The sequence below is a fragment of the Mus caroli genome, unplaced genomic scaffold (genome assembly GCF_978045245.1).
Source record: "Mus caroli unplaced genomic scaffold, Mus_caroli_1 scaffold_10, whole genome shotgun sequence".
Lineage (NCBI taxonomy): Eukaryota > Metazoa > Chordata > Mammalia > Rodentia > Muridae > Mus > Mus caroli.
The window spans coordinates 94923456-94995544 of NW_028227265.1; the positions used below are offsets into that span (position 1 = coordinate 94923456).

Genomic DNA, 72089 nt, shown 5'->3' on the forward strand with positions numbered 1-72089 from the left:
TGAATCAAGACTAACTCTGTATCTTGCTGTGTCCAGTTTAGATGAATCTACAGATGGGGTAAAGGGCATAGTACTGCATACATACACATGAATATATATAAAAACGTGAAACTCCCTAAGCTTCTAGTATATTTAACAATATTGGTCCAATGTCAGTTTCTGATGGATGTTGGATGGTACACAAGTGTCTCATGAGAGGACCCAGGAGAAGGATATCTGATACTACCTACACCCTTTTGCAACCCGCTGTGAAGATGTAATTATTTCAATATAGAAATTTAAAGATTATTTAAAGATTATTGAGCTTATCCAAGAAAGGGATTAATCATAGGAGCTTGTGTTCTTAGAGAAGTAAATAAGATTGATGTTCTAAAGAAAACGCAAATCAAGGAAACTGGCCCTAACCGACCACCATCAGTCCTGATCCTGCCATCCCAGGCCAGCCGTACCAGACTTTTCCTTCCCTGGTTCCCAGGCTCTCCCCTGTCTTATTTCTATTTGCAGCTGAGTAAACATCCCCATGGAGATCGTTTGGTCAAGCGTTTCCTAGAAAGGTCTCGTCTTGGTTTATTTCTGTCCCTTTGCTTTGGCTTAAAGTGTCCTATCACGTTTCTGCTCCACATGTGGCAGGTGCCTTGACTCAGCCACAGAATCTAATGGGATATGACACAGATGGCACACTAGGACAGTGACAGCCAAGAGGAGATTCACCACTGAAATTGGTCCTTACTCATAGAAAGCATTACGACCCAAGTAGCAGCTTTGGATAGATCTAGAAGGACACAGGGGCGGGGAGGGGGCTGCAGATCGTTAGTATGTGCCCTCTTGGGTTGATGCCTCCATCTCTGTTGGCACACAGACTAATTCCTAAGAGTCATCCACACTGTGGCTGTTATGTCAGAATCATGGGGAAAGAACCTGAGACTAGCAACCCTGAGCAGCCTTATCCAGTGATGCTTGTGGCAAAGAGCCTAGACCATCCATCTCTCACCGTATCTCTTCGTCGTTATGCGCAATTTATGAGATGTGACACATTTACACCCGATTACCTCTACCAACTCACACCAGCACAGATGTTCACCAAATGACTTTTCGATCTCCTTACATATCACTCAAAGGCTGGCCAATATAGATGCATTTCTCTGTGATGGAAAATAAAATACAATACCTGATTCTGAGCATGGTTTTTTTGGTTGGTTAGGGTTTTGGTTTTTTTTGTTGTTGTTGTTGTTTTTTTCTGTTTTGGTTTTGGTTTTTTGGTTTTTTAACTTTTAACTGAAGAATAAAACTTGTTAAAGCATCAATGACATTTGTAGTGTAATGTTTCCAAAATTCTGAAATGGAGAGGTCTGGGGTGTCTGTTTAATCTTAGTTAGAGGATACCTCGGAAAAAATAAAACAAATAGACACAAACAAACAAAAGCCCCAGCGCATTACCTTATTAGCCTTGCTTGGGAAGTGGAGCCTTTACCAGCATTTTTTTTTCTCTAACTGGCCAAATAGAAATCCTAGCCAATGACTCTGATTGGCTTGGTAACTTCTTTGCGATGTCATTTTCTGGCTCTACTGAAGCCAGGACAGAACTCAATGACTAAAAGTGACATACAGAGATGGCCCCAGTCATGTGCAATTCATCAGGAGACATGGATGCTGTGCTGGGTGCTTGCGGCTGTCGAATGATGACATCTGCCTGCTTCCTCAAGCTAGAGTGAAGGGGACCGTGCAGAAGGAATCAGAAGCACTGAAGGACGTAGGTGAGATTGTACAGATGTTAAGCCCCTGATAGATATGTAATTTAAATATCTGATGGTGCACACCATAATTATCCACATAGAGTTAATCTAAAGAATAAGCGATGCTTTAAAGTAGTAGAGAACTTTGGAGGTTGCAGACCTGGCTCAGCGGTTAGGAGCACTGGCTGCTCTTCCAGAGGACCTGGGTTCAATTTCCAGCACGCATGTGGTGGCTCACAAACATCCATAAGTTCACTTCCACTGGATCCAACACCCTCTTCTGCCTTCCAGAGACCCCAGACAGGCACATAGTACATGAACAGGGATGCAGACAAAACACCCATACACATAACAATAAAATAATAAATTTTAAAAAGTAAATTTATAGGTCTTCCAATAGCTTTTGACCTCCATCTGTAATTTTCAAAATGAGATGCCCAATATTAATGCAGTGGGATGCAGGGTAAGATCTTGCGGAAAATCCCTGTGGGCAAAATTTTAGTGCATTTTGAACCTATTCAGTGAAATTAAAACAAGAATATTACATCATAACCACCTGTAAGTCTGAGGTTCCCAAGGTCCTCTTCCAGCCTTCACAGGTACCAGGCACACACAGGGTACACATGCCCACATGCATAACACTCATACCCATAAAATAAAAAATAAATCTCTAGAAGATATCATTGATAAGTTTCATACAACAAATGTCGATTAAGAACAAATTATTTTGACCTCTGTGTATGCATCGGCATGTATGACCATCTCAAACTTTAAACATTTCTTCTGCATATTGTTTAATTCACAAATCATTATAATATACAATATAGTTATACTCAGATATATATTACATGAATTATTCATAAAGGCCTCATTGTTTGCTTTTAATGGATTGGTCTTATTGCTTGAGTCCTTAACTCCTCTAAATTCAGGCTTAAATCAATTCCCACCAGAAAAGCACTAAGAGGCAGGGCTGAGTTGGTCAGGCAGTTTAGGGATTTAGAAAGCACCTGCTCAGTTTGCACGATGCCTTGAGTCCAAGCACAAAAAGGGGACAAATGATGCAGAATATCTTAACACTAAAGGTCATTAGGCCAGGATAGACTCTGACGTCATGAACTGAATAAAACCATTATCACAGAAGTGAATTCATTATCAAAAGTTATCTCTCAGCTGCGTACGCAGCCATGAGTATGCTGGGGCCACAGAAGAGGCTTGCCTCTAGTGGGAAACAGAAAGTTTGGTTGGATCCTGATGAGACCAATGAAATTGCCAATGCTGACTCCCGTCAGCAGATCAGGGAGCTGACCAAAGATGGGCTGATCATCCTGAAGCCTGTGACTGCCCATTCCCGGTCTTGCTGCCAGAAAACCACCTTGGCCCGATGGAAGGGCAGGCATATATGGGCATAGGGAAGAGAAAGGGTACTGCCAATGCTCAGATGCCCGAGAAGGTGACCTGGATGAGAAAGATGAGGATCTTGCGCCGGCTTCTCACGAGATATGGGGAATCTAAGAAGATTGGCCGCCATATGTATCACAGCCAAAGTCCAAGGTGAGGTTAGATATAAGAAACCTTAGATGTGATCTTCTGAGGTGACAGAGATGACATGCAAATTTTGGGGTTTTCAAGGGCCAAAGAGAGAAATCTTAAGCAAAAGAATCAGGGATAGACTGAAGTCTCTCTATAAAAACCTATGTGTGTGATACACACACACACACACACACACACACACACACACACACGAGCCGTCTATATGAATATGTTATAGAAGTCAAGGTATTAAAAAATAGTTTTCAAGCCAGGAAGTGGTGATGCATGCCTTTAATCCCAGCAGAGAGAGGCAGAGGCAGGCAGATTTCTGAGTTCCAGGCCAGCTTGATCTACAGAGTGAGTTGTTTCAGGACAGCCAGGGCTACACAGAGAAACCCTGTCTCATGGGGGGGTGGGGGGGGAGAAAAAAAGAAATAGTTTTCTACCTGTACATATTTTAAGAAAAACAAGTTGTAACTTTAGCTGTTACAGTGTATCTGTCCCTGTGGTTCTCAACCTGTGGGTCACAACCCCTTTGGAGGTCACATATGAGATATTGTGCATATCAGTTATTTACATTCAAATTCACAAAGGTAGTGAAATTACAGTTATGAAGTAGCAACAAAATAATTTTATGGTTGGGAGTCACCCCATCATGAGGAACAAGATGAAAGGACTGCAACATTAGGAAGACTGAGAGCCACATCTTTCCATTTGTTAGACAAGGCTCTGTGCAGAACGCCTTCTGCCCAAACACTGTGTTTGTTTGACTTAAACAACTTACTTTTTTTTTCATGACTCTGAAGGCTAGATGAAGAAGTACCTAGGCTTGGTTCCTTCAAAGGGCTGTATGAAGATCTCTGTGCTCCATCCATCTCTCCTAGCTCCTAGTGGTGGCTGTTGGCCTCTGTCTTAGTCAAGGTTTCTATTCCTGCACAAACATCATGACCAAGAAGCAAGTTGGGGAGGAAAGGGTTTATTTAGCTTACACTTCCACATTGCTGTTGATCACCAAAGGAAGTCAGGACTGGAACTCAAGCAGGTCAGGAGGCAGGAGCTGATGCAGAGGCCGTGGAGGGATGCTACTTACTGGCTTGCTTCCTCTGTCTTGCTCAGCTTGCTTTCTTATAGAACCCAAGACTACCAGCCCAGGGATGGCAATACCCACAAGGAGCCCTCCTCCCTTGATCACTAGTTGAGAAAATACTTTACAGTTGGATCTCATGGAGGCACTTCCTCAAGGGAGGCTCCTTTCTTTGTGATAACTACAGCTTGTGTCAAGTTGGCACACAGAACCAGCCAGTTCAGCCTCTGATGGCCCTTATAAATGTTGTCTTCATCTTCACACTGTCTTTTCTCTTTACTGTTCAGATGTCTCTGTATCTGAGTTTGTTCTTTTTTTTTTTTTTTTTTTTTTTTTTTGAAAAGAAAAATACCCTTTGTTGTTAATCATGTACATGCCTACAGAGACCAGAAGAGGGTATCAGATCCCCTGGACCTGAAGTTGCAGGTGGTTGGGAATGTCCAGTATGGATGCTGGAGAGTGTGCAAAAGAAGCAAGAACTCTTTTACCCTCAGAGCCATCTCTACAGCCCTAGTTTTCATTACTTATAAGGATTCCTATGCACCTGGTTGGAACATACCCTATTCCAGGATGACCTCATTTTAACCATTTCCAGGTGCAGTCATATTCTGAGGTACTGTGGGATATTCAGGGGAAGGGCACAATGTCAACCTATACCACCCATGACTTCATAGTAATAAAAATGTACTGTAGTGATTTGAATGAAAATGGCCCCCATAGGCTCATATATTTGAATGCTTGGTCCCCAGCTGGTAGAACTCTTTAGGGAAAGGTTAGGAGGCATGGCCTTGCTAGAGGAGGCGTGTCACTGGGGGTTGGGCTTTAAGGGCTCAAAAAGCCCAACCCAAGCTATATTGATCTCTACGTCCTGGGTGATGTCTCCATGTGTAAGATCTCAGGTACTGCAGAACACCATGCCAGCCTGCCTGCTACCACGTTTCCTTCTATGGCAGACATGGATTCGTCCTTTGAAACTGTAAACAAGCCCCCAAGCAAGTGATTTCTTTTATAAGTTGCCTTGGTCATGGCATCTCTTCACAGCTGGTTTCTTTGCAGAGCTCTGATTTTGCCGACGGATGCGAGGTTCAGCTCTACGGTTCTGCCTCGCTGCCCATCAATCTCTCCCGCTCTTGATTGCTTCAGTAACAATTTCCATTCGGTACCCAAACACAGGCATCAGTGGGTAGAATGGGTTAAATAATTTACACGCTGGTCCTGTTGACCCCTCCTTCCATGTGGCACACCCTTTGTTCTTCTGAAGTTACAGATAAAAGATTACAGACTGGGGGACATTGCAGGGTGCCCGCATCGCCTGCAAAATATCTCCCGGAGCGCACAGTGGAAGGGGAGGCCTCTAAAGGTCCCATTTGAATAAGTTTCCATTCTGAATAGAAGTGTGTGGGTTTTTTTTTTTTTATTCTTGCCCTTTACTTGCTGTCATTTTTGATGTGAATAAAGAAGCCATCCTTACTGCAGGGCAGGAAGAATTCCTTCAGAATATAGTTTCCGGAAATATAACACCTAGGTAGTCATAAATCCTCAGCCAGGTGCTAAGCACAAAGCATCCCCCTGCATTTCATGGCCTGGAAGGACTGAATCTTCCCCCAGCCAACAAGTGCCACTCTGGTATTCCCATGAATGAGTCTGAATAATGAGAAAAGCCTCCGCAACCGGCCTCTCAGGCTTCGGCAAAGAGGGAGGCGACTCAGCTTCCATAAGTAATTTCCAGGCAGAATTTATAGGGAGAAAATGTGAATTCGTCTAAAATTCCTGAGCCTACAAAACTCTGCCTGGAAGATTAAAATAATGCAATCTAAATCCAGGACAGAAGTAGAGATTGGTGGAAGAGGTATACATATGCATTTATGTATGCACTTACATATACATATACATGTGCATATGCATATATATACTTATATATATACATATGCATATGCATATACACATACATACACACTTACATTTACATATACACATTTATGCATAAATATGTGTATATCTTCCACCAATGTGTGTGTGTGTATGTAATGATTTTTATCTGAGTCTCTGCTGGTTGGTTTCAGTCCTGTCTGAAGAGGCGATCCCAAGGATCTGACCTTTTTCAGAAACAGGAACCATGTTGGAGTTGTGTGAATTCATGGCAGACAAGAAGTCACAAGGACAGTGTGGTGATGGCTTGAATTTGCCTGGCCTAGGGAGTGACTTATAGGAGGTGTGGCCTTGTTGGAGTGGGTGTGGCTTTGTTGGAGTAGGTGTGTCACTGTAGGCATGAGCTTTAAGACCTTCATCCTAGCTGCCTGGAAGCCAGTATTCTGCTAGCAGCCTTCAGATGAAGATGTAGAACTCTCATCTCCTCCTGCACCATGCCTGCCTGGATGCTGCCATGTTCCTGCCTTGATAATAATGGACTGAACCTCTGAACCTGTAAGCCAGCCTCAATTAAATGTTGTCCTTTGTAAGACTTGCCATGGCCATGGTGTCTGTTTACAGCAGTAAAACCCTAACTAAGACAGACAGTGATAATTGACAGGCAATGCTTGAATGATAAAGGATATTTCTGATGTCTTGCCACCTTGAGGATCTAGTCTGTTGATACCTGAAGACTTACTGACCCAAATGTGGCATAGTGCATTAAGTCTGACCCAGAAATATAAAAGGCCTTCTCTAGCCCAGCTCTGCCCTGAGGGATCCACTTCTAGAAGTAACAAAGGACCTTAGGCTAATCAAAAACTGTTGAGATAGCTACAGGAAGTGGGACACTGCTTCTCATCTTCATAAGAAAGCAAGATGGGTCACTCCAGAGACACACCAGAGATGAAGGCTTAGACGCATGTTTGGGGCTATAAATTGGGGTAAGGAGGTCTTAGGAGGGGTAGAAGCATTTGAATAAGCAGACTCACTTTCTTTGGAAGAAATTTGTGGTAAAATATACAAAATAGAAAAATTTTACCTCTAAACATAGTTGTTTTTTCATTTTTAAGCCATGGAGAAATTTTAAGCTATTTTAAGCCACTGTTTGGTGGCATATAATATATTCAACAATATTGGGCAACAATCACTGCTGTTCATTTCCAGGTATTTTTTCATCGTTCCAAGTACCGACTCTACACTTCTTTGATCTAAAAAACAAGAAAGGATGATGGAACCAGCCTGCACTGCTCTTGTAGACGACAGAGTCTGGTTCCAGCTCCTAGGAATGAATGGGAATTCTGCAAATGTAACGCCTAGGTAGTCATAAACTAAACTGCAGAGATGTGGAAAGGTTGGGATGTTGCAGTTCTGAAGGCCAATTCTCTCTCATCTGGAGCTGCCTTTATCTCCATTTCTTACCTACATCTGTGTCAGAACTAACATACTGTGAATAATAATAGATTAACGTCTTTTGAAACAAACCTATTAACTTTACAGACCACTAGCTTCCACCAACCCAAAAGCTAAGATGTCATCAGATAGCATCTGAGGTTTATGGAAAAGCTACCCCTATCTCTGAGGCCACTTGTTTGATGTACTCACCGTTGTGTTTTAAACTCCACTTTATTTTAGACTTTCATTGTTCTGTAAAAACTGTACAATTTCACAAAATGGCTTCCACATACGAACATGAAATTTGGGGAAACCTAAGCTAGTGTTCCTAGGTCAATGTCATTCAAGCTGGCTCCAGATAAACTATTTCCCTTTTGAGTTGAGAACAGAGTGTTTTGAGCCAACAACACATTCTCAGGCAGCTTGCAATTGCTCCAAGGAATCAGGCCTCCTCTTCTGGTCTCCATACACACCATGCACCCAAACTGACATACATTTATACATCATTAGAAATAAAAATCAAATCTTGTTTAAAAATAATGGATATTCAAATTGGTTTGCCCCTCCCTTGCTGTCTCTACACACTGTTTCAGCCTTCCTGTACCTTCTACCTGGGACAGTGATGCTGAGAACAGATGGTGGCTACTGAACCAACACAAAATATCTGAGCCCAGTTTCCACGGACTGAGTGAGACAAGGCCTCTGACTCCCACACTTTGGTAGAGAAGCCCATCAAGACCCTCCATCAGTATTTTACTAGGATTCTGCCTCCTCCTCATGGCCTGCTTGGGATGGGCAGAGGGGAGCCCTCGATTCATTGCAACAGTGCCATTAACTAGCCGATCAGAATGAACTGGCCAGTCTGCTTCCATTCTTAGGGTGAATAGTAATGGTCAAAAGATACACACATTCTGTTAAGGCAGAAAAATGAACTTCCCCTCTTGGCCATCCATCTAGATTATGCTTTTCCAAGGACTTTGTTTATATAGAAGGCAGCAATAAATCTCGGGAATTAGCATGGACAGCTCAAGAATGACCAGCACAGTGACCCTGGAGCCTTGGCTCCTCTCTACCATGTTAGCTTTTCCAACCCCCACCACTGGGAATGGCCGATGCTGCTCTGCCTTTGGAATGGGGGCAAGGTCATGAGAATAAGCCTTCTTTAATCATTTGGGTCTCGTCCCAGGTTACAAGAGCAGCTGAAACAAGACACCAGTTCTGGTCTGAGGGAGTGGTCTGACTTAGGAGCCTGGCCACTCAGTTATGATTGACACAAGTCTACACATCACGGCAGCTGAAGAGCCACCAAAGACGAAGTAAGTCAGTGTCCCCAGGTCACTTTAGCTACCTGATGGTGACCAGTCTACCTTCCTGGCAGGGGAAACTGAGTCTTGATATATTAAATGAATAACTAAGACAATGAATTAAGCAACCATTCCTGATCCTAGCTGTCAACTGATGTATTTCAGGATTTTTTAGGGGTTTTTTTTGGGGGGGAGCAGGTAGGGGCAGTATTTTGTTGTTGTTGTTGTTTATTTGTTTTTGCTTTGGTTTTCAGCTGGAAAGTGACAGTACAAAACTTGGTATTGATCCCTATGAGAACCATCAGGGGTAGCAACTAGAGCTTGCTCTGAATAATTCCAAATTTGGAAACAGCCTTGAGTTTGTTTTTTGTTGTTTGTTTTTGTTTGTTTATTTTGGGGTTTTAATGCTTATTTGTTTGTTTGTTTGTTTGTTTGTTTTTAGATTTATTTATTTATTACATGTAAGTACACTGTCCTCAGACACTCCAGAAGAGGGCGCCAGATCTCGTTACGGATGGTTGTGAGCCACCATGTGGTTGCTGGGATTTGAACTCTGGACCTCTGGAAGAGCAGTCCGGTGCTCTTACCCACTGAGCCATCTCACCAGCCCTCGTTTGTTTGTTTTTAAGAGCAGTGAGCGTGAACTCATGTGTACTGATTTGAGGTCAGAGTGCTAAGCTCTCTCTCCTCTGACTTCTTAGTCAGAATTTCTTGGAGGTGAAATGGGGGCTGAGAAACAGCGGTCCTGTTGATGCAAGATGGATCAAAAGATGGATTTGTAGGCCCTGAGGCAGCCCCTCTATGTCTAGGGCTGACCCGTTAATAACCTGATACGGCATCAGCATTTGCAACAACAGAATCAAACTAGAGTCACATTTGAACCGGAAGCCATCAGATATTCTCAAGTCCTTGTCTCTTAAACCACCAATATGTATTCCCCTGTCTCTTGATGTACATCACAGTGACGTCAGAGTGAAACTGGCTGGGAACAGAAACGAAGCCTCGTTCCTTTGCCCTGCCTTTTTTTCCAAAGGCTGATTTTTTTCCTGTCAGTCATTGGTATCCACATGTGATGACATCAGCAGAAAGTAGGCCTCGCTGTGGTGCACAGTTCAGGTTTTATTTCATCCAATTGCTTAACGAACAAATAACTCAAAAATATTTAAGTACCATAAACTATATAAATAATTAAAACATATGTCAGACACTGGGTAAAACAGACAGATACCAAAAGAGAGATGCTGTGCATATTCGAAGAAAGCAGATGACATTTCACCTGGCATGGGCTGAGGACAGGGAGGTCTCCTTGGAAGAGTTAGCTCTTGACCTGCATCTTCAAGTACCATCTGTATAGAGACAAACTGAAGACAGCACCTCAAACGGGAACCCAACCTTGGAGATAGGACAAACATGCATACAGGGTAGCAGTGTTCATACATCATCCACTGCTGGGGTAGAAAATGAGGGTTTGGGTGAGTACTTACTGGGGCTCTGAGCTAAAGGCTGTGGGTTTTATTTCCAAGTAGAGAAGTCAAGCTGAGGTGTGATCACACATGCTTGTAATCCCCGTATTGGAGAGGCAGAGGCAAAAGAAGCGGAAGTTCAAGACCGACCTCAGCTGTATGGTGAGCTTGAGGCCAGCCTGAACTACATAGTACAGAGGTGAGAGAGAGAGAGAGAGACAGAGACAGAGACAGAGACAGAGACAGAGACAGAGACAGAGACAGAGACAGAGAGATGCCTGTTCTAGTTCCCTGAGGCTGCTGCAACAAACGGCCACAAGCTTGGGAGCCTGAAATAACTAGTTTGGGAGGTCAAATATCCAAAAGGAACTTCACTGGGCTAAAACCAAAGCGGCCTGAGAGAAGAAGGTGTGTTTCATTTTTGCCAGCTCCTACATCTGTCTACACTGCTTGTTCTCCCGGCCCTTTCCAAAATAGGCATAGTCTATTTTTGTAACCAAAGAGGAGAGGAGTGAGCAAGGGCTAGGAATGAAGCAGCGGGAGTTACAGGGTTCCTTGATGTGGGGGGAAAGATCAAGTCTCTAAAGTTAGAGACCAGTGGACGTGGGGCACTGGAAAGCCAGGACCCCAAGCCTCCAAGCTTCGAACAGAGAAGAGGCGCTGCTAGCCATGAGGAGCCATCAGGTGGGAAAAATTCCTTTTCTCTCAGATGCATTTTATCCTTTCAGGCAATAATCCCACTGCTAATATTTGGCTCTAAGGCAGTGTGTGATTTGAAGTGCGCAGCGCCCCCCACCCCCACCCCAACCCCTGCAAGCGGTGGAAGGGAACCTCCTTTTATAAGACCAAGACCCTACAGTAGCTCGGAATTTGCACTTCAAAGGTCTCTCTGATTCTGCATTCAGAGAGTCCTACCTTGCAGCTGGCTCTAACAAGATGTGGCAAAGCTTTGCTCCAGCCGCTTATCAGTCTTGGCAGCACTGGGAGTCTGTGGGAGACTGTGAATCTGTTCCCCTGGGAAGTTCCGTGCGCATTCTGCTCAGAGGAAAAGGGCAAAGAGATGCTGGCAGCCTTCAGCCTGGGACCAGACCAAAGATCTTTGTCCCAGCCAGATGAGGATGAGTAACATCCCTACTATCCCCCTCCCACTCCCCAGATCACCCTGGAACCTTCTGCTCACTTCTTATGTTAACAGCCCTGGGCAAGCCCAGGGGTTCAGACAGGGCTCCAGAGAGGCCCAGATGGGGGATGGGGAACTGTGAGCAGACAACAGGGGGTCCCCGTGTGAGCCAGGCAATAGAAGGTCAGATCTCCTGTGGCTGTAAACAGTAACCTAGGGAAGACTGCCTCTGGGCGTCTGCAGGTCTGGACTTTCCAAATTCGGTCTTCAGGCCTCTGAACAGAGCACTTTGGAGATGAAAGACAAAGACCATTGGCCTCTTCTCAAAGTGTCCTTCGGTTTACAGGAGTGCCATGATAAGCTGAATAATGGCCCCCAATAATCTGATGGCTTGCTTGAAAAAAGGAAGAGAGGGTATTGAGGGGGATATTAGGCAGATGCAAGGACCTTGAGGTGAGATTACCCCAGATCATCCGGGTAACTCTAAATGCAATCAGAAATGTCATTTTAAGTAGAAAGGAAACCTCCAATGTACACACACACACTTCTATAGAATGGATCAATGAAAGATTCTAAGATGATGGCCATGAAGACTGGGTTGGTATAGTTATAAGCCAAGGAATGTTGCAGCCACCAGAATCTGGAAAGGGCGAACATGCAGTCCTCGTGAAAACTGCATCACCTCTGTGATGCTGATTGCAGACTCGAGGTTGCCAGAACTGCCAGAGACCAAATTTCTGTCTCTTTTAACATTCAATATTTTAGGGACTGTTGATTACAGCCACAAGTAGTCAAGAAGCAAAGTCTCTTCGGACTATGCATGGCAGCCATCAAGGCTGTATGGGTGCCAGGCCCACTTTGTCTGGAAAAGAATAATCGAAGTACCACACAAAGGAACGCACACAGTAAAAGTAACTGGGCAAGTCGATTTCTGTTTCTGCAAAAGGGTGCACAAGAAGCCTGACTGGGCTAATGAACACACCTGCCAAGACAGCCCCTTGCATTCCTGAGCTGTGGCTGGTACTTCATTTCTTACCATTGGTATTAACTAGACTTCACAGTCTGATGTGATTGGCCAATTTGCACAAAGAGGGGATTGGGAGGTTGTAGTGGTTGGAATAAAAATTATCCCACAGGCTCATAAAGAGTGGCATTGTGGACTGGTGAGATGGCTCAGCGGTTAAGAGCACTGACTGCTCTTCCTGAGTTCAAATCCCAGCAACCACATAGTGGCTCACAACCACCCATAATGAGATCTGATGCCCTCATCTGGTGTGTCTGAAGACAGCTACAGTGTATTTATTTATAATAATAAATAAATCTTTGGGCCGGACTGTAGTGAGCAGGCCCAACTGGAGGGAGCAGGGTTGACTGGAGCAAGCAGAGGTCCTAAATTCAATACCCAACAACCACAGGAAGGCTCACAACCATCTGTACGTCTACAGTGTACCCATTATATATTAAATTAATAAATAAATCTTTTTAAAAAAGAATGGTATTGTTAAGAGGTGTGGCCTTGTTGGAGTGGGTGTGACCTTGTTGGAGTGGGTGTGGCCCTTTTGGAGGAAGTGTGTCACTTGGGGCTGGCTTTGTCGTGTGAGATGCTCAAGCCAGGTGCAATGTCACTCTCTCATCCTGCTGCCTTTGGATCTGGATATGTAACTTCCAACTCCTTCTCCAGCACCACATCTGCCTGCACCCTGCCATGCTTCCCACCATGACAACAATGGACTGAACCTCTGAACTGTAAGGCAGCCCCAGTGAAATGTTTTCTTGTATAAGAGTTGCCATGGTCATGGTGCCTTTTCACAGCAATAAAACTCTAACTAAGAAGGAGTTCCAGGCAATACAGGTCCTTGTTGGGCTAACAGGAAAGAAGTTTCTTATACATGTAACACAATTGCATTTGGCAACCTAGAAGGTTCTAGAACCCCGAAGTAGGACTAGCACAGAGAAAAGACCTGCATGGCCTTGAGTGTGTCATTCCCTCACATGCAAGCAGTGGTCTCTCAGTCCAAGGGGGGCAGCTCCAGATTTCATCCCTTTATCTCTGTGCAGCTAGAATTGCACTGAGCCCAACTGCAGTAGCACTGGATCCTTGTTGAATGCTAAACTTTTTGAGTTAATATTGTGTTTCTCTGCCTGCTTCCTAGGGTTGTCTATTTGGGAGCTGTCTTAGTCAGGGTTTCTATTCCTGCACAAACATCATGACCAAGAAACAAGTTGGGGAGGAAAGGGTTTATTTGGCTTACACTTCCATACTGCTGTTCATCACCAAGGAAGTCAGGACTGAAACTCAAGCAGTTCAGGGAGCAGGAGCTGATGCAGAGCCGTGGAAGGATGTTCTTTACTGGCTTGCTCAGCCTGCTCTCTTATAGAACCAAGATTACCAGCCCAGAGATGGTCCCACAAGGGGCCTTTCCCCCTTGATCACTAATTGAGAAAATGCCTTACAGTTGGATCTCATGGAGGCATTTCATCAACTGAAGCTCCTTTCTCTGTGATAACTCCAGCTGTGTCAAGTTGACACAAAACTAGCCAGTACAGGAGCCTAAACTGGGAGTGTAAAAGTTGAAACAGGAGGAAAAAAGTATTAGTAACTGAGAGATATGTATCTTTGAACTGTGCTACTTGGAATGAGCACATTGTAGCTGGGATCTGACTGGCAAGGAGCCAGACCTCCCATGGACCTCAAGGGAGAAATCTTATTGTTCAGGGAGCTAGCTAGAATTGGAATCCAGAGGGTGTTTCTATGAAGGTAAGTAAATATATATATATATGTGTTTGTGTGTGTGTGTGTGTGTGAATATATGTATATATGTATATACATACACATATATAATTTATTTCTATATTTATTTTATTAATATATAAGTATAGATATTGTTACAATATAAAATTATATTTTATATGATATATACATATATATACATATATATATATAATATATATATGTTACATTCTGCCTTTGAATCTTCTGGTTATCAGAGTCTGGGCCCTGGCAGCCCTAACAGGGTAAGCTCAGTGCCCCATTCACAATAAACCAATATAAGCAACAGTAAAAAGCAGAGAGAGGAGATGTATCCAACCTTGCCACATTGGGAAGAGGAACACATAAAAAGGCTCAGTGACCCCCAAATCCATCTGACATGAAGTTCAGGTTTCATTTGTCAATGCAAAACACAGCTCTTGACTCAACGAGGATAAGAGAGAGGTTATTCTGAAGCCAGATTTGAGCGACTATATCACAGAAACACAGGCTTAGGTTACCCCAACTCCAACTCCGTGTTCCAACACAGAGGCCGATTCATGGAGCTTTTGTGGTAACAGAACAAAGAAAGGTATGCAACAAGACATTTTAAACATACATTGGTAGAAACATCCGAGGCAGGGGAGGCGGGTGGGGCAATCTCCACTATAGGCCTCAGGTGTTATCTGATGGCTGCTTTAGCACTTTCATTGGCAGAAAAAAAAAAAAAATCGAGTTTTGTTAAGTAATACATTCCAAAAGATTTCCAATCTATAGCCAGCTTGTTAGGTGTGACAGAGACTTGGGCAAAGACTTCCTAGGGGGCTAATGATAGCTCAAGAGGCGCTGTAATTAGGCTCTAAATCTGGAACATTCCAAACTCTCCAGGGTCCTTGGAGTGTAAACAGCCTTTATAGCTTCATTTCAGGAATTCTTCTTTGCAAATCTAGGGCAGGAGGTACGTGTGCCTAAGCAGTCCTGGCTGAGGAGTGCTCACCCACCCTCAGGACATCACTGTCTAGACTCCTGGCTCCAAATCTGTCCTAAAAGTTGTCATGAACTCTTGCTCTGTGAGACAAGGCCCCTCTTGCTAGCCACAGGCTTCAGCCTTTTCCTCCACTGTTACGAGACTTCTGAAGAAAGTCCAGTTCATTGAGATCCACTGCCTCCTCCATAGTGCAGTAGCTAAAGAGCAGGGCACGCGTGTCTCTCTTTAGAATGCCTTTGTTGGGGCTAGAGAGATGGCTGAATGGTTAAAAAGCACTCGCTGTTCATGCAGACGATTCAGGTTGGTTCCCAGAATCAATATGGTGGCACACAATGTGGCTGCGACTCCAGTTCCAGGCCGGGATCTTATATCTTCTTCTGACCTCTACAGGCATCAGGTACACATGTGGTAGGTACATCTACACACACACAGGCAAAACACTAATACACATAAAATAAAGTAAAATAGTCTTTAACAGAGCTCTGCTTCTACCAAGGCAGTTACATCCTGAGCTGTGAAGGGTAAGGAACAGGAAGATGAAAAGCTAACCAAGGCAGGGTAGGAAGGAAATGTGGGGGGCATGAGAGGGGAAGAACCACCCCCCCCCCCATCCTAGAGTCTTACTAAAGCTCCTCGCCAGCTGAGAAACAAGAATTCCACACAATCAACATGACATTCGCTGTAAAATAGGCAGTCCTGTCTTGTATAGATAGTTGATATTAAAGGAACAACGACCCAGGCTCTCCCCCATCCTCTCCCCAGTAATCACCTAAAACCACAAACCTTTGCAGTGAAGATGCCCTACCTCCCTGTATTCCAGAGCTCTTACCTGTTGTTCTCCTGCCTGATGTTCCCCACCTCAGTTCTCGGTGATCTTATTTAGATTTCTCAATTCAAACCCCAATGAAGTCCTTTATGTAACTATTGAGAAGAAGAAAAAGGGGGAAGAAGAAAGGAAGGAAGAGAGGGAGGGAGGGAGGGAGGGAGGGAGGAAAAAAGGGTGGGATAGAGGGAGGGGAAGGGGGAAAAGAAGGGGGAGGAGGATAGCAAAGAACTGGGCCAGGGATACATGGTTTGAGGTAGGAATGGAGTCAGTGTGGTATAAAAGGAAAGGAACTCCTTGAGACCAAGAGCAGGCTAGCAAGCTAAGTGAAGAGCCCTGAGTCAGGCATTTGTACCTGCTTCCACCATGTTTTTACCTTAGGTTTTCCTAAACCATGCTCCCTTGTTGTCTAAAGCCCAGTCAGGAAAGAGGTTCCAGTCATTCTCTGGCAAACTGGCTTGGTTTCCATGTTAATCTTGACCCAGCTTTCTCTAATCTCCATTCTCCAGCCACAGTAAGAATGTCTTTTGGGATCCTGCAGACTATATCTGAGTTTATGCTAATGAGGAGTCAGCCTTTAGATAGATTCAAGGAGGAACTGACCATGACAGAAAGATTCCTAGTAAATTACTACAGGAGTTGAATTCCTAGCCTCACCTACTAACCTTTAAGAAGGAGGAAAGGACTAGAGATGAAATTGTACTTATATGTGCTTTCGTTTAATCTATCATGCCTGTAAAATAAAATCTATGAACACTGAAAGGCAGGTGAACCTCCTGGATGGTGAATACCCTGGCACGACAAAGGAGTTGGTGTGCCCTGCAATTAATAGTTTAGGGGCAAAGCATTCATTTCTAAAGAGAACTAGACTTAGTCATTGGTCTTATAAGACTCCGGGGAGCCTTAGCTTACCAGGGACCCCCCTAAGTGAACCACATGGAGCTAGGGTTGATGCAAAGAGCAGGAGGAATGTATTGTTCTAGTGCACTGGGGTCATCCCAGACCCATGGAGAGGTGGGGACCACCACTACCTGTTCAGCAAGTTTTTATATGGTTTCCAGGGGCAGAACAGAGCATCAGCAACTAAGCACAATATGATTGGTGGGATGGTGCACCCTTTAAACTGATTGGTCTTTAGGGTGCGAGGTGACAAGGATGTCCCTTGTCTGAAGGCGGGCAACAGTCTCCACCCTGTGGTCTGAGAAATGTTAATTAGCCTTTCCTTTCAGGAGAGGCAGCATTTCATGACCTTCCCAAAGTTCCTAAACTGACCTTTTCATTCTTAATATGTGAAATAAAGAGACTAGTCACAGAAAACCTGCAGAGAAAGAAAATTTACTGTCCCAGTGCAGCCACACTGGGAAGAACAGACAAAGGATTCAGGGACACCACCCCTCCCCCCAAGTCTGTCCTCAGTGTATGACATAAATATCAACTTAAACAGAAGAAGAGTGTAAACAAAATGAGAAATGGGTGTGGTCAAAGAATAAAGGTCAAGGTGAACTTGGTGTCAATCCTGGTTCTGCCAGGCAGGGTGAAGAAGTTACTAGTTGATGGAGCAATCTGGGTCAGGGGTGGGAAAGGAATGGTGTCTTAATTAGGGTCTTACTGCTGTGAACAGACACCATGACCAAGGCAACTCTTATAAAGGACAACATTTAATTGGCGCTGACTTACAGGTACAGAGAGGTTCAGTCCATTATCATCAAGGCAGGAACATAGCAGCATCCAGGCAGGCATGGTGCAGGAGGAGCTGAGTGTTCTGCATCTTCATCTGAAGGATGCTAGCAGAATACTGACTCCAAGCAGCTAGGATGAGTGTTTTAAAGCCCACATCCACAATGACACACTTACTCCAAAAAGGCCACACTTACTCCAAGAGGGCAACACCTAATAGTGTTAACTCCCTGGGCCGAGCATACGCAAACCATCACAGGTGGCCCTTGTCATCATAGATAACTCCCTGCATCAGCAGGTGATCTGTCCTGCAATGCTTTGTTATCCATGGAATCCAAGGACTACAGATTGATCTCGATACTTTCAACCTTGACTATGTTAAGTAGACATGCTCCTTGATGAATACCATGCCTATGTCCATCTAAGTCCCCCATCTGGTGCAAAATAAAGGAGACTATTGTGGTGTGATTATGAAATGTCCCCTTAGGCCCCGGAGTTTAACAGCTGGCCCTCAGCTGGCGGTACTGTTTGGGAAGCTTGCGGAACCTTTAGGAAGTGCAGCCTGGCAGGAGGAAGTGGGTCACTGAGGTGGGTCTTGAGGCTATTTGTAGCTTGTTCTCTGTTCCTATTTGCTTTCTCTTCTTGATCATCTAAGTCCTATGACCAGCCAGGCTTCTGCACCTGCCCACATGCTTTTCCATAACGTATATGAGTCAGCATAAGTCCATCCTGCCTAAAGTTACTTCTTGTTAGATATTTTTGAACAACAATGGGAAGGGTAACTGTTCTTGTCAACTTCACACACACTAGAGTCACCTGGGAAGAGGGGACATCAATTAAAGAAGTGCCTCTACCAGACTGGCCAATGCGTATGCGTATGTCTATGTATAGTGGGTTGGCTTAATGCTGCTTGTATTCTAATGCTAAATGCTGGCCTCCAAGATTTGGAGTCAGCATGGAGCCTCTGGGAACCTGCCCCCAGTCAATTCTGATTGGTAAATAAAGCTGCTAGCAGTCAATAGCTGGAGAGAAGAGAGATCTGGGGGTATGGGGGAGGGGGGGCAGGGCACAGGATGGTCAGGAAGGGGGAATAGTGGAGATGATGGTGGTTTAGGTTTCCCAGGCTACAGACCTCGAGGAAGGAGGAGAAAGTGGTCACGGAGAAAGAAGAGCCACCAAGAAAACGTGGCCCAGGGGGCTGCCCAATGGGTCAAGAGCAGCCAAGATGAAACATAGAGATTAGTGAGTAGTGACTTGAAGTTATAGGTTAGGAAGGTGGCATTTAACAGCATGGAGACTAAGCAGTTGCCCAGCTATTATGCTGCATAAAGCATATTAAAAAAATATAAAGGTTGGGTGTGTGTCTTTCATCTGGGAACATAAATGGTCAAAGGCAGGAGGGAACTCCGCACCAAGATTTATTAAAATATTTGTACTACATCTATGGAGGTTTTTTTTTGTTGTTTTTTTTTTTTTTTTTTTTGATTAATCATTTATGTGAAGTGTCCAGTGTACTGTGGGCCGTGCCACTCCTGAGCAGATCTTCCTAGGTTGCATGAGAAAGCAGGTGGAGCAAGCCATAACTCGCAAGCTAGTGAGCCCCATTCTTCCAGGGTCTGTGTTTCACTTCTGCATACAGTTCCAGCTTGAAGTTCTGCCCTGACTTCCCACAGTGATGAGCTCTGAGAGGGCAGTGTAAGCCACAGATAAGTCCTTCCTTTTCCAAGTTGCCTTTTGGTCAAAATGTTTTACCACAGCAATGGAAAGCAAATTAAGACAGAAACAAATACAGAGATATACAGAAGCCAGGCTTCTGTAGTGCTTTCAGATACGCTGAGGGCAGAAGTAAGGAATCAATGCTTTTAGCAAAAGTGATTTCTAAGTGCCTGCTGTACTCAGATCCCATTGACACCAACGTTCCTCTTACCAATGGTCAGAGTCTGGCCTAAGTGCTCTCAGGCGCTTGGCCTCTTATTCAAAGAATTGAAATAAAGGCTCATGTGGATTGAAAACTAGAAAGGAAACTTTAGCCAAAGCAAAAGTGCTAGCATAGATCAGAAAGAAATATGCTCTTAGGAGTGATAGTGGCTGGGCTATGAGCGCCCTGACTGTTGATTAAGAAGAGTTCAAGGGAAGAAGTTTGGTTGGTGAGGAGCATAGCATGGGTGGCTGCCTGTTTTGATTGACAGACTAAGTTAAAACCTTTTCTATTGCAGATGCTTCTTCTCACAATGTATCTGAATTTAATCAAATGCACACTCAATTATGCACAAGCCTAACTAAGATAGTAAGATAGTAAGAGACTTAGAAGTTCACCTTATGGTATATGTACTACAAACCAGACTAGGTTGTATCCGCACATTCCCCATGGTTCCTAGATGCATCAGAGAATGTGTTTGAAAGGAAACAGATTTTACCAGGAGGTTGCTAAAGTAAGCCTAACCCTAACCCTAAGCCTAACCCTAACCCTAACCCTAACCCTTCTGGCTACCTATTTATGGCCTTCATAACAAAGTAATGATAGCAAATATAGTGCTTTCCTGAGTTCTGAGAGTTGTAACAATTACCATATTTGGAGGAGTAGGAGAAACTCTATGTTTATAGTCAAATAAAACAGCTGTTTGGATGCCCTGAAGACCCTCTTTGTGACCAGCATCAGAATGAAGGAGCAGACCTTGCCCTTTCACTTGTGGTGTGAATTCTGTGTAGTTAAGGTCAAAATCAATTTGTGCTGTAAGACCTCCTGATGCAGTCTGAGATGAAATCAGATCTTAGTGCAGTGCCCGATTCCCTGGACTTCTCCAGGGGAAAGCCAGTGGCAGAAGAAACCAATGCTGCCTCTGACTCAAGAAGGAGTAGAGAGCCAGACCATGTTGTGCCGTGTCTTCCACTAACCCTGGAATGTTACTGTCTTACCTTCCCTAGGACTCTGCCTAGCAAAACAGGACAGCATAGCAACAGACAAAGGCATAAGAAGTTCAAGACTTATGAGTGGCTACCTCTGCTCTTCACAACCAGAGTCCTTAAGAGAGGTCCCAGGAATAGATCTTGATTGTTTTTGAATTTATACAGGTGTTTTGCCTGCATATATCTATATCTATATCTATATCTATATCTATATCTATATCTATATCTATATCTATCTATATCTATATCATCTGTGTGTGTAATGATATCTGCATATATGGGTATAGATATATAGATATATGTATGTATAGATATAGATATCTATGCCCCACAAGAGTGCCTGATGCCTGTGAAGCCTTGGAGCTCATGGAACCTAAGTTACATATAGGTGGTGGTAAGCTGCTAGGTAGGTGCTGGCAACCAAATTTGGATTCTCTGCAGGACTGGTGAATGCCATCTCTTACCACTTAGCCATCTCTCCAACAAAGAACAGCATTTTAAATAAGCTCCTTCAGGTGATGCTAGTGCAACCAACAGATAATTGGGTGAGGCCGCACCAGCCTCCATGGTCCAGGTCCACGATGATAAGGTGATGCCCAGTTTTCATTGTGAATTGACTAAGCCGGGCTTTCCATTGGAGAGCCTGGGAACCAGGATTGTTAGTTAACAAGCACTGCTGCGGACTCTTGGAAATGTAAGATGTTTGGAGAGGGAGACCCAGAGCAAACTTTTTGCTTTCCAAACTGGAACTCCAGGGTCATCAAGGCCAGCCGGCAGTACCAACAGTATGTGACAACTTGTTAGAACAGCGAAATGTCTAGCTCCAGCCAGACCTCTAATCAGAAACTCAGTGTGGGGTCTAGGGACATGCAACACAGCAAGCCCTCCAGGTGTTCAGATGAGTGTTCAATCTGAAAACCATGAAGCTGCTTTCCAACTTGGGCCCGGCACAATGGCTCCTGAAAAGAAGGGTGGCGAGAAGTAGAAGGGCCGTCCTGCCATCAACGAGGTGGTGACCCGGGAATACACCATCAACATCCACAAGCGCATCCATGGAGTGGGCTTCAAGAAGCGTGCGCCTCAGGCACTCAAAGAAATTTGGAAGTTTACCATGAAGGAAATGGGGACACCAGATGTGTGTGTTGACACCAGGCTCAATAAAGCCATCTGGGCCAAGGGAATAAGGAATGTTGCGTATTGCATCCGAGTACGTTTGTCCAGAAAACGTAATGAGGACGAGGATTCACCAAACAAGCTCTACGTGCTGGTAACCTACGTGCTTGTTACCACATTCAAAAATCTACAGACAAGCCGGGCGTGGTGGCACACACCTTTAATCCCAGCACTCGGGAGGCAGAGGCAGGAGGATTTCTGAGTTTGAGGCCAGCCTGGTCTACAAAGTGAGTTCCAGGACAGCCAGGGCTACACAGAGAAACCCTGTCTCAGAAAAAAAAAAAAAAAAAAATCTCCAGACGGTCAATGTGGATGAGAACTAACCTGCTGAATGTCAAATAAAGTTGCAGAATTGCAAAAGAAAGAAAGAAAGAAAGAAAGAAAGAAAGAAAGAAAGAAAGAAAGAAAGAGAAAGAAAGAAAGAAAGAAAGAAAGAAAGAAAGAAAGAAAGAAAGAAAGAAAGAAAGAAAGAAAGAAAGAGGAAAGAAAGAGAGAGAGGGAGGGAGGGAGGGAGGAAGGAAGGAAGGGAAGAAAAGAAAAGAAAACCACGAAGCTCTAGAGACTCTAAAGGTCTGACCAGCATAGACAATTTGTCTGCATCTTTCATCACCATTTCTAATCTCTGTGTTCCAAAAATTTGATAAAGAGACCTTCCCAGAAATCCCATGACCCAATCCTCTGGGTGCTTTGATGTGATCTTACCTTTCAACTTCAAGTCAGCCCCGAGACTCTCCTCTCTATCAGCATTGACAGAAAGATCCATGTACTTAAGTCAAGTCAGCATGGAATGAAGATCTTCTCAATCTTAACTGCAAAGCAGCCAGATTCCCAGAAGAAATCTGCTGAGTCATCACTCTAGCCCCATGGGTTAAATTCTGTAATCATTTCAATGTTCAGATTTTTGCAGCCTTTGTGCCCATCCCTCCTTTATTATGTCAGAGCTTTGTAGCTCTGAGGTTCTCCTCACTCTCACAAGGCTTCAATTACATCACTGACCAGCTACTTTATTTTCTCTTAGGCTCTGAGTAAGATCCATTTTCTTGTTTCTCTTCTAGAAGCTTCCCATATGAACTGGCTCACATCTCTCTTCCTTCCGGCCCAAACCCTAGCACAGGCAACTAGATTTCAGTGCCTGTTCCAATCCATCCACACTACAGTCACGGAACTTTTCTGTCTCCATTTCCTCTTGTGAGGATACTTGATATTATAACGAGCCCACCCAGATACTGCAGGATGGCTTAGTGGATAACATTGTATATGCCGATCCCAGGAATTAAGATATTTGGAGGGCGTTTTCTATCACACTGACCCGTTGATATTTTTATCCACCCTGTCTCTCATCATCTTCTCCACTCTCTCTGACCCCACTGCTTCCCAACTATTTCCTATCTCCCATTCTACCTTGATATATTACGTTTGTGATCCAATGAATTTCATTAGGGTTTACAGGAGCACAGAAACTTCCTGGTGGTTACATCGATGGAGAAAATGTCAGGTGTCTCCCTCACCCCTTTCTCCCCTCTAACTCCAAGGGAAGGGCGGAGCTTCATGAGCCCCCGACCCTCCAACAGGTTGCTGGCCCCAGTCTCGTGCAGATTTTATGCAAGTGATCACAGCCAGAGCTGGCTTACTTTTAATCTGGCTATTGAAGGCCAGAGCTTAGAAATGAGTTACAAGCAGCTGGAAAACCTTTCATTATCATGCTTGAAATCTGCCTTCCTTCTACTTGTTTTTCTAATTAAAAAAATAAGTGACTTCTTTCCCAGATACTTCTGTCCTGTAGCCCAGACCACTCTCCCTCTCTCTAAGTCCAATAAATTGCACTTAAGTTCCTTTCTGTGCCTTTTTTTTTTTTAAATCCATGAGACCAAGGAAGTGACACACAGAGAGACTAAGCACATTGATCAAGTCCAAACAACAGACAACGCAGGAACAGGAGTGAGCGTCCACTCCAAAGTCCTCCACAGCTTCCTGATAAGTTGCTCACAAAGTGTCAATTCCCTCCGTTCCTAAATCAAGCATTCTAACCTTGACTGCAGATGGAAATTATGCAGTTTGTAAAGATATGGAAAGTGGCTGCTCTCTCCCCACCCCTATCCAAACAGAAACTCTTGGAATTCAGGATGGGAGTACTGAGAGCTCGGTGGGTAAAGCCACTGTGCAGACAGATGAGAACCACTTTTCTAAATGGTTAATTTCCTCAAAATAATTGAGCTAACCAGGAATAGATTCTCTTCTTTGAGCTAATGGTGGTAATTTAATTCATTAAATTTCCCAAGCCTGTGATTGAATTATATTTAAAAGTTGGAGCAGAGGAGAAATGGGAAAGGAGAAGAGTGAGTTTTTGTTTAAAACTCTCTCTGTGGACGTGCACGCAGAAGGATGTCAAGAACTCATCCCAGGAGCCGGCTCCCAATCGCACCCAACTCCCAGGGTTCCCTGAAACAGGGCTATCTGACTTAGTGAAAAAGGCAGTCAGGCTTAAAAGGAATTAGAGCCAACTGAAGGTTCATTATTCTGAGCATTATTTTAGCAAGACAAGATTCCTCCTTAAATTTAAGGTTTCTATTTAAGGCACCCCCTATCATGCTCCCAAGTTGAATGCAGGAGACGGGCATGGTCGTGTTAGGTTCTTGGATCTCAGCCAAGTCACAGAATATTCATTAAAGGCAAAAAATAGATCTTTTAAGGGAGGTCTCTCCTTAAGAAACCAGAGCCCTCCTCCTCAACATTGAAAGCTCCCTCCTGTGAGCCCTGCTTCTGGGAAGTCTCCCCTTCTGGCTTGGTTCCCTGAATGCTCCTTTTCACAAAACCTGGGAACAGCCACACCCCTGTTAAGAACAGATAGACACAGGCAGGATGAATCCCACAAGGCCATAAAGTCTTCACCTCAAGGCCAAAGGATCCCTTAACCCCATCCCCACCCTACAACATGCTGATGGACCCAGAAAACCTTCAACAGGGCCGCATCCCCAGAAAACAGCCAATAGTCAAACCAAGAAGGGACTTACAGATAAGCACTGTCTGGAGCGAGGTCCTTGGCTGAATGTTTTTTTCCCATGCCTTACATATTGAAAAGACCCTTATCTGGTGTAAAATCTCAGTGTTATAAATCTATGGTCAGAGTGCAACTTTCTTTCCAGCAAAGCCCTTCGAGGCAAAATCCTGGAGCCACTCACCACCTTTCCAGAGGAAATGAGAAAGTTCAAAAGCTACAATTCAGAGAGGGGTGCTGAGGAAAAAAAAAAAGAAAAAAGAAAAAAGAAAAAAGAAAAAAAAAAAAAAAAACCTCTCCAAGGAAGATTTAAGTTGCCAGGATTCTTAGCCTGGAGGAAATGGCTGTGGAAAAATTGTCTGCAATTGTCTTTCCCAGACTGCAGAGAGCTTACACAGAAGGATAGTTGAGGGCTATTTTGCAAAAAAGAAAAAAAAAAATAAGAAGAGAAAGAGAGGCAGAGACAGAGGGAGGGAAGGAAAGGAAGGGGGGGAAGGGAGGAAGAAAAGAAGGAGACTTGGTCCTAAGCTTCTGCTACAGGAGAGGTTGGGGAGACCTCCATACCAAGTTTATCAAAACAGGAAAGACCCTCTTCTTTGAAGCTTTAAGATAAAAGACAACACAGAGGCTGCATTGCCACAGTGTTAGCAATACTTCAGGGGGAGAGGTAATGAAGACTTTACAGTGACATTTACAGTGGCACAACAAGACTCCTTATCAAACGGGGGAAACCACTGGCTTGCAATGAATGAAAATCTAAGGTGCAGGCGCCAGGCATCTCCAGATTCACAGGTTCACATTAGAGCCAGTAGCATTTTGTCTCCTTTTGATTTCGTTGTTCTATTTATTGTGTGTGTGCATGTACATGTTCATGTGTGTGTGCACATGTGGAGGTCATAAATCAGCACCGAGTATCTCCTTCCTATTACTCTCCACCTTGGTTTTTGAGGTAGGGTCCGTCATTGAAGCTGGAGCTTACCATCTGGGATAGACAGGCTGGCCAAGGAGCTTCTGTAATCTATCTGTCTCCACCACCAACCTCTCTAACAACCCACACTCCACTACAGGCACAAGCAGCCATACATAGATTTTATGTGGGTGCTGGGATTTGAACTTAGACCCCATGCTTGTCCAGCAATAACTTCACTGACAGAGCAATCTTTCCAGACCCTATATTGTCTCTTTCCTAAATTCATCCTGCTTAGCTTTGTTGTCTCAAAAGCTTCTTCAATATCTGCATTCAAACAGGGCCTGACCCTGGACCCTGAGAGTGCCCAGGCCAGCAGAGAACTTCTCAGTCAACTTGAGTTGAGTCACAGCCCCATGCAGAGGTAGGAAAACCTTAGCTCACAGAACCCAGCAGTCACTAGGAGTATGCGAAGACTACATAGACAAAAAGGTGAGACAGCAGAAACGACTGCAGAGGACGCCATGCATCACCACCCCATGCTTGGCTCCAATTGGGAGCTGAAAACTACGAACAAAATTTAAACAGACAAAAATATACCAATGTCCCAAGATGACACCTTTGTGTGTGCACCTGTGTGCACATCTATGTGTGTATGTATGTGTACATGTGTGCACAAATGTCTGTGCTGGTCACATCTCTCTCTACTCTCTGATGCCTTACTTATGACAGTGTCAGAAAACAAGAGTCTACCTTGCAATCAAACCAGCAAGCAGCCCTAAGGATGCAGTCTACAGAGGTGAGCATTATAACGCACAGATCTAGGTAGAGAAAAGCAGAGGATGGCTTGGGAAACATAGAGAAGTGGGAGATGGCTAGTGTACCATGGGGACCTAGAGGATCCATCAATCCCCAAGATAAGTGTGGCTTTACTCACTTTAAGAATCTTTCCATCCAATACCAAAGGATAGTAAGTCTGCATCTCTCTCTTGAAGTGTGCATGTGTGTGTGCATGCATGCATGTGCATTTGATAATGTTTCTCGACTCAGAAACCAGATTGAGCTTGAATCTGGCCCTGCAACTCCCTAGAAATGATTATGGACAAGGAACTTGATTCTGTCAAGCTTCAGTTTCCTCATCTGTAAAATGAGACTAAGGGATAAGAAGATGGCTCAGTGAGTAGAGGTGACTGCTGCCAAGCCAGATAACCTGAGTTTGATCCCTTGAGGTCCTCATGGTGCAAAGAAAAAGAAAACTACTCCACAAGTCATCCTCTCTCTTCCACACTTATGCATGACACACAATCACCTCCATGCACATACTTCTCCACATACCCACAAACACAATAACAAAGGACTATTGTACAACTCTTTTATCTATCTTATTTATTATTATTATTATTATTAGTAGTAGTAGTATATTTCAATGTGCCATATGGGTGTTTGCCTACATGTATATCTGTGCACCATGTCTGTGCTGGTACCTGCAGAGGCCATAAGAAGGTACCATATCTCCTGGAACTAGAGTTACTGCCTGTTATTGCAGGATATTTGATCACACTGTAAACTCTGAGGTTGTGCTGTTTATTGGGAAAAACCTGTTTTCAGTTAGGGTGTGGCTCAGCCTTATAATACACACCTTTAATCCCTCTGGCTGGAATACAGACAATGATGATAAAGTTGTAGGGAGTGTTTCTGATGCTAAGGTCCTGCTTCCCAATTGGTTCTTGATCCAAGGATGCTAGTGGTCAATGAGCTAGGTGAAATAGGCAGGACTTCCAGGTCCCCGAAAGGCAAGCTAGAATTGGGAAAACTGGGGAAGAGGCAGGAGGCCATAGTGTCAGGAGACAAAGCCAACCAGCCATGTGAGTTTTCTGTTGGAGTGGCCAATGGTTACTCTATTCAATTAAGCCTGGGGTGGCAGGGGAGGTTTAGGAGTGCCCAGTCATTGAGTTAGCAAAGGCGTTTTAAGATTAACTGGTGTGTGTGTGAGTGTGTGTGTGTTGTTTTTTTAAAATATGATTGTTAATTCTCTTTTTTTTTAATTTTATTTATTTAATGTATGTGCGTACACTGTTGCTCTCTTAAGACACACCAGAAGAGGGTTAGTTGAGGCCAAGCAGAGCAAATCAATTAGAGGCAACAGATCCCATTACAGATGGTTGTCAGCCACCATGTGTTTGCTGGGATTTGAACTCAGTACCTCTGGAAGAGCAGTCAGTGCTCTTAACCACTGAGCCATCTCTCCAGCCCGTATGTTGTTTTTTATTTGTGGATCTTAGGGAATCTGGGTGGGGCTGGTAGCATGGTAGTAAAATCTACACGCTATATACTTGTACATTTGATAGTGTTGTCTAATTGAGTGTCGGACAAAGTGACAAATCAGAGAAAGAATGAGTATAGGATATGCACAACTCTCATGAGAACAGAGAGGAAAGAGAGGTGACTTAGAGAGAGCAGGGGACAGGAGGCAGTTTTACTGGGACAGTTGTACAGAGAGAGAACAAGCTAGACACAGGTGAAGACAGAACAAGCCATAAAGTGAGAAGGAGCCAGAAGATAGAACATCTTGCTAGAGTTAGCTGAGGCCAAGCAGAGCAAATCAATCAGAGGCTGAGAGAGAGAGAAGCCAGACTGAATCACCTCGGAGAGGAGTTTGAGCCAGAACAGCTGAACTGACTAGCCAGCCAGAGCTCAGAAAGAACTGTGAAGGAGTGAGTTTATTCAGGCGCAAGTCTCAGAGGCTGAAAACATTCTAGGCCTAGATTAGATTGTACAGAGGCTAGAAGTTTCCCCAGGCTAGGCCTAGATTAGCAGATGAAGGCAGCAAGCCTCAGAGAGGACAATGACATCAGGTAAATAAATGTTAGTTTTATTGGTTGTGAGTGGCTATGAGGATTCTGGGAACCAAACCTAAGTCCTCTGGAAGAGTAGCCAGTGCCCATAACTGCTGAGGCCTTCCCCAGCCACGGTAATTTAATTTTTAAAATGAGTATATCATCATCTACTTTAAAAGGGATTTGTGTCATGAGACTGTAGATACAAAATGCTCAGCCCTAACACAGAGTATGGACACAGACAAGACCTTTCACTTGGGACTGGGCTTTTCTGAGCAACGTTCGAACAATGATGTTTGCCTGTCTTCCAAGAAAAGACCAATTTAGGACCAGCTCCTTTTTAATTCAGATGTAGAACAAAGACAGACAAGAATCTCTCAGGCCTTCAAAGAGTACATCGAACCCACATGTCAGCAGCCACCTTGAGTCTTATCAAGGCACCCTCACATGAGAGTCTGATAACTGCCTCTCATAGATATGATCAAGGGCAGTTGCTGGCCACTTGCCCCAAGCCAAATGTGCGTGCTCTGAACAGGACAGATGACGGCTGCCAGTGCTGAAGAGTTACAGAGATAAATGCAACATCATAGATGAAGTTAATACCACTAGCTCTACCCTTGGAATTTATTAACATTAAAAGTTTTATTTGTATTTCACAACAGTAAAAATTATATAGTTTTAAAAAGATATTTTCCTGGCAACAGCAACAAAACAAACAAACAAACAAACAAACAAAACCCATCAGAACAAAATGTTTTTGTTTTTGTTTTTTTCAGTCTGCCAAGGCCACTGTAACAGAGTCATGAGTTGAACTGTATAAGCAACAGAATTTTATATTAGATCTATTGTGAAGGGAAGGCTAGCTCAAGTCTTACACACTGAGAAAGGCGGTCGTATCTGGTAAGGTCTCTCTGTCTGATGACAGGCTAATTCCCTACTGTGTCCTCATCTGGCCTTTGCTTGCTGGGTACATGGTGGGGGGTGGAGGGAAGAAGGGCATGTTCTCTTTCTCTATTGGACTAGGAACCCACTTCTGTGACTTAATTTAACCATAAGACCCTCCTAAAAGGTCTATCTCTAATCATGCTGACATTTGAGTGACATAAAGCTGCCCAATGACACAGAATGAACCCTGGTCCCACAAGTCTCCTCATGCCTAAAATTCTGCAACCACCACCAAATCCTCTTAGTCATCAAAAGCCATGAGTTCAACCCCATGAAGCAACATGTCAGAAGTATGTCCACACATTCACCAGAAGTCATATAGATAATATGCAGAACCCCCCGGCAGAAAGCAATCCAAGTGTATTTCCTATGAGATAGCACAACCCCCGTGTACCAAAATGGTCCACAGAAGTGAAAATGAACCACAATGTAGGTGAATCTTACAAACGCAATAGAAGAAGTGAAAATCCAAGAAAGTACATTGTGTGTTACTGTGTTAATGTCAAGTTCAATGTTAGGCAAAATTAAGGTCTTGAAGTCAGGGCTGTGCCGTGGCTAGGAGAGAATGTGGAGGGAAGGTCCTGGGTCCTGGGACATCTGCTGACCCACCTCCCGGTCTGATGCTCGCTGCACAGGTGTGTGCTCCTGCTGTAAACATTCCTTGAGCTCAAGGCGGTGTAATCTCTGTGCATTGCTGACGTTAGGGGCCTAAGACCCCATGCAATTAAAAAAAAATCCATATGTAGCTTTTGACTTCCTATCTAGCTGACCAGAGGCTTTTACTGATGACACAAACAGGTCTTTCACATTTATTTTTGTATGCCGTGTAATTACTGAGACCCAGTGCAAGACATGCGAGAACATCAAGGGGTCACTTCTTACTGCCGTGTGCTTTACTTAAGAGAGATGAACTGCTAAGGCAGAACGATCAGTGTTACAGGGCAGATGTTTGGTACCTACCCTGGAGCTCACTGCAATGACAGCAGGAAATGATAATGGAGCTATAGCAGCCGCTCACTGCTGAGTGTTAGATCTGAGTTAGTCCCATTTGCTCTATCCAGGGAAGGCTGAGTTCTTAGCCTGAGGTGCTACTGGAGGTGGGAGATAACTTTAGGAGGCCTAGCATGAGGAAGTTAGTGTGGATGTTTTAGCCTCTTCCTGTTTCTATCTTTGCTCCTTGGTCACACTGGGTGAAGAGATCTGTGGCCCATGCTCCCGCTATGATATACAATGCACCCAGCAGGCAGAGAGAAACAGAGCCCAAACACTGAAACCTCAGAATGGAGGGACTATCTGCCTTCCTTTCCTTGTGTTGATTATTAGCTCATGTGTTTTGTTACAGTTATGGGAAGCTGACTGAGACACCCATGTAGTCGTTTATGCAGTATAATTAATACCCTGTTATTTCTGTGTGCTTGTATTCCCCTCAACTGCAAATGGCACCAAGTATAATCTATGTTTGTCTGCTTAAGTCTTGAATAAAATTTAGGTTTTTACAATATACTCATGTCTTTTATGAGAGTCAATAATATAATTATGATCATCTACATATATGTGTTAGTGATATAACTAGATTCTTATTAATATATACACATACCTCTAGGCTTCATAGACAAGTTTTTTTGTTCTTTCTTTGTTTTTATTTTTATTGTCATACATCTCAAAAACAAACAAACAAACAAACAAACAAACAAACAAACAAACCTGTAATTCTTACTAACAAGGCCTGCCAAGTTCCAGCCTGTGTTGATTTAAAGGTCAGCAGGACACCTCAGATTTTACTAAAGTTCATTTTAGCAGAGCCTTGGGTCCCTCACACACTGTCAGAGCATTGCCACTGTCCTGGTCCTTTAGGAGGGAACTGTGTGCCTTTTGTGGGCCCAGGACATGAGGTCAGGATGGGAAACAACATAAAGGACAGCTAGCAGCAAGGCCTCATGGGAGAAGGCGCAGCATGGAGAGACCCGGATGCAGGGCAGGTGAGAGCAGAAGCATCTTGGAGGGGAGCCTGGGCAACGAGGGCCAAATTAATACAGAATAAAAGTTTGGGCTTTGGGGGAAGGATTTTCGAAGAGAGATTACAACGGATAGAGTAGAAAAAAGAAATTGCTTTGACAGAGTCAGAGATTTCAGCATTGCAAATGCACAGAAGACTTGGGAGGGAACGCGGGTTCACGGAGAGCAAATGCAAATCAGGACTGGCTGGCTTCGTGCTCATTTGCATCTGAATCCGCGGAACAGTTCCTGAGAGACAGGAAGTGCAGAACGTTCTGTCACCTTGCCCAGCAGACAATGCTGATGTTGCTGCTGTCACCAGCTGCCTGTTAACAGTATTACCAACTTTGAAAACTAGGGGAAGTGACTATGTACTCCGCACAGACAGGATCTGCTGTACTTTTTGGCTGAACTGACTGACCGTTTGCTAACCAGACGCCATTTTTTTTTTTTTTTTTTTTGAGCGCCAACCTATGGCTCTAATTACTGTCGTTGTGCACACAGAACCAGAGGCATGCTCCTCACAAAAGATAAAAGCAGGAGGAAGGGAGGCCAATGTTGGGTGTGGGAGTCGGCAAGGAAAAGTGGGGTAGGAAAAGTTTGCTTGCTCCAAAGGAACGCTGAGACTTGTGGGTGTTTGTTTGTGTGTTCATGTTATCATTACCCTTGTCACCTTCCCATGACCAATCACAAAGCACCAGGCACTGCTGAGTGAACTGTAGGACAGCTCTAATTATTTTAAGGATATTGTAAAGCAGAGGTTCAGAAATGTTGAATAATTTACCCAAGGACACACAGCCAATGTATGAGAGACTGGGGTTCTATTTCATGATTCCGAAATCATCTCCACCCACTTACTCATTTACTTCATACGCCGTTTAGCTGTCTCCAGAGCAATGGCAATTTAGAAGAGGTTGATCGACGAGGAAATGAATCCAAAGGCAAGAAAATCAAGGTGAAAAGGCAGTGACACTTCCAGGAAGGACAAAGATACAAAAGGAAGGTTTGAACTATTCCATGCAGAGATCTCAACTGGTTGAGACTGTTTGGATGGGGTTTATACCTGGACGATTTATTCATGGAAAATGTGGTTGCTAGTGTGGCAATGCTAAGAAGTGGCAGACCCTCAGGAGACAGAGCCCAGCATAAGGCCTTTGAGGAACCGATGCGATTCTTGTGGAGTGAGTCCTTGCGGGGAGACTTGTTTTCTACCCTGCCCTGTGATTTCTTCCTCTTGCATATCCTTCTGCCATGATACCATCTACCATACATAGTGTGATGCCATAGGGGGCCCTTGCCAGAACTGATGTCGAGCTATTTGGACCAGGTCAAGCAATGGAAAGAGAAAGAGAATTCGGTGCCAAAAGTGTGATGAGCAGGGTTGACTGCCAATGGGAAAGAGGAACCAGGAACCAAGTCTCCAGAGGCAGATGTACTGTGAAGTAAGGTTGCAGGGCCTCATTTCTAAAGACCCTTTACAAAGGCCTATGGCATACGCTGATAATGTACCCATATGGCCGCGTAATAGACAACATAAAGGAAGGAATATTTTAACTCAGTTCTACTTGGCATTGTCTTTCCAACTTCCCCTCCTTTCTTCCTGCCCTTGTTTCAGGAGGCCCCAGAGCATCCCTGGGTCTTTGAGGTATCTAGCTGAGGGGAATCTACGTCCAGGATACATTTAGACCAACTAAATGAGATATTTTGTTAAAAGTTCTGGATCATGTCCACACACAGCCTATCCCTACATAGGGGTGCCCCCTTTGGGGGTACATATACTGACTGCTGATTTGGCCAGCTTCCTAACAAGGACATAGGTTACAGCAAGAGAAGAGTGAATTGTTGGGACTGGAGGGATGGCTTGGTGGGTAAAGCGCTTCCCACACAAGCATAAAGGCCTATGCTTAGATCCCCACAACATACACAGGGCTGGATATGGTGCTTGTGTCTATAATGTCAGCTCTTCTACAAAAACAGGAGACCCCTGGAAACTTGAGGGCCAGCTATGCTGGAGTAGACAGCAGCAAACACCAAGAGAGCAAACAAGGTGGATGGTGAGAACCAACATCCGAGGATGTCCTTTGGCCTCCTTCACAAGCCTGCAGTGGGACGTGTTCATCTGTGTGCATGTGTACACATACACAGAAATTTAAACAAGTAAAGGAAGAGAGAGAGAATTTTCCAGAGACTGGCAAGAACTATCTCAACAGTGGAGAAGAAATACGTTTTGAAACGCTGGGATCCAACCTCATTTAAGAACATTCTATATCACAAGCGGAAAACTAAGAGGATGTGGTGCAATTCAGAATTAAAGTTCTGTCTTGTCGGGGATATGCTAAATAACAACATAATCGGGTTTAATTCTCCTTGTGTGCCCCCCCCTCTCTCTCTTTTTCCCTCTCTCTCTCTTTTGGTGGCAATTGTATGAAACTGAATTTATCGTGTTCCTGTGTCGTAGGCGCCATACTGAAGCAGGACTGAAAACAGCCTGTCAGAGTGTGAAAGAAGCTGGGAGTTCTTCTCTTCAGCCTAATTACCCACAATAGGAAACATGTTCTAACACTCTGTGCTGGGGGAAGCATTAAACTGTCTCTTTAATCTACCCATAGGAAGTGATATTATAAAAAAAAACGGTTGCTGTAGGAAGAAGGGATCAAAGTAGGCAGTCCAATTTTTCTTTAAAAAGTATTATACAAAATTGGTGGGGAAAAAAAGATTTTAAGTAAAAATATTGTCATTTTTTTATAGCTTTGGGGATATTTATAGCATTAGTCACTTTAAAAAACTTTATAGTCATGAGTTCTTTTTACATGCCGAATACATATTCATGGTGCATAAAACTTCAAGTTTGTCTTCTTATGTAACATTTCTTAGAGAAAGCTCACAGGGCCAAATAAGCAAGCACGAGCTTTAAGCTCCACCTCTGCCGTCCCTCCCACTGGCCAAGGAGGGTAAAGTGTGAAGAGGGTTCAAGGGCTCCCTTGGAGGAGGAGTTTCCTAGCCACTTAGGGGCAGGAGACTGTTGGATGGTTTCCTCTCTCAGAGCAGGGTGGAGGTAACCATCTGGTGGGCATTCTTAAGGTCAAAGCATGGCAATGCACAGGTGAGGCTGTGAAAAATATCTGTTGTGGTCTCTCCTGGCCAAGGTCTGAATGACCGGCAAATTCCTGTTAGAAGCAGTAGATTGTCTCAGAGTCCCTGGAGCTGAAGCATGCCTTGCTTCCCAGGAAGCGAAGTGACAAGCAAGAAAGGTGAAGAATGGCTGCAGAGAAGGCTGTAGAGGGAGTCTGTTTCTACACCACTGCCTGGGCAGGGGTGGGGGAAATAGCAGAGGCAACTGGCTTTGTAAAGGAACAGGTTTGCTTTGCTCACGGTTTGAAAGCTCAAGTCCAAAATAAGGCTGCCCCGTCGGTTTAGATGTCTGTCCAAGGCAGCAAGCATATTGCAGTGGGAGCCATGTTGAAGAAGGTACCAACATCTTCAGGCAGGAAACAGCGGGAGATCCTTCCATCTCTGCCAGGATGTGACCTAAGGCTCATTTAGGCTCCATCTCTCCAAGGTTCACAGCATCTCCCAGAGGCTCTCTAGGGATCAAGACTTTACATATGGCTCTTTAGGGGGAAACTATGGCAATCAGTGGAATTTATTTCCTAAAATTCTGAAGCAGTGATACCTCTGCTCCATGATGTGTTTAACCCATCAATGTCCTAGGCTTCTCAAAGCTTTGAGGTTCGTTGCTTAGGTGTTTTGATCACAAATGGGCCTGCAGTGACCTCCTTCAAAGATGACTGTAACCCATCACTCCTTGACCTCCCTGAAAATTAACACCTGGGAACAAATTCAAAGTAATTATCTGACTACACTATGGCAGGATTAACCTTTAAAGTGAATGCAATGACCATGATTTACATAATCTATTTAATCATTTTTCAATGGAATTAATATTTAGAAGGCACATGGGGAGAAATAAATTACAGCTTTACCGCTTTTTTGTGAACACCAGGCTTAGCCTCACGAAAGGATAAAATTAACATTATCGAAAGTATAGGACATATCAGGTGCCGAGAGCAATAAATTAGATTACAGGGATAATTAACAATTCTTCCTGGGTCTTTGTGCAAAATGAATTCATCCAGAGAGTAAACAAACAGAGCCACAAGCTAAGAGGAGGTTTTATCCACCATCCCCCTAGAGATGCAGTCCCTCCCTGATCTGATTGGAGAGAGATGAGACAGACATTTGACAGGTCTGTCCCATACATACAGACCGTTTGTTTAAGGCGCTGTCTGGATTGTAACCAACTGGAGCAGGCTGGAAAATAGCTGCCTAAAATTTCACTCTAACCTGGGTGTGATTTTTATCGTTTTCTCCATTGGGGGACATTACAGGCAAGCGCCAGAGGTTTCTTCTGTTTCCAGAGAGATCAAGGATGGAGCGACTCCAATGGATGGTTCTCTGGTCCCAGGGAAACCTGAAGCTTTGACAAACTGAGACACATTCTCATGGAATCAGACTGAATTTTCCGAACTGAAAAAGATGAAAACCTTGGAGAATAGAATTGGGGTCAGAGGCAGGGATGGAGAAACCGGAACTTGGCGTTTGTAAAAGGAGTCTGCGTAGAAATGTCATCTCCCATTAAAACATGAAACAGGGATAAAGGGAACTCTGAAGGGATGCAGAAGGCCAGCCCCTAGGAAGGCGGGTGAGGCATACAAGCCCTTCCTCTGAAAACAAGACAACTCGCTATCCTGCTCAATGCAAGGTGTGGCTGAGCATTGGTTTAGACCTAGCCAAGGTCCATTGTCAGCACTAAGGCACTTAACTCAAGCAAGCACCTAACCTCTCTTGCCTCAGTTTTTTCATCTGTGAAATGGAAAGCTTGGTAAGATCTACCTCACAAGATTAAAGCAGCGATGAAACACATTAATATATGGTAAAAAGGCCCTGGGGAAGCATGCCTGACATGTAGTGAGAACTCAATAGAGCTCAGTTTTATTTAGACATACCACCTCACATCTTTTTACTCAAATCAGCTTGCATTGGCTCTTTCTTTCCTTCTTTCTTTCTTTCTTTCTTTCTTTCTTTCTTTCTTTCTTTCTTCCTTCCTTCCTTCCTTCCTTCCTTTCTTTTTAAAGATTTATTTATTTTATGTATATGAGTACACTGTAGCTGTACAGATAGTTGTGAGCCATCCTGTGGCTGCTGGGAATTGATCTCAGGACCTCTGCTTGCTCTGGTTCCGCTCACTCCAGCCCAAAGATTTATTTATTATTATATGTAAGTACATTGTAGCTGTCTTTAGACACACCAGAAGAGGGCATTGGATTTCATTACATATGATTGTGAGCCACCATGTGGTTGCTAGGATTTGAACTCAGGACCTTCAGAAGAGCAGTGCTTTTACCCCCTGAGCCGTCTCACCAGTCCCAAGTTTGCACTTTCATATAAGAAAATCCTACAGCCGGGTGATGATGGTGCACACGTTTAATCCCAGCACTTGGGAGGCAGAGGCAGGTGGTTTTCTGGGTTCGAGGCCAGCCTGGTCTACAGCATGAGTTCCAGGACAGCCAGGGCTATACAGAGAAACCCTGTCTCGAAAAACCAAAAACCAAACCAAAACAAAACAAAAATCCCACAGCCACAGAACATTCCAGTAGAGGGACAGACAGGTAAGCTGTGTCAACTGAGGCAGACCACAGAAGACAAAGCTCAGCAAGAACACCAGGTTAGAAGTCGTTGCCCAGACAGTGGCATGCTGGGTAAAAATGAGGAGCACATTGATAAGCCCGGTAATCATCGTGGAAGCAATCGGAACTTTTCTCTCAAAAGTTGCTTGAGACTTCGCTCGACACCTAATAAGAAAATGAAACTATGAAAAGTGGCTCGCTCGGCTTTCCTCCTTGGGCAAAATTGTCTCAGATAAGTAGAGATTGCCAGTTAGGGTCACAGTCGGTGCTCAGGGGCTCTCAGAAAGCATCCTGCCAAAGTGATGGATCTCCTTGTTTTGTGGCTCATCTCCGGCTCTTCACAAAAGGCTTTTCGAGGGAGAAAGATGGTCCAATCTCTTTGAGTGCAGCTTGGTGAACATTTTTTCCTCAAAAAAAAAATGTCCCTATTATCTTTTCTTCCAACTCAGCCCAGAGCATTTTCAGAGAAACCCGTGAAGTCAGCCTACTCCATAAATTACAGAGAGTGTCTTCATCAAACTCTTTCACTTTCCACTCCTTGAGTTTAAGTGGGGAGAGAACACTGCAACTTCCCTGCCTTATAAGGATTGTCGGAGAACCGGAAATTGAATGGGAAGTCAGGGGTGGGAGCTACCATCGAAAAAATGGGTTACTAGCTTTCCAGCTCCATCAGTAGTCCTCTTTGCTTGTCTAATAATGATGAGATGAACCACAAGGGTTCATGACAGTGAGAGGTCTATGTGCCAAGCACTGCGCAAAAGCCCTGAGACACCAGCGTCCTGGGGGCTTCAGCCCCGTAAGCTGGGCTGTAATATTTTCCTTATTTTATAGATGCATGCGTGATCTTAGAAAATGTAGGCAGTTTGTGCAAGGCTACAGTGTTGGTAAACATCAGAGGTAGGCATGAGTCGCCTTCTTTTTGAGAAGCTGTGTGGCTTCTGTCTGCTGATTGACTTCTAGACCTTCACAGTCTTCTTCAAACCACTGTGACATCTCCTCTCTTCTATGAAGAAGACAACTGACTTCACGTGGGTTGGGGAGAGTCTTCCCCAGAGGGTGTATCAGGATGGGATGAGAATTAACAGACAGGTTAATTTTTAAGAAATAAAATTTAAGGTTTAGGAATTAAAGTCTATTCTTAGTTGAGAGGCTCCTTAAAAACAAATAAAAGACAGAAAATGGAAGATTGTAAGCTGCAAGGGAGAAGGATGGTTGTGTCTGCATAAAGGAAACTGGATCGACAGGATGCTCCTTTATCCTCACAGTGCCTACAGAAAAGATGAGCAGCAGCCAGGCAAGAAGAGACTACAGCTATTTGTTCTCAAAAGAAAGAGCCCTTGACGAGATTCCCCGGCTTGCCATTAGCAATCTTCTAAAACCTCCACACATGAGATCTTGCAGACAGGAAAAGGACAAATCAGTGAGGCCCACGGCATTGGAAACTGTCACATCCCACAAATCTGTGCTAGGTCACTGTCTGCGAAGGCAGAATCTCTCGCTCGCTCTCGGCTTGGCTCTCTTGCTCTAACCAAAAGTATGTCGCGCCATCAGCAACCGCACATGGCTCCCAAGAGCCAACATGTCAGAAATGGAACGGACAAAACCCACTCATCAGTCAACATTCATCCTTTAAGAAGACAGCTCCATCTCTTTCTGTGTTCCGATGTAGGCAGTACTGGGTTTTTTTCATTGTTTATTGGCTGAGGGGAAGGGGGTTGATATGGCTTCTCCTTATCAAAGGTGAATTCTCCTCCAGTTTTTGTTCATAGACTAGAACACAATTATTAAATTGCAGGTGACATCTTTTTAGTCCCTCTGTGTCAGGAAGAGATGTTTCTTCGGAGAACTAGATGCAGAGACATAAATGAACAAACCACAAGGGAAAAATAGATTTCATTTCCTGCAGTCTTAAACAGACTGCCCAACATGCTACAGTTGTTTGTTTCTTTCTTTTTTTTAATTTTTTTAAAGATTTATTTATTATTATATCTAAGTACACTATAGCTATAGCTGTTTCTACCAATTCTTTAGGTGTACTCTGACCCTAGAGCTAGCTTAAGTGGTTCCAGGAATGTAGTTGCCATGTGGCCTGGCTAATCTTATGCCGACTTGGCACACAACCTAGAGTCATCAAAGAGGAGAGCACCTGGAAAAAGAAAAAGCCTCCACGAGATCCAGCTGTAAGGCATTTTCTCAATTAGTGATCAAGGGGGGGGGTGGGGGGCAGCCCATTGTGGGTGGTGCCATCCCTGGGCTGGTGGTTCTGGCTTCTGTAAGAAAGCAGGCTGAGCAAGCCATGGGGAGCAAGCAAGTAAGCAGCACCCCTCCATGGCTCTCCATCAATGTCTCCCTCAAGGTTCCTGCACTGCTTAAGTTCCAGTCCTGACTTCCTTTGGGGATGAACGTGGTTTAAAGATTATATGCGGCATGGCATGGTGAGACACAGCAGTGTCCTTGGCACAGAGTTAGAGCATCGACTCTTAGTAGGACTGGACCCTCAGTTATCCTCAGAACTAAATATCTCCTCCTCCTTCTCCTTCCTCCCCCTCCCTCTCCCTTCCTTCCTTCCTCCCTCCCTCCTTTCCTTCCTTCCTTCCTTGCTTTCTTCCTTCCTATACTGTCTTGGATTATCTCTACAAAAGCTCTTTCTGAATCTCAAGTGAGGTAAGATTCTCTAAGATTGGAATCTAAGGGAGAGTATCTGGCCAGCATCATCCAGGATTGAACAAAATCAAAATAGTCAGACATGGTGGCCCAAGCCTGTAATCTCTGCACTCAAGGGGCCTAGGCAGGAGATTCTCAGAGACAGCGTGCGTGAGGCCATCCAAGGCTGCATAGTGAATCCTCTATGGACAGCAAACCCAGAAATAACCATCGAGGTTACAGTCGGCTGGTCTTAGGTTAGGTATCCCATACCCAGGCTTACTCCACTCAACCGTGGGCCTGGGAGGTGCACAATGAGGCCAGGCTAGTTAGACAGCAGGGCTCGGGATTTACATTCATCCTTATCAAAAGATGTGAGTGGATAAAGGTCATCCCAGCACTGTAGACTGATTTGCCCACTCCTTTCCTGACTGCGTTTATGCTTTTACTATCTGTCATCTCTGAGCTCATTAATCTGCTCACTTGGAAGTGTCCTAACTTTACCATTCGCTATATAAAAGTCGTATACTTTATATCATCTTTCTCAAACATCAAGGAGTGATGTACAGGACTCCAGCCGTAGGTGTACAATCTTTATCTGTCCTTTGTTTCAGAGTTCCATTTTACTCTGTGTCAGTCTTGGCTACTCTGTTCTGCACCACGAACACTTCCATGGCCCAGAGAGGACCTTCCCCAGTCCACTGTGTAGAAGAGTACAGTAGAGGGTGGAGAAGTCCACACGCTCAGCATCTCTCAGGTAAAAGCAAGTGATCGCTATTCATTATCAAAGCTTTCCCTGGAGACTCCAGCCTCTCACATGCTATTCTGGCTACCTCACTCTGAGATGTTCCTTAATGAGCCAAATGATAACCTCTCAGCTCCTTCTCTGCTTACATCCCCCGGGGGACAGGCATTCCTTGCCACGTGTCTCTGAAAATGACAACAGCAATTTCTTACCCCTGCCGCCATTCTTATTCAAAGATAAAAAAATCTGTTAGCAGGAAAAACATTTTTCAATGGGAAGAATTCTATACCTAAGCTAAGCGTGTGCACGTCTCGCTGCACATAGAACCCAGGGCTAAGTGAGTGCTGCCCATGGGTCATGGGGCTTGCATGGGCATGCAAGGCAAGGGTCCTGACAGTCACGATGCTGCCACAGCTGTGAGAGGTGAGCTGCTCACATTCTGCTGGCTACATCCCAGGGCAGTGGTGGGAACCTTTCCATCAATGACAGTCCCTCTAATGACACCCCTGAGGCATAGCCACAGTGAGTCACTTCCTACCAAAGAACAAGAATTTAAACCTACGTGATACGAACTGCACAGTGTCTATCCAGAGAGCTTCAGCACTGATCTGAGCCATCCTATTCCTGTGTTCTGGTGCAAATACTTTCTGAGATTCTCCCTAAAAATCCTATCCTAGGATTTTCCCCCCTCCCACCCAGGGATGCACGTCACGTGTGTAAATGCACATACATGTATTTTTATTCATCCACATGCACTGTCTCCCCTCCTTTCTCTTTCTCTGGTCTTTCAGTAATTTGCTGGCCCCATCTTCCTCTCCTCCCTCTCCCCACTTCTCTCCCTCATTCTTTTTGTTAATTACCCTAGTGCCTAAACCTTCACATACAAGTGGTTCCACCCTCATGTCCCCAGGTTTATAAAGTGCTAGCTTTGTGGTGTCTCTGTCTAACATGACCTAGATCTCACCAACATACAATACAGTAGAAATGGGCGGCTGTCAAAGCCAAACTGCCCAGAGCTTATTCCTTCTGTGTTCATCACTAATTCTTGGTACCGTAAGTCCTACTGGGCTGAATTTTCACACGAGACAGTACAGAGCACCAGAAATGCTTTCTAAAACATGAGAGATAAAATCAAAAGCATTTTGCTGTGGGTGGATCACTCCCTTTGAGTTTTAGAAATTTGGTAATAGGTGTATGGTTTAATGTGTATATTAATTTATCATTAACGGGAACAGTGAATTAACATAAATCTGCCCCCTCCTTTTTTTTTTTTTCTTTTAAATTGTGCCGCAGAGCAGTAGCCACACAGACTGTTTGGATAGCTGACTGGAAGATTACAGAACTGTGTGTAAATGTCTCTGCCTGCCATATTGGAATATGACCCAGAAATATGTAAATGTCAATAGTCCTCACCCAGCACTGATGTCGACCCTCGGGGCTCTGGTGGCAAGAGCAGCTGGATATTATAAATCCTTCTGAGGTCTGGCTCCTGCAGCCCCATGCCTTTGGACTAAGGTCACATGGTCCTGTGGGCCATACCCCCTGGGCTCTTTGCTTGGATGCCAGCCTTTTGCCTGTGATCTGGATGTGGTTCTGGGCCAGCTTCGATGCCTGGAGACCACACCTCCCTCATGCTGCCCTGCTGCACTTGGAATGAACACACACTTTGAACTTGTCCCAGTTATTATGAATTATGGAATCATAAATCTGGAATCGGTCCCAGAGTTATCTGCTCCAGTCTCTCATTTGACTAATGAGTTAGGTGACCGATTTGTCCAGACAGTTTCAATTTATGCCTCTTGTTCTGATGTAATTAATATCTTCTTTGATGTGTCCTCCTGTATGGATGGTCAAGTATATGGTCTCCCTACCAACGAGAGGAGCAACTTAGTCAAGGCCAGGGTCCACACCTGGTGTCCAAAGGTTTTGTTCTTTAATAATTATGACACTGTTTTGCCTCTTCAACTTCAGGGACTGTTTTCCCCCCCAGAGCTGAGGACCAAACCCAGGGCCTTACGCTTGCTAGGCAAGCGCTCTACTACTGAGCTAAATCCCCAAGCCCTTCAGGGACTTTCTTTAGACCAATTCCTAACTAACACCTCCTGGAGAACTTTCAAAATACAAGCACCTCAATTCTAAGCATCTTTCAGAATAAAGTCTGTTATATGATGATGCTCCCAGGACCTCCTGGAAGCACATCTCAGATTCAAAACACCCTGAGTAGAGGGAAAAGAGGTTCCTAGAAGAAGTTAATAATCCCCAAACCACATGTCAAAATGGATTGATTCAGCCTAGCATAACTGTCCTCTGAGAGGCTACATCCAGCAGCTGACTGAAACAGATGCAGAGACCCACAGCCAAGCATTAGGAAAAGCTTGGGGAGTCTTGTGGAAGAGTTGGGGGAAAGATTGAGGGACCTGGAAGGGATTGGAACTCCATAGGAAGATCAACAGAGTCAACTAACCTGGACCCTTGGGAGCTCCCAGAGACTGAACCACTGCGGGGCCACGGGTGTTGGGGAAAGAGGGGAGTGCGAGAGAACCTGTGTCCTGCCAGAGTTCCAGTGCTCTGGGCAGGCAGACTCGGGAGGACTACCGGACACTTTCCACGTGGCCCCGGGTGGGCATCTGGCTGTGTTAGGCCACTGACCCCACACGGTGGGTGGTGGACAAGGGGCAGCCCCAGGTACTTGGTTCTCAGCCTCCCGCATCCCACACCGGATATGGCACAGGAGCAGAGAACAGAATAGGGGCCCCGGGTGGCACTCGGCCCCAGGGAGGAAGGGAAGAAAGGGCAGGGGGAGAGGGAGGCGCTGGGTGGTTCCCACACAGGCGAGAGTCCTTAGTCCTGTCTGTGGCTGCAGCGTAGGAAGGCCTTCTGGCGGGAGGTTAGACACTGCTCATTAGGAGAAAGCCTATCCCATCGTTCAAGCATAGCAGGCCTTCATGATCAGAGACAGTCTATGGTTTTAGAGCTTTTTTGTAGAAAGGCATGGGGAAAGAGAGAAGGTAAACAGAGAGAGGGAGAGGCCAGCCATGTCACATTAAGAGAAACGGGGAAAAGTGAGAGAAAAGGAAGGCTAGAGAGTAAGAGAGGTAAAAGCTTAGAGAGAGAGAGAGGTGGGGCCAAGCAGCCCCTCATATAGTGGGCTGGGCTATCTTGCTGTTGCTTGGTAACTGTGGGGAGGAGTCTAGCCAGAATGCCAGAAGCTTGGGACAGTGTCTACATGACCAATAGCCATATGCCTCTGCTGTAGGGGCTGTGGGGCGGTAAATTCGAAAGGAGCAAGGAGTCCAAGAGACATGATCAAACACCTTCCGTCCCATGTAGGTGGAAATTACCACCACCTGGTCACCGGGATTCAAGACCTAAGCTCGACTGGAGACCAGGCTGTCTGTGCATAGCCCGTTGCCCCACAAACCACCAACCGAAGAAGATATATGGGCTGGACTTAGCCCCCACCCCTACCCAGCAGATATGTAGCAGATGTGCAGCTTGGTCTTCATCTGGGTTCCCCAACAACTGGAATGGGGACTGGCCCTGACTCTGTTGCCTGCCTGTGGATCCTGTTCCCCTAACTGGGTTGCTTTGTCCTTGGTGGGAGAGGATGTACCCTGCAATGACTTGATGTGCCAGGGTGGGTTGGTGCTCAAGGAGTATGGGGGCTCCCCATCTCAGAGGAGAGTGGGAGAGGAGTGGGGGAGGGGCTATGTGAGGGGGCACTGGGAGGAGGGGAGCTGGGATCAGGATGTAAAGTGAATCATTAAATAAATTAAGGGGGGGGGCGAAGATGGACTAATTCAGGGCTTACAAAGTTGGCCAACCCTCTGCAAGATTCCTGTACCTAATGATCAACAATCCGTTACATTTTGTGGCATGCTTTGTGACTGAAACAGTGGATAAAGGACCCAACCTAATAGGGCCTTTTCTATAAATAAAGCATGTTGGCCAGCAACAGGAAGCTGGTGACCAGAGAGGTTGAGTAAAAGATAGCTGAGTTTCTGACATCTTGCCAGGAACAAAAGAACTCCAAAGGAATGGATTCATGCCAGGAAGGGGGGCATGGACCACAGCTGGAAAGCTAAGCAAGGGAAGAAAGATTAATCGGGTTTTGGCCACACTGCTCAGATGCCTGGACATGGGCTGGGTGCCAGGGAAGGGACACACGTTTTTCAGTGGAGGTGCAAAGCGTCATCTTCCAGAGGACCAGATGTAAAAGAGCATGCTCACTTTGGGCACACTGTTCGCAGTGGTTATAGTGTGAGTCTGTTTGCTTTTGAGTCTTCATGTTATTCCTTTGTTTCACAAGCTAAGATCCTCCAACCAGGCTAACCTGTGGTACATAGGGAAATCAACAACAACAACAACAACAACAACAACAAAAGTCCTGCTTTAAAAAATACAAATTTTAAGAAAGGTCTCAGTCCTTCTTAAATAAGCAGAAATGGAGAAGGGAAAATCAGAAGCTAGAATATCTGTAGATGGGAGGAGAGGAACAGCAGATGAAGGGTTAATTTAGGCCAGAAGAAGAAGGCAAAGGATTTCAGGGTGGGGTAGGACAGGACAAACAGGGACTTTCTTTGAAAGGCCCCAAGGAGTCAGGTAACAGTTCCTGCCCACTTCTGCCTGGCAAGCAGGAGGGGTTTCTTGCTTTCTGGAGAGACTCAGCTGCAAACTTGAGCCATAACAGACTCAGCTGGGGACTAAAGAGACTCGGTATCCAGGTGCGGTGACTCAATGCCTGTTATCCCAGAACTCAGGAGACAGAGAGTTCAAGGACAACTTGGACTACATAATGGGTCTCGGGGCAACCCTGGGCTGCAGTGACAAACTCTGTGTCAAAGAGGAGAGGAGACAGTCTTGGCACTGTGTGCAGAGGGACTTAAGACCTGCGGGGCTGTGAACTATGATGCCCACAGACCTGCCATGCTCCTCCCACGCCAGCGATCTGAGCGAGTGGAAGATTCATCTTCAGGGATGGAGCAGTAAAATTCCTTCACTCCTTGATACTCTACAAGTGAGCCCACAACTTCAGAGACTCTACCCACGTGCACCCACCTCACAGTCACATTTTAGTTATAGCTATATTGTGAGTGCGCAGTTCTAGACTCAAGGCAGAAGGCATGAAGACGTCTTCAGACACGTGGAACTTAACACAGTCATCTCCCATGTTTTCAGAATTCTTGAGCTGGGTATAAAGATGAAACCCAGCAAGGACAAGGAGGTATAAACCGTCTTAGTTCCCCGTGGCTGTGGTAAAACACCCTGACAAGCTCAACTTGAGGAAGAAGGCTTTATTTTAGCTTTATTTAGTTCTGGGGGTACCACCTATTATGGCACCGCCTCGGGAACAAGGAGGCAGAGAGTCATACGGCGTGGGAAGAGAGGAAGCAGACCGGAAGTGTTGGGTTTGGTTTGTGAAACCTCGAGGCTCACCTCAGTGATCCACTCCCTCCTCTAAGGCTTTTAAGGTTCCATAATTTTCCAAAACAGACCCACCAACTGGGCACCAAGGGTTCGAATACCCTTGTATTGTCAGGGACCTTTCACATGCAAACCCCGTGCGGGGGTGCGGAGGATACAAGACAAGAGCTGGAATACAGAAGAACGCTGAACTGCTGAACGGAAGTCCTACATTGAAAACCAGGTCAATGGCTTAGAAAAGAGCCAGCCTGCAAGGAACAGAAAGGGGGAGCGCTATGGACGAGGCGCACCCACAGGATAAAAATAACACAAGTGAGCATAATCTGACATTTTTCGGTGCTTGGAAAAAGTAATCCCTAAGTATTTAAAAAAGATACTGAAGAATTGGAGGAAATCCAGCTTCCTTCGTGGCAGTTATCAGTCTCGGGAAAACTCTAACAAGAAAAGTGTGCTGATAACCGGCTTCCCCTATGCTATTAGTTAGTTCCCTGGTCCCACACTCTTGGATAATCCCTTCCCATCTTCAGTGCGGCTGACTATACAGCAAGTGTGTCTTGGAGAAACGTCGTGAGGTTCAGCGTTAGGTTCTAAAAGGCACCGAGACTATCACGTGGCTCTCTTATGGTAGTTTGCTCTGGAGAAAAACCAGCTTCCATGATACAACACACTCAGTAGCTTTAGGAGCCAGAGCTGGGCAACAGCCAGCATACCTCGCCAATCACGTGAATGAGCTACCCAGAAAGCAGGTGGCCGAACCCAAGTCAAGAGCACAGATGCCACTGGTTCCCAGTCAACGCTGATTAAAAATCAGGCTACCTGCCTAAAACCACCCCTGAAGTCTAGACATCCCAAAAGTACAGAATTATGTTTTTTATATTCTATGGCACTGAGTTTTAGATTCAGCTTGGAGCATCCCGGAAACTGGATGTAGCTATAACAAAAACCTGAAGGGTTACATACAGATCTGGACCAAGCAGGGGCCTTTGGGGAGAGGGTTAGTTTTACATTATGGATATTGTGTCATATGCCTATAATCCCAGCACTCAGATGAAGATGACAAGTTTAAGGCCAGTCTGGACTACATAGCAAGACCATGAATGAAATAAACACAAATTAGATATTGTTAGTAAAGACTGGTGGCCTTTAAAGAAACCCCTAGGAAGCCCAAAGCAATCGAGTGCAGGAGATCCTGAATGTAGAGAACATGAAGCCCTTGCTGCACAGTAGTAGAAAGTTTAGAAAGAGTAGTGGCTGTCATAAATGAAAACTAGGAATGCAGTGGAAATACCTTCCGTGGAGCTGGAATCTACTAGGTAACCTAACTCGGGAGTCCTGCAGTAGTCTGCCTTGGGAGTGGGTAATCTCTGAAGGAAGCACTGTTAAAAGTAGATAAGACATGGTGAGTGGAAATTTTCTAGCATTTTTATTATGAAAAACAAATATGCTTTTGAAAGCTAAGACATGGCTCTTGGGCAAAGAGGAAACCCATACTGTGTAAGCAAAGCAGTGAGGTAACCATGAAGGCAAAGGGGTGGGTCCAAAAAAAGTTAAAACTTCAGAAATAACCAAGGCTTATGCGGGGGGTGGGGGGGTGGCTCAAGCCTCCCAGAGCTTCAGAGACAGCAGGATTGCCACGAGTTCTAGGCCTCCCTGGGCTATGAAGTGAGGCTCCTTAAAAACTGAAAACCAAAACACATGTACACCGTCCATCCCATTGCCCTCTCAGCAGAAACCCAAGCATAGAACAGACCATCTCAGCGGCTTCTGGGTCTTGCTCTGCTCTGATGGCACAGACCCCAGTCAGGTTTACAGGAGGCATATAAAGGGTTTATAAAAACTACATTGGATCTCCAAGTTGTGCCATAAGCAATGGACACAGAGCAAGTTAGAAATGGGGTTGGAAGTTTGACCTGCAGAAAACAGGCTGAGAAAATGCCTAAGCTGCGAACACAGGCCACCTTTTGTAGAAATGGGGAATAACTCAGAGGATAACCACACTCAGAGAGCACAGCTAGGAACCAAGGAGCCTTCTTAGAAATCTCAACTGTGTCTTACTAAATTAAAACAAACACAAACACATTTTTTCTCCCCCCTTTTCTTCTCCACATCTCTGCCCACCCCCATGCCGGTGTCTGTGTGTGCACATGTCTGTGTGTCTATGCACACTCCACAGTCTATGGGTCAAGGATAAACTGTAGAAATCAGCTCTTTCTTTCCATCACAGGGGTCCCAAGGATTGAACTAGATTGTCATCAAGATTGACAGCAAGCTCTTCTAATTGCTGAGCCAACTCAACTGCCCATGTCCTGCTAAATCTAATACTGGTTCCTACGCCTCTCACCCCTCTCTTTCTTGATAGTAGAGTTTCTAACATTTAATCATATTCTTGCTCCACCGATGCATGCTGGGTATGTGGGCCACAGACAAGTTTTCTCCTTAGTTTGCAGGTCTTTCTATTGAGAGGGACTGTATTGGAAAACATTCTTCTAGAATCTTGGCTGTCGACCTCTGTCTTTGCTTGTACTTGATTTAGGCAATTGTACTGGCTGGTTTTGTATGTCAACTTGACACACGCTGGAGTTATCACAGAGAAAGGAGCCTCCCTTGAGGAAGTGCCTCCATGAGATCCAGCTGTAAGGCATTTTCTCAATTAGTGATCAAGTGGGGAGGGCCCCTTGTGTGTGGTGCCATCCCTGGGCTGGTAGTCTTGGTTCTATAAGAGAGCAGGCTGAGCAAACCAGGGGAAGCAAGCCAGTAAGGAACATCCCTCCATGGCCTCTACATCAGCTCCTGCTTCCTGCCCTGCTTGAGTTCCAGTCCTGACTTCCTTTGGTGATGGAAGTGTAAGCTGAATAAACCCTTTCCTCCTCCGTTTGCTTCTTGATCTTGACGTTTTGTGCAGGAATAGAAACCCTGATAGAGACAGCAGTCAACCTGTAAACTTTGTGCTGATTCTACATGGCAAGAGCTTTGTGGGAGTCTTCAGAAGTTGGTGAGTGAACATGTACAGGAAAAACAGCAACCTCTCAGTGTGGTTTGTCCCACAGGGCATTAGACACTTGATCTCCAGAGCAGTGGTGTGAGGAGGCAGATGTACCCACATCATAGAAGACATTAAGAAGTTATTAAGGGGGCCTGGTGAGATGGCTCAGTGGGTAAGAGTGTGGCCTCCCTTCCCCCAGCCTGGAACCTGCTTGCTCAAGGGTGGAGCTACCGGCTCATTCGTCCTGCCACGCCCACTGCTGGAACCTGCCTTTGCTGCCTGGAGGCACACACGTGTTTGTCCTGCTACTGGACCCTGAGTTACTTGGCAGGAAGTTGGGTTCCCTCCCCCTTCCTTTATAACTGAGTGTCTGAAAATAGTAAAATTGAGCCTTGAACAGAATGTATGTTGTCTTGGCTCCATTCTTTCTTCTGCCCCGTCTAGATTCCTCTCTTTTCAGCGAACTGCCATTCTCAGTTGAACCGTTCGTGTTGTGGACTGCGGGCAGGCCGCAACAGTTGGCACCAGAACTGGGACCTGAAGAATGGCAGAGGGATGCTAAGAGAAACGACTGCTGTGTGGAGCTCCACAAGAAAGGAAAGGATCTTCGTATCGGAGGAGCATCGGAGCAACGGACAGGTACACATGCTAGCGCTAGCCTAAAATTTCAGTTTTGTAAAGTGTTGCTGAGGATGCAGTAGGATACGAATCAAGTTTGAATCAGTGCTGACCCAACACTGTTTCTGCTTGGGGTCAGTAGTTCGTTAATCGGAACTAGATACGGAGACAGGCGGTGTGCCGCAGCTTTTTAGAAAGCTGCTTAGGTGGAAGAAGGAAGGGTTCAAAGTCATGGATCAGGCGGTTGTTTTTAGTTTCCAGGAGTTGCTTCAGGCCAGAGGAGTAAGGCTTGAAGTACAATTAGTAAGAAATTTTTTAGATAAGATAGATAGCTGTTGTCCATGGTTCAAAGAAGAAGAAATGATAGATTTTGGAACCTGGGAGAAAGTTGGTGAGGCCTTGAATATCGCTCAGACAGATAATTTTACCCTAGGTCTCTGGGCGCTTGTAAATGATGCTATAAAAGATGCAACTTTTCCAGGGCTAAATCGCCCTCAGGCGGAACTTGTGGTATCTCAGGAGGAGTGCCTATCAGAGAAGGCCTCCTCAGAAAAAGATCTTCTTAACTCAAAAATTGATAAATGTGGTTCCTATCCTAAATAGTAAAATTTAAGATAAGATATAAAGCAATGCCTCTTTATTAAAGCGTTAAAGCTTGCTTTAATAGGTATTCATAGGTATTAATTGATATCCAAACTTCGTAATATGATAGTAATGCTTCTAATATTGAGTTTAACAGTGATAAATTGTTTTAAACATAGGTTTTGCTTTCCCAAAGTTGTAGGTATTATCCTAACCTTGCACAAAAACTTAAAAATTATGGTTAAAACTGCCATTGTTCCATTGACTGCAGCTTGCAGTTTGATTGCAAATTTAAGATTAATGCTCAGATTAAAAAGTATTTTACCTTTGAGTCAATACAGGGCTCTGAGCAGCCCCAGAGCGGCTTGTGGCCCTTTCTTTTGTTTTGCAAACAATGCCTAAAAAAGTTTTTCCCTGTGTTCAAGAAAATTTCTTTTTAACAGTGTTACAGATCTATTCAGATGTTTAAAATAATGCTTAAATTCAAAGATTTTTGCTTCTAGTAAACTGGTAATCACTAGAAAATTTTGCCTCTACGTATGGCTAATATAGCTTTACATTATGTAAGAAAAATGTTTATTGTTTCTGCTTCTTTACAAGAAGCCAAAAGTTTTAATCTTTCAGTATATATTGTTTCCTAAGTGGAAAGTATTTTATTAACTAATGCTTCTCAAGGGAAGTTTACCTTAAATCCTTGCTTGTCATTTTTCCAGTTTAGACTAGCTTCTAGCCTTTTAACTTTATGGCAATAGTACATCAGAGACTGTATATTCAGACTTAGTAAAATTAGTCATTTAATAGAGTCATAATGATTTTTCACTCTTCTTCAGTGTGACCAGCCATTCTAACTCAATCTTAGACTGGTCTAATATTCAATTCAATTATTAGAGATTCCTATATTCTAAATTACCTAGCAAAGTTAATTCAGAGCATTTCCCCCAAGGTCACCAAAGGCTCATCTTGCCTTCACCTTATTTGTCCTAAACTTTTTGCAAACTAACATTAAAGGTCAGTCTGCAGCGGAACGCCACTGGCACCCAGTTACTTCTAATTTGAGATTAGCTTTAGTTTTACAATTTGCATCTAAATAAAGTACCTTGACTTCTCCAAACAGAAAATTTACATTGCTACACTCTCATTGTTTAGAATTCTTCCTTTTCTCAAGCAGGTCAATCTACATTCTCCGGTTCTCCGCCCCTAGGAGCAAGCAGGTGGTACTGCTAATCTCCCTTCCAAGGACATCCCAGCATGTGGCTTTTCAGTCTAACATAAGATTTAGATTTACCAGGAGAGCTAGGGAAGTAGAAATTTCATATATATTTACAGAGATTAGTTCTTATTTTGATAGAGATGGGCTTAGTCCCTTAGCTGGCCTCTGGCTTTCCACCCTTGCTGTTACTGCAAGGTGTCCTTAGTTCCTCAGGCTACTGGGAATAACAGGTATGAAGAGGAAAGACTTTCAGCTCCTATTTTAACCAAAATTAATGGTGTTAATACTGACATAATTCTTGTCTAGGCCTTGCTAAATCTGAGGTTGACAAGTCTCATATAGAGACCGCGCATAACTCAGAAATGCGCTACTGATTCATAATCATATGAATACAGTATGGGTACCGCTTGGCGCAGGAGATTACTGCGGAGGGAAGGTCCAGCTTGACCGTTTCTGAGTTCCCTGTGCGACACACCTGATTTGAAAGAGGTTGGTATCTGACTCCAGCTAAAAACCAAAAATACTTAAGGCTCTGCCTCCCCTCCCCAAAAGATACAAAGAGCCACAGATGTGAGTTGTTATAATGCTCACGGGAGGAATCAGGTCAATGTCCACCCAAGTCAAGGTTAAAGGCCCACTCATCTATGGATGAAAAGAATCATTTGATCACCTCTGTTAAGCATTGCCTATTTAAACTTAATTAATAGGGGGGAGAGAGGTTGGAGACCTTGCTGTCATAAGGGCAGGCCCTTCACTGCCTCCCACCCAAATAAAAAAGCCAACTGGCCTTGTACTAAAGAGCTGGTCTTACCCCCTTCTCACTGTTTCCCCTGCCTGTCACCCAAAATTGCGGAGGATTATCAGCTCAGTGTTATTCTAAATTTGTTTAGTTAAACTCAGCCAGGGTTCCAACGCCCTACTTAAAATGCAAACAGGTAGCTACCTATTCAGCACTAATTAGCATTATAAAGTCAGAGCCTATTCTGTTAAGTGGTTTACTAGGATAATAAAGACAGTCTTAGCCAAATACAGTTTACCATTAGAAAAGTTAGGGAATCCCACGGAAATAGGTTTTTTCTTTAGCCCTAAGAACTCAGGCAGAACTATTGAACATAAATAATTTTTCTGCCTCAGGCCACCCCCTTTTTTATTTTTGTTTTGTTAACTAATGGGAGGAAATGTGGCCTCCCTTCCCCCAGCCTGGAACCTGCTTGCTCAAGGGTGGAGCTACCGGCTCATTCGTCCTGCCACGCCCACTGCTGGAACCTGCCTTTGCTGCCTGGAGGCACACACGTGTTTGTCCTGCTACTGGACCCTGAGTTACTTGGCAGGAAGTTGGGTTCCCTCCCCCTTCCTTTATAACTGAGTGTCTGAAAATAGTAAAATTGAGCCTTGAACAGAATGTATGTTGTCTTGGCTCCATTCTTTCTTCCGCCCCGTCTAGATTCCTCTCTTTTCAGCGAACTGCCATTCTCAGTTGAACCGTTCGTGTTGTGGACTGCGGGCAGGCCGCAACATAAGAGCACTCGACTGCTCTTCAGAAGGTCTGGAGTTCAAATCCCAGCAACCACATGGTGGCTCACAACCGTCCGTAACGAGATCTGACTCCCTCTTCTGGAGTGTCTGGAGACAGCTACAGTGTACTTACATATAATAAATAAATAAATAAATCTTTAAAAAAAAAAAAAAGGAAGTTATTAAGGTAGCTCTCGTGAGTTGGTTCTCCCAAGAATAAGTCTTGATAAATGAATGAGCTTGGACCGGAAGCTCATAAGCATGAGGTCCTGAGCTCCAGCCCCAACACCCACAGGAAAGCCGGATGCACTGGGAGATGCTTCTAAACATCCCAGCCCTGGGAAGGAAGAAGCAGGGGACAGCCTGGACAGCCAGTCTAGCCAAATTAGTGAAATACACTGTCTCCAAATAATAGTGATAGGGCTAGAGAGATGGCTCAGCTGTTCAGAGCACTGACTACTCTTTCAGAGGTCCTGAGTTCAATTCCCAGCAACCACATGATTGCTCTCAACCATTTGTCATGGGATCCAATGCCCTTTCTTAAGACAACTACAGTGTATTCACATATATAAAATAAATAAATAAATCTTTAATAATAGAAACAACAATAACAAAAGTGATAATAGTGTAGAAATGATTGAAGAGGATGCCTGACAATGACCCATGGTCTCTGTCAACACATCCATGCACTTACTTGCACGTACACATGCACACACACCCATGTATGTACACACACTTGCACACTCACATACATACACACTGAGCTCTTATTATAAATCAAGTTCAAGGTGGTTTAAGCCGAATAGGAAAACTCAAAAAAGAGAATCTGAAGTGATTGTCCTGCCTATCTCCCCACATCATGTGCCCCCACCCTATGACATCATCTTCCATGAGGCCTACACTAGAGACAAGCACACGATAGCACCAGGCTCTTGGACCTCCAGAAATAAACCTCTTTTATTCATAAATTAATCCAGCCTCTAGTATCTCACTATGGTAAAGTAAAATACAATTAACTTCTACAGGTTGACATTCTGACGGAATCCTCGTGAGTAGCCTTAAGCCAGAACCACCCAGCAAAAGCAAGTAACATATTAAGACACATGGGTCATGAGATATCAATGCTAATTACCATTTTAAGTTGCTAACTTTTGGTAAAGATTAGTTTGCAGCAATCGATGACTTAATATAAAATGAATCACGGCAGTTGACTCAGCAATGAGGCATATTTAATGCACTGTTAATAATGTTAGAAGTCGTGAAAGAGTCATCGCAAGACGAGGGCAAGCAAATGGGCTATAAGAGCTAAGAGTTACCACCTAGCAGGTCGAGAGGCACCGCCTGAAACTGAAAGACCAAAAACAGCAAAAGGCCAAGCGTGGTGGCTCACATCAGCACACAGAGGTGGAAGCAGAGGACTTGCCATGAGTTTGAGACCAGCCTGGGTAAGACCCTAACTCCAAAAAACGAAAAGAAACAACAAAAAATCTGTGATAGAGAGAATATACAGGGAAAATGTCAGAAAATTACCTAAAATTATTAAAAGGCCTTTCTTCCAGGAAAAACAAAAAACAAAAAACAAAAACAAAACAAAACCTCTTAAAATGGTAAAGGGTAGTTAAAAGACCTGACACCACCCCTATTTTCTATGGTGAATGTTTTAATGGTATGTGATTGTTTTATATTTATCACTCAATATAAATAGATTGTTTTGTTTTGTTTTGTTTTAAAGGCTCTCCCTGTATCTGATGGAGGCTTGGAGATGATGGGTTTGAGGTGCCCAAGAAAACTCACTTCAGACACGGGGGCTTAAAAAAAAAAAAAAGAAAGAAAGCTTTATTTTCTGAGCGCTGAGGGAGGTGGTCAGCTGGGGATCTGAACTGTGCCCCCAAAGGGAGATTGTGCATTCTTATAGGCTGTTGTTTTAGGGTTCTATTGCTGTAAGAGACACCAGGACCAAGGCAACTCTTGTAAAGGCAAACATTTCATTGGGGCTGGCTAACAGGTTCAGAGGTTCAGTCCATTATCATCGCGTAGGAGGGAAGGCCTGGTGCTGGAGGAGCTCACAGTTCTGCATTTCTATGCAAAGGCAGCCAGAAGAGGACTGCCTCTTCTTCTGGCAGCCAGCAGGGCCTTCTCTTCCTCACTGCAGGAAGCTTCAAAACCCATCCCAACAGTGATGCACTTCCTCCAAGGCCACACCTATTCTAACAAGGCCACGCCTACTCTAACAAGGCCACACCTCCCAATGCTGCCACTTCCCATGAGCCAAGCATAGTCAAACCACCACAGATGGCAACCCATAGCAAGGGGCCTGGGCTGGAATGGGCTGCTGCATTGACAATCACATTTTGTCACAAGAGGTTAAACAAGGAAATTAAAACATTGGTGACTGGGCCTTATCTGGGACACCTTGTCACAGGGTCCTTAGGGCAGCTTTTGCAGCCAGGTCCCCTCCTGGACTCTGGCCAGGAATCTAGAGTGATAAGAGAACAAAGAAGTGGGCAGGCTGCACACAGTCAATTAAGTCACTGCAAGTAACACATTTATGACTTCATTTAGGACTGTGTGCCTTAGTTCAGATAATGGGATAACAGCATCTTCCATCTTTACATCCTTTACGGAGGTTAACAGACAAGCATGAAACATCTGAAGAAGCAGGATGGGAGTTGGGCTTTGGGGCCTGGGAACATGAACTCAGTTTTGATCCTGTCAGCAAGGTGGAACTCGTTCGTGAGGTGGCTGAGCTCAGGAAACTGCCTCCTAACTGGAGAGACACTGGTGGTGACACAAGCTCTGGAAAACTGTGGGGACAAAGAGGAAGTGGTTTCTAAGGCAGGGGTGTGAGATTTCAGGTCTCTAAGCAAGGGGGTGGCTCTGGACTGTGTGTTGTATCTGAACACACCAAGAGGAGGAGCCTGCTATAACCACTCTCTAGGGCTGGGGGGGGGGGGGGACTTAAGACTAGTCTTTGGTCAAGAGTCCCACCCTCAGCCCTCCCTAAGGCTCCCACCCCCATTCCCACCCCATTCCACCCCATCCCCCACCACTCCAGAGCCAGGAGGCCCTAGCATGGTAGGCCTACAGCCTGCCCTTATTTCTTCCTGATCGCGTAGTGCTTTCTCACAGAGTGAAACAAGATGGAAAGTTATGGGGCACTGTAAGCCTACAGTCGCCTTTTCCAAAGCTACATTAGGCAACTCAGTACTCTACCTTCTCCTTCCAGGATGCTCACTGGAGGAGAGCTTCCAGATCCAAGAGAAGTACCCTAGCCAGGCTTCTCACAGGTCAGAATCATCTGGAAATGTTATAAGCAGGGTCCCTATGCCTTCCCCAGCCAAATGAGACACGAATAATGAAGTCTGAGAGAAAACTGATAAAAGATGGTATCCAAGCTGTCTTAAGGTGACCGTGTAAGTACCTTACCTTTTTCTCACCTTCGACACTGCTCCAGAAAGTTCAGGTGACACATACACCTAGCTTTGCCTGTTTTCAGTCCCTTCTGCTGCGTCTCCCGGGTGATGAGGTCAGAAGAAATGTATATTTACATGGACACCGTACACTCTGTACTAATAATAGTTTAGTATGCCCATAAGCCCTTTCAGGGGAGTGTGTGTCCATTCACTCATTCGCTCAGTTAACTACTTTGGGTATAACACCAAAAGTTAGTTACCAAGAACATGTTGGTGCTTTCTTGCCGTTGGATAGTCTTCCTACTTAAGGAAGAGAAACCCTGAGACCATGCCAACCCAGACACAGCATGTGGGTGTCTCAGCAGCCCAGATATCTTTTGCAAGCAGGCAGGTAGGGTAGGAAGATGCTGTGTTTCCTGTGATTCCTGCTGAGCTAGGATGCTGCTGAGACTCTTTTGGAATCTGAAGCAATGGGTTGCCTTTTCCAGCTCTGTAGCAGATGTTGGTGTTGCTAGATAACAGCAGATGTCTGATACTGCCTGAAAAACAAACAAACAAACAAAAAAACCTTCCATGCAAAGCTGGGCAGGATTCTACTTCTTAGCCTACCAGTGTCTCTCCAGTTAGGAGGCAATTTCCTGAGCTCAGCCACCTCATGAACGACTTCCACCTTGCTGACAGGATCAAAACTGAGTTCATGTTCCCAGGCCCCAAAGCCCAACTCCCATCCTGCTTCTTCAGATGTTTCATGCTTGTCTGTTAACCTCGGTAAAGGATGTAAAGATGGAAGATGCTGTTATCCCATTATCTGAACTAAGGCACACAGTCCTAAATGAAGTCATAAATGTGTTACTTGCAGTGACTTAATTGACTGTGTGCGGCCTGCCCACTTCTTTGTTCTCTTATCACTCTAGATTCCTGGCCAGAGTCCAGGAGGGGACCTGGCTGCAAAAGCTGCCCTAAGGACCCTGTGACAAGGTGTCCCAGATAAGGCCCAGTCACCAATGTTTTAACTTCCTTGTTTAACCTCTTGTGACAAAATGTGATTGTCAATGCAGCAGCCCAGTCCAGCCCAGGCCCCTTGCTATGGGTTGCCATCTGTGGTGGTTTGAATATGCTTGGCTCATGGGAAGTGGCAGCATTGGGAGGTGTGGCCTTGTTGGAGTAGGTGTGGCCTTGTTGGAGGTAGTGTGTTACTGTGGGGATGGGCTTTAAAGCTTCCCCCTGTGGATCCTACAAATGAGTCCATTTACATATGGTGCCAGGTGCTAGCCTTTTGTTTTCCAAACTCATCCCTGAAACTTGTCTGAAGAGCAAAGAGAAGCCAAGGGCAGGAGGGCTGCTGGAAGGTACCAGGAGCTGGGATCCCATCCGTCAGCCTGCACCTGCTCTAGCACATGGTTTGCATTTTCACGAAGGGGAAGCCTTGTGCTCTGTGCAGGGGGGAAATCTTGTTATGCCTCCGAGTGCAGAGCTGTGTGCACAGAAGAGGATTGTGAGCTGAACTTCTTCATACTGTTGGCTCCATCTGTGCCCAGCTCCTTCTCATTTGGGAGGCTCTGAGGGAGACTAGATATGAGACCTAAGTCCTGAACATAACCCTGGCGCTACTGGTCATGGGGACAATGACGCAAATCAGCTAACACAGAATTCTCAGTAATTTAAAATTAATAAATAATCACGGGGAGCCTCGAGCTTAGTAGATGCCATTAAAGGAAGTGCTTTTTTTGCTGTGTCCCCTCCATCATGTTACCCAATAACGCAGCTTGCAGAAACTATGCTGGAGTGAATGTCCTTATGTGTACAAAACAGAATGATATCTGGGATGAAAATAGATACTTTCGTTATTGACTCATTGATGACTTTTTGAAGCATGCAAATTCTCTGGGTTCTGGGATTCGGCCAACATTGCTGAGGCTGTGAAAAAATGCTTTATCTGATTTTCTGCCTGATGTGGGGAAAAGATGGAAGGGTGGATAGGAAAGGGGGTTGGGAGGAGATGGGGAGACAGATGGAGAATGAGGGAGAGAATAGAAAGACTTGTGTTGGCACCAAGCATAGACCCAGGAGGGAGGCTACCTGGAACAAGCCACTGATTGCTTTACAGCGTAGGCTTGGCTCTTTCTAGACTTTTAGGTTTTTTTCTCATGCATTAAGAGCTCTATCTTTAAATGGAGCAGAAGAAATGTATAGTTCACATGGATGGTCTCATGCACTGTACTAATAATAGTTTAATATGTCCGTAAGCTCTTTCAGGGGACTTTGTTCATTCAACAAATATTAGCAGCCATGAATATTGAACAGATATTAAGCCCACTAAAGATACATGTTGAGCATAATTTCAGGAAAAAAAAATCACATACCACTTTTGATCATCTAGGGCTCTCAAGATCATTAGAGTATTCAAATACAGCCTGGTCTCGTCACCTGGTGGGATTTTTGTAGGAGAAATACAAATGCAAATTAGTTATCTAGTAATGGTCAAGGGCACTGGAATATCAGTGTCATTTTCGATCTGATATCAGCTATATTGCTTAACATCTCAAAAGCTTTGAACCATTTCTTCTGCTTGTGTGTGTGTGTCTGTCTGTCTGTCTGTCTGTCTGTCTCTGTGTGTGTGCATACGTGTGTGCATATATCTGTGTTATATGCAGGATCTTTCCTTAAATTCTCTCCATAATTACTTTTTGAGACAGAATCTCCCAATGAGCCTCAAGCTCATTGACTCAGCTAGTCTGGTAGGCCAATGAGCTTCAGGGATCCATTTTGGTAGCACTGGGGTTACAGGGGTTTGCTACCATGCCTGGCCTTTCAGTGCACACTCAGATTCATTACCCACTGGGCTATTTCTCCAGCCCCAACTTCTCTTCTTCCATCCCCAACTCCCTCCTCTTCTTTCTTCTTCTCCTCTCATCTTCCTCCTATTCTTCTTCCTCCTCTTCCTCCTCCTCTTCTTCCTTCTCCCCCTCTTCACTATGAAGCCCTGGCTGGCCTAGAACTTGCTGTGTAGACCAGACCTCAAACTCATAGAGATCCACCTGCTTTCACCTTCCAAGTGCTGGGATTAAAGGTGTAGACCAACCCATCTGGCAACATTTACCTCTTTACGCCCCAGTTTCTTCATCTGCAAGACTGGTACGAACAATGTCGAGGGCACACGGTTTTTCTGAGAGTACATAAGATAAATCCACTCAAACTGCTTCCCAGCAGCTCATAATAAGCATACAATAGCTAATTCTTATAATCGTCTTGAAAACACTTTCAATTCTGAAATGTGACTTTAGCCCACTTCTTTTTTTTTTTTTCCATCCAGAGTTTAAATAGAAGTGTTCCATGGAAGAAAGAGACAAGAGCATGAAGCCATGTAAGCTTTCAGAGGAGCCCTGTTTGGCACCTCGTGCCTGAATCTCCTTGACAATTACTTCTCACTGTTTCATGCCAAGGAGCCATGAAGCACATAAATATGCAAAACCCAAGCTTCCAGATGTTGGTAGCTGATTTTCTCCTTAGTTGATTAGGCTCAGGTATAAATTAACAAGCAACGAGATTAACTTGTAATTGTCTCTGACATCCCACAGTCCCAGCGTTGCCACTATTCCCTCCCAAGTCTGGGACCTCCGACAAGCACATAATCAGCTCATCCTCCAGGGAACAGATGTTGGTTTGTTTTTAATATATAAGAAAATAAGGGCCAGGGGGTGGTGGCACATACCTTTAATCCCAGCACTTGGGAGGCAGAGACAGGTAGATTTCTGAGTTCGAGGCCAGCCTGGTCTACACAGTGAGTTCCAGGACAGCCAGGGCTATACAAAGAAACCCTGTCTTGAAAAAAACAAAAACTAAAACAAAAACAAAAAAACCAAACAAAAAAAGAAAATAAGATTTGCCTGGAAGGTAGTAAGAACGACTCAGGATGATCAATGTATTCGAATAGGCATGAGAGCCATCACCACAAATAAATCAGAAAACATATGAGGCAGGTTGTGTCAATGACAGGCACCTTTGCAGCTGGAAAGATGGCATGCTTGATGCATAAGCGTGAGGACCTGAGTTCAAATCCCCAGGAGCTTTCTTTCGAGCCAGCTTAGCCAAAACAATGGAGTCTCAAAGAAATGAGTCAGGGACAGAGGACACCTGGCATCCTCACACACACATACACATATACCATAAACATACATACACACATACCACAAACACATACATACACACACACAAACACCACAAACACACACACACAGAGAGAGAGAGAGAGAGAGAGAGAGAGAGAGAGAGAAAGCACCTTTGCCAGTACTTTAACTAACACAAGTCCTAAATCATTCTTACAGGAATAAATCACCTCCCTTTAAATTATTAACTAAAAATTGCTTTTCCCATAAACTTTCCCAGAAAGAACCTCTTCCCTGATCTTCCTGGAGATATTTTAACAGTGACTAGTTTCGGGTGTCCTTGAGACGTGAGTGCATCTTCCCTAACGATACATTCTTGTGTGGCTACTCTGCTTCCGTGCACAGTTTTGGAAGCTTTCTCTTCATCTGTATCTCTCGGCTCCCCAGGCATCTTTACAGAGTAAGTCGATAACAAGACAAAGAAGATATTTCACAGAAGATTCCCCGAAACATTTTCCCGTTCTCCAAACAGATTGCTTTATGAGCACACTTTACCCTCGCACATAAAACAGCAAGACAAATTTCCCTTCAGAAGAAAATAGGTTGCCTGCATCTTTAACTTTTGCTTTTCAATTAGAGTAAGCAATAGCATTTCTCCAAAATGCAAGACAAACGACCCAGCATGGTGCTTATTCCGTTTTGATCATTAGCTAACAACAGAGATATAAATGATCAGCCATGCAACGTGAACTAACTCCTACCTGTAACGAGTCCTGGACTAGGGTTAGTGGCAGAGGGCAGGAAGACCCATCTCTGCCCTGTAACCTTATAGCTGGGAATGGAGGAGGGAGAGTAGATGCCACCTGAGCCAGTCTTGGAGAAGGCAGAGACCTGACTTGACCTTCCAAGGAGTAGAGCATCCTCATCAAAGAGTCAAAGGTACAAATCTGTATGAATGGGCTCGGGAATGAGGCCAGTGCACCTAGCAAGAGCGCAAATTTCCTGTCTTGGGCAAAAGCGTGGCTGGTAAAGAGTAAATTATTTTGTTTCTCTTGGGTGAGGGGTGGGGGGGGGGGGGGGGGAAAGGAACGGGCAGGGGGCGGGGCAGGGGGCGGGGCGGCTTGGCCGGAAGAGTCAGATCCTTCCAAAAGTTACCCCTGCTCCTTCAGAATGTGAGCAGTAGAAACAAAAGGGAAAGAGCATGCGACCCAAAGTTTGCTCTTCAGGTAACTGTGTGGCCTCCAGCAACTGACTTTGCCATTTTTTGCTTGGTTTCTGACCTATAAAATAAAGACAAAAGATTCCAGATACCAACTCCAGGAGGTGTCTGTGAGGGTTTAATGCAATGATGCTTGTAATGACTTTCCTTGGCAGGGTTGTGGAATCAAACTCAGAGACTCATACATGCTATGAAAGCTCTCTACTGCTAAACAGCATCCCAGGCCGTGACTTTAGATAAACGCATGCCAGATAGATGCTCTGTGTTCAAGCAATGCTTATTGCTATTTAAAATGGAAACATTAACTTTCCTGATAGTTTAGAATTATAATAGTCTCTCTCTCTCTCTCTCTCATTCTCTCTCTCTCTCTCTCTCTCTCTCACACACACACACACACACACACACACACACGTATATTATTTACTTCCCCAATTTCTTCATTTTCTTTTAAAATAAGTTATTTCATCTATACCCTTGTTTGCCTAAGCTATCATGGAAGCTCAAAAGCTCATGATAGCTGTCGTTTCCAGCCCAGTGAAGGGAGTGTATGTCTCTTGCCTATACTCAGCCCCACTGCTATTTTACTCTGTTATCTGCTAAGAGCAGAGATTATCCTTCCATTTTGTGTAATCTTGTGTCATACAGAAATTTTGGATGAGAAAAATTCACTTAGCCAGGCATTGGCAGCACACATCTTTAATCTCAGCACTGGGGCAGCAGAGGCAGGCAGATCTCTGAGTCTGAGGCCAGCCTGGACTACAGAGTGAGTTCCAGGGCAGCCAATGCCAAAATAGAGAAACCTGTGTCTCAAAAAACCAAACCAAAACCAACCAAACAAAACCTTGACTTGAGTCTCTCTTTTGCCTTGCCCCATAAGTACACTGCTTCCTTGGTTTGTGCCTGCTTCAGAAAGTGAACATTTCCTTTGTTTGTTTGCTTGCTTCCTTACTTGCTTGCTTGCTTGCTTGCTTGCTTGCTGGCCCTGACTGGTCTGGACCTCACAGAGATACTCCTGCCTCTGCCTCTGCCTCTCAAGCTGGCTCCTCTTGCTGAAGCACACTCAGTGTAACTGAGCAGTGCATAATGGTCAAAACAGGAGATTTAGCATGCTCTACTAATATGTGCAATTAAAGTGATAATCAAAACTATGACTTTTAAAAGGAGGCAACATCACCCACTCCATCCTCAGACTCATCCTGTGTTCCATCCTGTGGGCAATCAGGTCTTGATATTACACCTTTCTGTCACACCCTCTACGTTCCAAGAGCAGGAGTGTTGTGCGGATGCCAATGCTTGCTCTTGTGCCTTTACGCCGCCCCCCACCCCAACTAGAATCCTCCTTATCCTATTCCTCTCTAGCTAAGAGCTTTATCTCATCCCTTTATATGCAGCTTTAAGTCCTCCTTAAACTGGCTGTTCTCCAAGCAAATAGGCTCTCTTCCTCTTCCTGAGATAAAACCCATGCCTACCCAAAGGACCATTAGCATATCTTCCATGCGGCTCCGCAAATGAAAATGTGATTGTTTACCTTGCATAGCCTGTCTTCCTTTCATCCAATTCTATCCTCAAGTCCTAATAGAACCCTCCTACCTGAGTCTCCAAGTCCTCACTGTGCTATTATTACAGTGATAATATGGCACTAGCTACTATTTATTGGGACATTTGGACGATTTTATGTCGGTAGCTGAAATAAACACTTCACAGACACCCACTTTCGGAATATTAATGAGCCCTGTGTGAGAGAGGCGCTGTTATTGTTCTCTCACTGAACAAATGAAAGGACTGGTGTTTCAAGGTCATGTCATTTACTTAAGATCATGGAGCCTCAGGTCTTACAACAAGAATTAAACTTCTTCTTAAAACAGAAATCTGTACTATTAGTGCATAGAATCTAGCATCTTGTCTGAAGAGGCTACAGAGCAAGTCTGAATTCTCCTATGTGATAATTAATTATAATCCTCAATCGCCCCCCCCCACCCCCAATCACCTGGCCATGCAGTAATTCAGCACACTCTTTATGAGTCTTAACTTTCAGCTCAGCTCTGCAATCTGTACTGGCCAATAGAATGTGGGCAAAAGTGATAGGTTTATATCTTACAATCATTTTTCGGGGGTACCATAACAAATTAATATAGAATTTGTTGCTTAAAACAACACACACAGAGCCACACCCACCTCACCCCCCTCTCAGAGTCCTGGAGGTCCAAACCCAGGCATCCTTCTGTTGGGTTCAGGGAATCTGGTCCAGAATCTGGTTCTTCCCTCTTTGTGGTGGTTATCAGCAGTCCTTGGCAGTTTTGGGTTATGTCAACAAATCTCCACACTCTGCCTTCACTAACATGATATTCTTCCTGGCCATCTGTGCCCAAGTCTCTTTCCTTTTGTGAGGACGCCAGACATTGGATGAGGGCCCACACTCATCCATTATGACGTCACCCTAATGGGATTACATCTTAAAAGACTGCATTTCCAAAAGAGGTCACATTCACTGGTAAAATGCGGGCAGGGACTCAGACTTCAATGTATCTTTCTAGAGGATGATCCTACCCACAATGGCTCTTAGTCCTTGCCCCTTGGCCTCGTACAATTATCTCCAGGAAGAGTTACCCTGGGGACTTTGCTATCCTTTAGCTCTGGCTCAAGAACCAACAGACTGACTGAGCAGCAGTCTCCTTCCACCCTCACTCCTACCACCTCCGCTGGGCCTGATCTGAAAGCACCCACAGGCACTGGACCAAGTCAGCCTGTTCACACCATCTGATCCACGGGCCACAAGGACACAGGATTGCTCTGCCACTCACCCTTTAGAGGTAGTTTACTAAGCAGCCTGTCTCCGAAGTATCCTCTTAATGCAATTAGTTATTTCAAAACTAAAATCACTTAGAACAAGAACTAAACTCCTTCTTAAAACGGAATCTGTACTATGTGTGTGTAGAGTCTAGCATCCTGTCTGAAGAAGCCACAGAATGCAAATCTGAGTCCTCCTATGTGGCAGCCAAATTATGATCCCCAACTTTCCTCCCCCCAGCCCCCTCCATCACCTGGCCATGCTTCGACTCAGCACACTCTTTATGAGCCCCAGCTCTCCATTCTGCTTGGTAATTGAAAACCACAACGTGAGGGAAATGTCTTTCACAAAGGCAACAAAAGCCATAAAATAAATAAATACCTCCTTAAATTGCCCTTCGGTATATCTTAATCATGTGACTGTAAACTTTATGTTACAGAAGACATTTTTTTCTTTGTGCAGGTATATAAGTGTGTGTGTGTGTGTGTGTGTGTGTGTGTGTGTGTGTGTTCAGGTTAGTATATGTGTGCTCACATCAATATGGAGCTTGAAGCTTCCTTGATGAGAGCGCTCCACCCCACCTTTGGAGACAAGTGCCTCTCACTGACACCACTGCTTACCAGTTGACTAAGCTGGCCAAGCAGAGGGCTTGGTGGCTCTGCCTGACTGCTTCCTATGCTAGAGTCACAGCCATGCACAAGCACAGCTGACTGTCTTGCCTGGGTCCTGAGGATCCCAACTCAGGCCTCATGCTTTTTCAGTAGGTGCTGCATTGATGGAGCCGTCTCACCAGCCCCCGGAGACAATGCTTTAGTTAAAAAAAAAAAAAAAGACCCTTTTAGAGGTCCCTTAAAGAAACATTAGAAAGGCTGGGACAATAGCTCAATTAGTAAGATGCTTACCCAGCAAGCATGAAGACCTGCATTCTGATCCCCAGTGCATATGTACAAAGGGAATCATGGCAGGCACCCACCTGTCATCCTGATGCAAGGAGACAGGAGAGTCCTGGACAGTGCTGGCCAGCCAGTTTAGGTGAATTGGTGAACTCCAATTTCACTGAGCTCCAGTTTCAATAAGAAACTCTCAGTAGAGGTGGTGGTGCACACCGCTAATCCCAGCACTCAGGAGGCTCTGTGAGTTCAAGGCAAGCCTGCTCTACAAAGTGAATTTGAAGCTATCCAGGGCTACATAGGTCTTGGATGGGGAAGAGCTGTTTTCAAAAATAAGGTGGAGGCTTTGGCTCAGTAATAGTGTGTTCTGCTCTTCCAGAGGGCCTGACATTGCATCCCAGTGCAGTCTAGACAGCTCACAACTTTGCCTGTAACTCCAGCTCCAAGAGATTCAATGCCCCTTTACAGTCTTCATAGATAACTGCACTCATGTGTACATAACTACACAACACACATGCACACACACATACACACACATACACATATACAAACATAAACACATACACACACACATATACACATACACACACATGCACACACATACATACATATATACACACATGCACACACATATACACATATACACACATATACACATACACACATACATACATACATACATACACATATACACACATACACACACATATACACATACACAAACATACACACAAACATACATATACACATACACACATGCACACACATATACACATATACACATACACACATACACACATACATACATACACATATACACACACATATACACATACACAAACATACACACACACATACATACACACATACACACACATACACACATACACACACATATACACATACACACACACACTTAAAAGTAATGAAAATCTAAAAAAAAGAACAAAACCAAACCAAAATAAGCAAAGCTGGAGAAATGACTCAGTCATTAAGAGCACTAGCTTCCTTTCCAGAAGACCTGGGTTTGATTCCCAACACCGACATGGCAGCTCACAACCATTTGAAACTCCAGTTCTAAGGGATCTGGCCACATCTTCTGAGCCCTCCAGATACCAGGCACACAAGGAAAAACTCCCATGACCATTTAAAAAAAAAAGACAAATGAGGATGAGAAGGAAAAACTGAGTATCAACTTCTGACCTCCACACACACTTCCACCCATGTACGTATACATATGTGCTCACACACACACCACACACACACACACACCCCAAATAAAGATAAATTAATTTAAAAAGATCAACAGGAGCAATGCTATTGGGGGAGAAAGAAAAGACTCAGGGGACAAAGGAGGAGCTAGAACTGTAAAACAAAATGTCCCTATCCTCAATATGCTAGTGTGTCCTTTGAGTCTAAGACTCTACCTAGGCAGATAGGATAAAGAATACCCCATCATTCCATCACAACTTCTTAGACATTTACTTTTGTGACCCCCCCCCACAGAGGCGTTTCAGAAAAACACCAGTGGGTGCATGGAAGCCATCTCATGAAGAACTGAGACAGATAAGAGAGCTTGAGCTTTTCCTCCATCAGCCCTGGATTCAGGCAGCACAGGATAACGACTCCTCACTCAGCCCTCACACAACCTTTCCTGTCCTGTGTCTTCCCAGCCCTGCCTCTGCTCCTGTGTCTCCCAGAAGGGTCTTTCCTGTTGATAACGGGAGTCGATGTCTCTCTGGGGCTCTGTTTTCCCAGTGGTCATCCCCCTGGCTACATCAAACCTCAGCTGGTCTGGAAAATCTTCGTGCTGTAGGGAGCTCATGGGATCCTGAGAACAGAGGCATGGAATGAAGCCTGCGGATGTACACCACTGTGGGGAAACTATGAGAGCCAAAATAATCGTATGTAGAAAATGAGGACATTTATTGATTTACTATGTGTACACATATGTGCGTGTGCTCTTTCATGTGTGCCATAGTGGGCATGTGGAAGTCAGAGGATAACTTGTGGGAATTGGTTTTCCCCTTGCTCTGTGTACGTCCTATGGATCAACCTCAGGTCCATCAGGCTTAGCAGCAAGCACCTTTACCCACTGAGCCATCTCTTCAGACCCTGAATCTAATTCTTCCCCCCCCCCGCCCCCCCCAGTTAGGACCAATTTTTGATCTTGGACATGTGGCCATCTACTGAAATGTGCTCAAATTATCATCACTTACAGAACCGTAGAAAAGTGAAAATGAGCAAAAATTGTTCGATGTTGGAAGAAGGAGAGTCAGTTGAGAAAACCAACAACTTCTCCCAACAGCTAAAAGTAGCCAATAGCTTCTTGATGGGATGGGACTTTGTGCCCAACTTCCTGTGAATCTGTGTGTGTGTGTGTGTGTGAGAGAGAGAGAGAGAGAGGGAGAGAGAGAGAGAGAGAGAAAGAGAGAGAGAGAGAGAGAGAGCTATGGAGATTGAGCTGGCCTTGAATGAATTCAGTCTTGGTGTTTTGTTTTATCTCTGATTTGCAATCTGTAAAAACCTGTAGGAGAAGCATAAAGGTGTCACAGCTATGTCATAGCCAGGTACAGTGACACATCCTTGTAGTCTCAGCTACCCCAGGGGCTGAGACAAGAGGATCGTTTGATCTCCAAAGTTCAAGACAAACCTAGGCAACAAAGCAAGACTCCTGGACACACAAACACTCAAGGGCACACATTTGAACATGTCCACGTACGAACACACGTGCGCGCGCGCACACACACACACACACATTCTCTCTCTCTCTCGCTCTCTCTCTCTCTCTCTCTCTCTCTCTCTCTCTCTCTCTCTCTCTCTGTTGTACTGTATAGTGGTGAAGTCTGAATCACCTGAGCTAACTTTACATGACTCTGCAATCCCGGGTGACTATTGATGAGATGTTTTTCAGAACTGAGCATTTTTAATGCAGTAACAAAACTGCTCAGGCATTCATGTTAAGGGACCAATTACCTACTTTGAAAAGGACGCATCTACTTAATATTCGGCTGGCCCACAGCTATATGTAAACCATTTTAGGACGATTTGTTGCCTTGAAGAGTAGCTAGAAAAGTCACTATGTCAAGCATCCTCTTCCTCATCTCTGGGAGACATATGCCTAATTAATGTAGTCTGTGTAGATGCATTGCTGACTAGGTAAGAAGGTGTTACCTAACACCACCCAGGGATGGAGGAATGTCAACAAAGTGAGATAGACATGACTCTATGAGTCTAGATCACTTACTGAACCTCTCTAAGCATCAGTGGCTCAACCTTATGCTGAGACAGTAGTTGTACCAGGCCACTTTACAGGATGGTAAAGACAACCAGTTGAAGCTAGTGTATGTACAAGCAGTACTAACTGTGCCCAGCACCGCAATGAATATATCTAGAATAATGAAGATGGACAAAAATTACTTATTGTCTCAAATAAAATGACAGAGTGCTTAAAAACCCATAAAAATATAAGGCAGAAGTCATGGAAAAAAACAGACAAAGTTGAAATGAACAGGAGTGTAGCCATCTGAGAGGATCCCCTCAGATTAAACAGATTGAGTTTCAGAGATGTAAGTGACTAGTCATAGGATACTCAAGGATATATGTCTAGTAGAAATGTATATTATTATTAATAATAAACTCTAATTTTTAAGCCGATTTCTTCAGATAAGACTTAATATGGAGTGATTTATCTTCTAATTCTGCTTAACACTATGGATCAGAAGGTAAGCAAACTTGGTGTATGGTGTTGCCACATAATGGAATTCAAGAAAAATCTGAGGTAAATTCAATTTAGCCAAGTTCATTTGAGTGAGAGAGAGTTTATAGAGATGGAACATTCAGAGCTAGAACCCAGTCACATGCACAGATTGAGCTTATGGTAGGAGAACAGGAAGAATCATACAGAAAGCATCTGATTGGCTGGGGTCAGTAATTCACCTTGTATGAGCACAGTGTCATTAGGTACTTGCCTTATAGGAACATGGTCTGATCAGTCAGTCGTCTCTGATTGGCCAGAGCCCAACTGCTGAGACTGGGAATGTATAACAACCTTAGTTTGCCTACTAAGTTAGGTTGTCATTCATTACATGAAGGAAGCAGCTTTAGCCCAAATTGTATCATCAGTACAAAAAAAGGAATCTACTTAACATGAGCCAGTGCCTTTGGGGGAACTTATTTAACCTCTCTTTGTCTTGTTTCTTCATCTGTTATATGAAGGTAATAATAGCGACAAATTTCAAAGAATTGTTATAATGGTTAAAGGAACGACGAAGACGCTTAGAACAGAGTTGTGACAGTTAATTTAGGGTGTCAACTTGATTGGATTCATAAAAGCCTAGGGCACTGATGAGACACACCTTTGAATTTGAGAGAGCATTCCAAGAGAAGATTAACTAACCAGGAAGGATTCACCCTGCATGTGGGCAGCAGCATCCCATGGGCCTGGAGTCTTGCATCGTTGAATTAAATGGTGAAAAGGAGAAAGCCAGTGGAAAGCCAGCCTTCCTCTCCATCTGCTCCTGGTCAGCTGAGATGGGAGCCTGCAGCTGCCACATGTCCTTGTCACCTACTGCGGTGCCATTGCATCCCAATTGGACTGTATCCCCTCAGACAGCAAGCCAAAACATACCTGTCCTCCCACAACCGGCTTTCTGTCAAGTATTTAGTCACAACTAGAGCAGTAATTAATCTAAGGGTCTAGTGTATGACAAGATCTCAGTGAGTGACTATAGGGGTGTCACCCTGTTTATAAGGGAGGTGTCTAGGGCAGAGATGAGTTGGGGAAAACAAGGCACATTAAGATAAAGGGGCATCATCCAAGGCAGTTAGTGTTTCTCTCTTTACAGATCAAACATGAGCTGCTATCTTCAGAGCACTTCTTCCTGTTCACCGAGGTGTCAGCTCACATCCTGAGCTCTTAAAATACATTTGAATGCTGAGGTAGAGAAGAACTTCAGCAGGACTCTTGGCAACTCAAAGGCAACAGCAACGTACTCCGGGCTTAACTTAGGTAGTCAGCGAGGCAGCCCCTGTCTTGAGATAAACATATCGACCACACTCATTGTTAATTCATTAGCCTACTCTGCCCAGCTGGACCTGGCTTGAAGGGTGACAAGCAAAGCTTCAGGTGGGGGGAGAGTGGGCTGTTTGCTTTGTGTAATCACAGAGGTCTCCAACCTCAGCAGAGTATGACAGCCACAGCTGACTTTGAAGACTAGTTAGGGTCACTCAAGCGACAATGGTCCCAGCCTTACTTGGTAGAAAAGGCAAGACCATACAATGGGAGAACTGGGCTGTAGCTAATCAATGCAATCGACCCAGCTAAAGAAATAACATGTCCAGCACAATCAATGTGGTCAGCACAGGACAGAGCAGTGTCCACAGGGACAAGGGAGTCATGTGCACCCAGATCTGTGCTTGAACAGTGGCCTAGCTGCAGAATTGGAGAGCATTGATCCCTCCAGGTGCTGCCCTTTGGTGGGGAATGAAGCATCGCCTTCATTTAACATTGCAGTCAGGCAGACAGCCAGCTGCCTCTGCTTGCTCTAATTCCAGCGCACCCGGCTGTCTTCTGATGATAATTTGACTTCCCACCTAGATTTCTCCATAGGGAGAGAGTGTGCTCCGAGCAGAATGTGTGTCTGATCTCTGGGCCGATTTTGCTTGTCGATATAAATTAATAAAATGGCATTTTGATTTACACATCCCTCTCTGGCGAACTTGGTTAGCATGACTGGGGGCCCGATAAACTGATCTTACCTCGGTGTGCTGACAAAACCAATTTTCTCTGTTTCTGAACCTGAAAAACTCGGGGCCAGACACTGGGCTGTAGTTAAATCACCAAAGTAAATTCAGTTTTGAAGCATCTGGCAGCCAGGCAGCCTGCCCTCTATTTCCTCTCAAACATCCCTCTCCTGGCCTCTATTTTTCAAGGGCAACATCACGTTCAAAGCCCACTCAAATGACTGATCCTGTGGAAACAGACTTGGGAAATGGGGAACTTACATGGATCCAAAGCTATTCAACCATTGTTTTGGCATTAGTAAAGGTACCTAATCAAAACAGAATTGTAAGAAGCATGTGATTTCAATGCTTTACACACGTCCTCTATCCATTTGCTATGACACACTATCATAGACTGAGTAAATTATCATCAGCAGAAACATTTAGCTTGCAGTTGTAGAGTCTGGAAGTCTGCAGTGGAGGGCTGCATTTGCTCTATCATAGTGGGGAGAGAGGGAGAGAGAGAGAGAGAATCCATTCATGAGGACAGTCTTCATGGCTGCTTTGACTCTTCAAAGTCCTACTTCTTAATATGAGAATTAAGTTCTCAACACATAAACTTTGAAAGGAGACATTCAAGTTAGAGCATCCTCTATCCAGAAACTTGAAGTTAGTATTCATCTATAACTAGAGCTTTCCTACACTTCACTAGACAGTTTAAACTAGGTTATACAATCATTAGACTCAATGGTACTGGCTGGGTGGCCTCTGTATCCAAGGTCCTCCTAGATGTCCAAAGAGTCCTCTGAGGAGATCGTATGGGTCTTCTCCTCTGGTCTTTAAAAATACATGTTAACTTCCTGATGGTGGCTTTCAAACGACTCTGGCCTCTGCCATCACACGGTTGTTTCTGGTGTTGAAGGATTCATGGATCTTTCTCCCAAAGAATTTCCACAGTTATTCTTTGGTACCAAAAAGCATGAGGTTCTCTCAAGACCTCTGTGATGGT

General features: G+C 44.5%; 1 long non-coding RNA gene and 1 pseudogene across 1 annotated transcript; one reads left to right on the top strand and one right to left on the bottom strand.

Moving 5' to 3' along the window:
* The first annotated feature begins 21633 nt into the window (after window positions 1-21633).
* LOC110300208 (large ribosomal subunit protein eL31 pseudogene) lies at window positions 21634-22056 on the top strand (annotated as a pseudogene).
* A 34412-nt stretch (window positions 22057-56468) lies between these two features.
* LOC110300945 (uncharacterized) lies at window positions 56469-63994 on the bottom strand. The gene is made up of 3 exons (XR_002378649.2): window positions 63854-63994; window positions 58717-58780; window positions 56469-56892 (listed from the first exon to the last, which is right to left on the bottom strand). It is a non-coding gene; the product is annotated as an uncharacterized LOC110300945 (long non-coding RNA).
* Between the last annotated feature and the right edge of the window lie 8095 nt (window positions 63995-72089).